The 72,089-nt window shown below is 38.6% G+C and overlaps 1 protein-coding gene and 1 non-coding gene across 6 annotated transcripts; both read left to right on the top strand.

Moving 5' to 3' along the window:
• Window positions 1–32,710: 32,710 nt before the first annotated feature.
• Window positions 32,711–67,005, top strand: C1galt1 (core 1 synthase, glycoprotein-N-acetylgalactosamine 3-beta-galactosyltransferase 1). Of its 5 annotated transcripts, XM_076913705.1 has the most exons (5): window positions 32,711–33,325; window positions 37,702–37,843; window positions 53,348–53,584; window positions 57,512–58,179; window positions 62,298–67,005. In XM_076913705.1, the coding sequence occupies exons 3-5, from the start codon at window positions 53,365–53,367 to the stop codon at window positions 62,499–62,501; spliced, it is 1,092 nt and encodes a 363-aa protein (XP_076769820.1). In that variant the 5' UTR covers window positions 32,711–33,325; window positions 37,702–37,843; window positions 53,348–53,364; the 3' UTR covers window positions 62,502–67,005. The 5 variants fall into 5 exon arrangements, with proteins under 5 accessions (XP_076769820.1, XP_034374971.1, XP_034374972.1 ...); XM_034519080.2 differs by lacking the exon at window positions 37,702–37,843 and having other exon boundaries at window positions 32,711–32,942; XM_034519081.2 differs by lacking the exon at window positions 37,702–37,843 and having other exon boundaries at window positions 32,713–33,325.
• A 4,541-nt stretch (window positions 67,006–71,546) lies between these two features.
• On the top strand, window positions 71,547–71,676 carry LOC117721163 (small nucleolar RNA SNORA3/SNORA45 family). The gene has a single exon (XR_004608422.1). It is a non-coding gene; the product is annotated as a small nucleolar RNA SNORA3/SNORA45 family (small nucleolar RNA).
• Window positions 71,677–72,089: the final 413 nt, after the last annotated feature.

Below are 72,089 nucleotides of genomic sequence, written 5' to 3'. Positions count from 1 at the left end.
AGAGTGTCCTGTTAGGAAGGATTCTTTGAGAAACTCCACTTATACAAATCCCAGTTCACAAGAAAGGCATAGACTATACAAATTTAGCACATGCCTGAGAGTCAGCAGCATCATAGTGCATAGCAGGAAGTAATAATTTAATAGCAATCTAATAATTTCTCGAATATCTATATTCCCAAAGTATCCTAATATTCTGCTGAGCTATAGGGTAAAAGATTCAAAGGACTTAAAAGATGGAGGACATGTATTCATTTCCCTTTTCTGCTGTCTTAGAAAAGTTGAGAAGTAAGCGTGAAAAGAGGAAAGAACGTCAGTAGCCTCGAAGGACGTTCTACTAGCAATGTCACGTTATAAAGTCTTGGCTGTTATTTATCATAAGACGTGTGTAATCCTGAAAAGCTGAACATCTATGAAATGAACACAGAGGATGAAATAAATAAAACAAACTCATCGGAGACACTGTATCATGTTTGGAGTTGTATTTCATCCTTAATAATAGCTTATTTTTATTTTTCAAATCATAGATGTGGAAATCTATTGTCTAAAAATAAAATGCCTGATTCCTGACCTTTCTCAGTGAAAAATACTTGAGAATAGAAAGCTATTTTTTTTCCTTGAGATACACTAAAGGTCAGTGATTACAGCATGTTAGCAGTGTGAGAAGTCCTGGGGTAGCTACTGGACCTTCCTTGTTCATTCTTTATCTAAGTTCAAGCTAGCACAGGCACATGGGCATTGCTTTCAGGAATGATACTAATAATACTTTCAGTTTCTTGGCCCTAGAGAAGTTGCAAAACTTCTGTGCTGTGTATCAGTGCAACACCAGTGTGTGTGTGTGTGTGTGTGTGTGTGTGTGTGTGTGTGTGTGTGTGTTATTGTTAATCCAGTTGTGTTTGCTTTACCTGGGTGAGAGGCTCTTGGTGGTATCCTATAGAACTAAATGCATCACTGAAATTTCCTCATAAAATACTTACACAAAGATTTGTTTGATGAGGAAAAGTGTGTGCTTTGTGATTACATGGGAAGCCATTTTAAATGTATCCAAGTCACTGTAGCACCAAGGCCAACTCTGCAGGAATTTACAAGTATCACAGGAGTCTGCACAGGATATCCTGCCTCACAGCATGGCCTGCTCTGTGGCTTGACCTCCTCACACTGTATGATATGCACGACATACTTTCAGAAGACCTTCCTGAAAAACTGTGTAACTATGTATTCACAGAATTAAGTATTATTTCTTTAACTTTGGAGAATAAGGAGTTTGGCCTCAATGGTGAGCAAGAGCTTGGGTTTCCCTTGAAATCAAATTAATACTGTGTACTTCACAAACTCCTGAACCTATGAAGCTGCTGAGTACCTGTGTTGGAACTCAGCCAGGCACTTTAATCATGTCCTAGATGCAGAACTGATAAAACAGACCCAGTTCTACTCTAGTCTACCCGATAAAGACATGCTCTTCAAAAGGCAATTCATATTTAGTGAACCTCTATGACACCTGCCATAAAATGAAGCATTTAATGAGCCATTTTTTCTTTCTCGTGCATTCTGTGATTCAGTGATAATATAAAGTATTATCACAGAGTGCCGAATGAGAGGGTACAAGTGTATTTTGTTGGAAGGAAAAAGAACCCAGAGGCTAAAACAAGAAAACGAATTGGCCATAAAAGAAAAACACACTCTCTAGGAGGGAGAGAACTTGCCAAAGCACATTTTATCCACTTTGAGAGGTCTTCAGGAAGTGTCAGTATGAAACAATAGCAATTTTAGTAATAGCCACTCCTCAGAGAGCACTAGATAAAGTGTATTATCTCATTCATTTCCCACAGCCGTCCTAGGCATTACTCCTATCTTGCATAAGGGAAACTGGTGGCATAGGAAGATAGAAGAATTTGTATGAGCAAGAACCCAGAAGCACAATCTGATGCTTCGAGGACTAGCTTCTAGTCACTTTTATTGCAATTGTGTGTGAAAGGCAGCCATAGAGCTCTCCTCCAGAAAGCAATAACATAGTTAAATTTGACTAAAACCAACATGAACAGGAAAGGATAGGCTATCAACAAGAATAATGCAGTCATCCTTGCTCCAGTGTCAACTATGTGCTTTCATAGTGAGACCTAGCCTTCTCCTCTGATGTTTTAAACTATCATGGAGACAAGAAATTTAAATTCAGCACACTCAACTTTTATGAGGCCAAAGTTAGTAGGAAGTAAAGCTGGGATTTGACTGCCCAAATTAAGGATCTGTTCCTGCCACATTGCATTCGTAGCAAGCAAAAGAAAAAAAAAATAAAATAAGAAAGGAAGGAAGGAAGGAAGGAAGGAAGGAAGGAAGGAAGGAAGGAAGGAAGGGCAATCAATCAGGTACTAAAAACATCTGCATGACTCTGTTTATTGAAATCTAGAGTAGGAACAATGAGTTGACAGCTATAGAAAGTAGATCAGAGAAGTGGAGATTGCCTGCAACAGGATACTAAGCACCAGGGAAATTTTTGAAATGATAGAAAGATTCTATGTTGGTTGGTTGGTTGGTTGGTTGGTTGGTTGGTTGGTTGGTTGGTTGATTTGTTTGTTTTGCCTTCTGAGACCAGATCTTTCTGTTACCTAGTTGGCCTTGAACTCTTGAGTTCTTAGCAATCTTTGTATCTTGTGTGGTGGTATTTATACTTACATCATCTGTCAAAACTTTTTGGATTGTACCCTGAGAATTGGTACATTTTATTGTCTAAAAACTATTCCTTGACTAAGATGATTTTTAAAGCCAAAATGAACCCAGTATCTAATATAAAAATAACTACAACCCTGCATGCACATATGCATGTGGAATCACCATGGGAGATCCAAAATGCCGGCTCTTGACAGCTCTGCAATCATTTTTTACTGAAGAAGTTGGAAAGCTCAAAATTACTGAGGTGGCTAATTTCATGCCAACCTGACATAAGCTATAGTCATTTGAGAAGAGCAAACCTCGATTGTGAAAACATTTTCATCAGATTGACCTGTAGACAAGATTGTGGAGAATTTTTCTTGATTGATGATTGATTTGGGAAGGCCCAGCTTACTCTTGGCATTGTCCATCTTGGTTTTGTGGTCCCAAGGTGCATGAGAAAACAAATTGAACAATCTAGGAGGAGCAAGTCATAAGCAGCACCCCTCCATAGCTTCTGCTCCAGGTTCTGCCTCCAACTTCCTGTCTTTTGTTCTTGCTCGGAGGAATATCTGGAATATCTGAAGAACTCTAATTGTCTTTGCCATGGCCATTAAAGGGAATAAAGATATAAAATACATTAACCCACTATGAGATATTTGTTAGAAGATTAATCCAAGTGTGCAGATACCAATGTGGGCTGTGTCAACCTGCTGCTTTCCCATCCATAGGCAGCTTATCATAGCATAGCTTGCTGCATAAACTAAATGCTATTCAAGCTCCTTCTCTCATTTAGCCCGTGAATTCCCAAAGGTGTGCCTTACCTGCTACCTTCTCAAAATTAAATTGCTTCAAGTTAAGAAAAGACTAGGAGGTTGTAAGGCACAGAAGGAAGGAAGAAGCAAGAGTGGAGAGAGCCAGGACATGGAAGAAAAGTTAGTAAGAATCCACAGGGAGCCAGCTCACTTGGTCACGTGACAACAAACCCAAGGGGAGAATAATGGCCAGGGTCACATTCCTGGCATCAGTGCAGTGAGTGGTCAAGTTTGAATCATTATCAGCTCTTCCTTTATCTGAAATCCTGTCCTTGAACTTAAACAATACCAAAAGCCTGGTATCTCAGAGAAACAAATCTAGTCCAAGTCTAGGGAAGGCTGGAATATCCACACTGATTCTTGGCCCACAGTTTCCAGGGCAAGGCCACTGTTTGATACTATATTTTAAAATGATTCACCTCTCAGACCTCGTGTCCCACTTTAAAAATTGTCACCATGGAAATCATCTCTGTGGGGGTGAAAAAAAAAAAGGACTTTTCTGTACATTTGGGAGAGCCACAGAGAGCAGATGACAGCACAGATTTAAAAGTAGGTCCAGGCAGCATATTTTCATAGTTTTTGCCAACAACATTCAACAGAGAAGAAATGTTTTATCTAATTCAATTGTATTATATCTGTGCAACTAAACCCAGAGGAATACCCAAGAAACTAGTCAAGTAACTATTTAGAGCCAGCAAAGGGGGAAAATGGAGCAGATGATCTGGGAATGAGAATGTATATTATAGACTTTTGCATTTATTAAAAAAATACATGGATTCTGCGAATATGTTATCTACCCAACACTTTGAAATCTGTGAAAAAGGAAAATCTTTCCGTAACCATAGTTTTGTTTTCAAACTGTTTTGGGAGAATGAAAAACTGGCCAGGATATATCCAGAATGAAGCACTGGAGAAAAACGATATGCATACTTTGAATGACCATGTCAGAATGTGAGAACATGAGACAATTTGGGTACCTGGGTGCTCCTGATCCATTACAAAACTTCTCAATGCTCTGGAGATACTGACATGGGTAAGGAGTCAAGGAAAAGGAAGATGGTGATACTGGGCTTTCTATACAGTGCAGATCGGATTGGGGCTAGAGACTTTAAAAGTTTGAATGTTAGTTGAAAGGGTGGCTCTGGATGGATGGAGGACTTGGTGATATCAGGTGGCAGATATGTTGCCAACAGGTGATACAGCATACTATTCCTTTTTATGTCTTTAATTGAAATAGAGTTACAACAATTTTCCCTGCCCTTTCCTCCAGCTTCTCCCTTGAACCCCTCCCATGTACCTCAAGCTAGTAACCTCTTTTTTCTTATGTATCTGTATGTGTGTATGTATGTGTGTGTATATGTCTATAGATATGTATATAGATTATCTATCTTTATCTCTATATCTGCATAGCAATACAAATAATTATCATACACAGTATTTGATCTTGATGAGAAAAGATTGTTACTAGCATAGCTCATATATTTACTACATTATTATTTTACTTTGCATCTTATACTTTAAAAAAAGAGCTGGGCAGTGGTGGCGCACACCTTTAATCCCAGCACTTGGGAGGCAGAGGCAGGTGGATTTCTGAGTTCGAGGCCAGCCTGGTCTACAGAGTGAGTTCCAGGACAGCCAGGACTACACAGAGAAACCCTGTCTCGAAAAAAAAAAATACTTTAAAAAAAGAAGAAAATATAGGCACGCAAGACACATTTCCCAAAGAAGCGTAGCTTCTACCCTTCGTCAAAGAAGTCTCTCTTTACAGAGAATGGAGACTATCCCAAAACCACAACTGGACACAATGCAGAGATTAACAGACCCGATTAGTGCATCTATGTCATGGCTCTTTCACCTATGGTTCATAACAGATCCAACCCCAGTACATCTACTTCATAGCTCCAGCATTTTTGTTTCAGGAAACGGTGCAGAAGAGATGGTGGGAAAAAAAAATAAGAGCCAAAATACGAAGAAATCTGCTGCAGTCTTTCCTGGTAATGGCTACATAACCAAACCCAGAACAATGGACAGCATCGATGGACATGTTAACATGGAAGGAGAAATTTTTCACAGGGTCCAACCCCTAGACAAAGAACTACAGGCAGCTAATGACTATAGAGAGAATTATTCTCTCCAAGGGACGAGCCCCTTTATTGGTTGTTGAATACAAAGTGCTCAGCCCTGAAACCATACATAAATATATACAACGCAAAACCAGGTTACCAGGTTGAATTTCTATATATTTGTGTGAGTGTCACTTTCCCAGCTCTCTCTTCAAGATGAAAACCTATTCCTGGGTGGTGCCTTGATGGTAATCTTATGGGAGTAGTGTAAACTGCGATGAAAAATGTTTATTCTTTTAAGCCACACACACACACACAAACACACACAATCTAGAGAGCTACATTTCAATCACATGCCCCAAATTCCAGCTAGTGTGACTGAAATGGCCAGAGCTTCTCCAGGCATCTCTCTCCACCCCTTCTCATCTTGCAACAATGCCGACATTGCTTCTTTCATGAAGGCTGATCCCACAATCAAAAAGGGAACTGCAGTGCTTTTTAAGGTCTAAGGCTGCAAGTCATCCTTCGCACATTCTGGTGGTTTGAACAAGTCAGGGGTTAATTAGAATTCAAAGAACAGAAAACAGATACCACCTCTTGAAGAGAGAGCTGGAAAAGTGACAGTGCAGAAGGACAAACGGAAAGAGAAGAATTATGGTGTCCATCCTAAGCAGCGATCTACCCTGATGGGAAAGCGCACCTTTGAAAGATCTACACGTTTGCCTTTAAGTTTCATTTAACCACTCATTAAAGATATTCTCTTTAATTGGACTCAGGTTTACCATCCAGCACTTACACTGTTTTTCTACGCATGGTCTCTGCCCGTCATGAGCATTCTTTTATGACCCCTAACTAGACTTGAACGCTCTAAGAAAAAAACTGTCTTAAGTAACTGTGTGTATTAAATCAATAAATACACAGAAGGATTTTCTGTTTGTTGCATGCTTCCTATATGCCAGAGACTGCTTCACATGCCTTGTACATACTGACTTGTGTAAGTATTCCATAGTATTTTTATTACTTATGTAAGTATTACAACCGTGTGAGTAGGCACCATTATTCTCACCTTCACACTAAGACTGCGAGGTACAAAAGGTTACGTCATTTACCCAAGATGTCTCATCTCCTCTGCGCTGGCCCTGGCTTTAGATCTACTTCATCTGGTTCAGAGCCTGTGCTGCCAGGCTTTGCTACCTTAGTAAGACTTTAAACAACTGTAGCTAAGACAGGATTGGAATGTGAAGAAGAAAACATCGTCTAAGGTAGAATTATAAAGAAGCATTGTATTGTATTACCTAAAAGCATCAACCCTGGAGACAGGAGCACACCTTTAATTTCAACACTGCCAAGTACTATTGTGTTACCTGGAGTGTATGCTCTCTGAATCTCTTTTCCCATCTAAAAGAAAAGACGTTTCGGAATAGTGTCTCTCTCATATGCCTGCTGTGGGGTTCTAGGAGAACACAGCAGGCATTGTGCTGACCTGAGTCCTTTCTGCACAAGAGTGCTCAACACACCTTCCCCACGAATCACACACAAATACAGGGAAGTATAATGGCAAATCGATGCTGAAAAGATGGCCTTGGGGCCGGACGTATGTAGTTTACACTGAGGGCGGAAAAAAAAGCATCTTCTACACAAAAGTCTGCCTTTGAAATTTTAAATACAAAGAAAACTAAATTAGTGAAGAAAAAGCAATCAAATTTCCCAAGTCAAGAGAAGCTTGAACACAAACATTTAATTTGGGCGGGTTTCTCTTTCATAAAAGATACTGACTTGAGAAGAGATGCATTATGAATTTTTTATAAAGGTTTTAAAAGGAAGAGAGAATATGTATGTAAACTGTAAAACAATGCAAATCTCAAGGTAAAAGGGCTCCCAATGAAGAAAACTATTTAAATCTTTAAGGGAAGAGGGAAAAACGAAAGATAGACAGACAGACAGACAGACAGACAGACAGACAACAAACTCCAGGACACTAAAGAGCTAGTGCTAGTTCTCAAAGGGTCAAGAGTCCTGTTATAAAATCAATATCTAAGCACCCAGTGCTGAAAGGCCTGAAACCTACTGACATGGGTTTTATTAAAAGGAGATGGTGCTGGGTACACTGAGTGAGCTGTGATTGATATCTGATGAAAGAGTCCCAGACATGGTCACTGGGATTGTTTAAATGATTACGTTTGGGGCACACAGATGAAGCCTTTATTAGAAAATTAGCAAGTAACTTCTGGAGAAAGAGAAAGAGATGCATCTTAAATTAAATTTCTTTCATCTTTCCTGAAATTACTGTGGCTTGACGTCTCCTCTGTCCTAATCTGAGGGTAACAGCGGTAGTGTAGGGGAGAGAAATGATTAAGCTCCTGAGGCCACCAAGCATACACACACACACACACACACACACACACACACACACACATATATATATATATACATTTACAGAAAACCACCACCCAGAGTTGTTTCCCAGAAGGAAACTGGGAACGTTTTATCTTCAAATAATAAAGACAAATGGAAATAATGACCCTCCCAAACACACACACACACACACACACACACACTTGAAAAAACAACTTTCATTAAAAAAAAAATTGCCACAGGAAGACCAGCAGAGTCAACTAATCTGGACCCTTGGGGCTCCAAGAAACTGAACTACTAACCAAAGAGAGAGCATGGGTTGGACTTAACCCCTGCCTCCCTGTACATATGTAGCAGATGTGCAGCTTGGTCTTCACGCAGATCCCCCAACAAATGAATCTGTTGCCTGCTTCTGAGCCTGTTTCTCTTGCTGGGTTGCCTTGTCTGTCTTTAGGAGATGAGGATATGCCTAGTCCTGCAGTGACTTGATGTGCCAGGCCGGGAAGTGGATGGAGAGGGTTGAAGGGATAGAGAGGGTTGAGAGAGTGGGGAGGTGGGGGAAGGTGGGAATGAGGAGGGATGGGGAGGGTGGGAGTTGGGTGATGGGGATGGGGGTAGGAATGAGAGGTGATATCCAGAGTGGGGCTCCTTCTCTTCTCAGAGAAGAAGGGAAGGGGGAAGTAGGGGGAAGTGTCTGAGTGAGGAGGTACTGGGAGGAAAGGGGGGCTGTTATGTAAAGTGAATAAATAAATAAATTTTTTAAAAATGAAAAAGTAGAATTGCTATACAAAGCTCAGTGGGGCTCCACAGGGTCTGCAAAGCTCTTCTCCCCATTTCCTGCTAATGAAGCTACCTTGTAGACTATAAATGGTGCAGCACTGTAATCACTGCCTTTAGAGAAGAGGTAGGAAAGGCACCATTTAGCCTAAGTATTAGAAGCATTTTACAAAGGAAGGAAAAATAAAATACAAGGTTGCTTAAATTTCACTGGGCAAAGCAACGCTATTCACTTAATCATCTATTCAGCAAATATTTGTGAAATGCATAATATGTACCAGGCAGTAATCCAGAGCCTGGAGAGATAGCAATAAACAAGACAGAGTTCCTGTTCTCTTGGGTTTTCTATACCAGGGGAGGGAAACAGACAATAAACAAGATATAAAAAGTGATTGCATCCAATGGAGTTTACAGATCTCAGGAGAGGCATTCAGGGAAGACCTCCTGGGGAACAGAACCCTGAAGAAAATGAGAAGGCTTGATAAGAGAGCACCTAAGTAAAGATATGACAAGTTTAAAGGCACGAGGCATAGGGTGTGACTTGTGCCCCTCTCAAAAAGACCTCATGCTTTCTTTAATGCAGTCACCTGAGCAGCCCCTCCTCTCAGGGGACAGCTACCTCTACACAGCACTGTGCTGGGGACTATTTTGTAGCATATGAATTTGGGGGGGGGGCATTTTCAAACCATCACAAAAATGGGACTAGAAAGAGAAATAAAGGAGACTTTCTGATAAAGAAATATCAGAATGGATACAGTTTGTAATTATTAGGCAGGTTGGTACCATCACACCTACCACTCAGGCATGTAAGGCTCCTGCAGTGCCTTCATGCCTGCAAACCTCAGAAGAACACAGCCAGGGATGAGTGTTAGAGATGGGTAGGACCCAGCCACCGGCACCTAAGACATCCGTTGCTCACTGAAGACATTTTAAAATCAAAGGGTAATTTGAAGCAAATGGGCCTGTTTGATGGTGGTAACGTGCCTTCGGTGTAGATTTGTTGGTGACTGTTGACACATGAATGCTACCATGATGTAAGCTCATTATTAAAACAGAAAGGAAGATTAGGGACTTGGCAAATTGCTGTAAAAACATGAGAAGCAGAGTTTGATCCCCAATACCCACATCCAAGGCAGACATGGTCACATACACAGTGGATGTGGAGAAAGAGGCGTCTAAGACCAGGTAAAAGGCTAACCACAAACATGCACGGTCTACTATCACCCAACTGTGAGCATTTGCCTTCAACTTAATGGTCACATAAAACAAGCAACCAGACTGGGTTTCAGAACCCTTGCTCAAGTGCACAGTTCTGTGCAGCGCCAAGAGTCTGGATCAGCCGTGAGCATCAGAAACTGCAACTGCCCCATTTCTTTGGACTTAGAGCTTGGCTGTTTGAGCAAGTTCTCTTAGAACTGCTTCTCCTGGGCCCAATGTTCCAGCTACTGCTATTCTGGGCAGCAGTTCACATACTGATTGTAGTTCACAGGGGGCTAACAGAAGCTCACAGATTCTTTACCACTACCGAGTGGGCATGCCACACAATTAAAACTGGGAAGTTTTTCTCCCCGACTCTAATCATGCTAGCCATGTTTTTTGCTTAGTTCCTTGAGGATTTGGATTTGCCGCAACAAACTCGTCAGTGTGATTTTCACTGAGTGTTTCTTATAGGAAGTGTTCAAATTTCATTCCACATTTAAATTGAAGTAATGTTGATAGCAGATGGGTATCTTACTGTAGAGAGATCCTCTTGTGTATTGTATGGATGCTTCACCTGTTAATTAAAATGACTATGGCCTATGGCTTAGGCAGGAAATAGAGGTTGGACATTTTTTTCTCAGGGGGAGAAAGAATTCTGGGAGAGGAGATGGGGGAGGAGTCCAAAAAGAGGTGAAGAGACAGATGCATGGACACACGGCACCTGAGCTCAGGTAACCAATCATACGGCAAAATGTAGGTTAAAATAAATGGGTATCCTGATCTACTCAGGATGGAGCCTAGCTATATGGCCAAGGTATTTATAAACATAATTTGAGGGGTTATAGGACTGGGAGGCAGAACTGGGACTTAACTACAACACTTTACATTTGCAGTCTGACCTGATCTGGCCTGTAACATGGACATGGTCCCGTGCTGATGGATGGGTGGAATGTTGGGTCATGAGGGCCAACTTTGTCCCCTCAGGTAGCTGTAACTGCCATCTACTCACTCATTAGGAAGTCTCTACACTTAGAACACATTCTTCTACTGCAAACCTCTATTTCAAAACTTCAGCTACCTACCAGATACCTCAACCAGCACCTCTAATAGACACATCAACTTAACGTATCTTAAAAATCAATGTGTGATACAACACAAAACACATTTTCCCCTTAGTTCTACAATCCACTAATAAATAAAACCTTACCTTTCCAGTTGTTTAGATGAAAAGCCTTGGAATCACCTTTACTACCCTCTGCTCACACCCACATGGAATCAGCAACAAACATTGTTGCCTCTGGTTTCAAGATGGAAACAAGAGCTTTAGAAAGAAAAGGATTTTTGTCTCCTTCTTTGAAAAGTCTAACTACAAACCAAGAACTTCATGTGTGCTGGGTACTCAATAAACCTGGGCTATGTGACTACAGAGCAATCAATGGCTCCTTGTGAGCATGTGTCTCCAGGTGTTTGCTATCGAGCCCACTGGGGTGACATCTATTCTAGAGACCACTGGATTCCAAGGAAAACGTATAAGTTTGTGGCTAGTTTTGTGGCTAGGATCTCTTACATGACCTCTCTATGGGGCACTTTTATTTGTAATTAAGATGGATAAGATAATGCCATTTTAGTAGGGTTGGGAAGATGAGAGAGGACAATTGATATGCTTGAACTAAAATTCCTCTACTTGACAGTTTTCATTTATACTTTGTGTATTTAAATATAAATGTGTGTGAATTCATACTTTTCCTTTTTTCTTTTACTATTGCAAGTTTGTATTAAAGATATACATAACAATGATTTCAAAGTCACTTTCCACTCATCTTTGAATGAAGAGCGTTTCTAGCTTAGGTGGGTAAAACTCTGATAACTCTTTTTTTTTTTTTTTTACTACTCCTTAGACAATTGCTTTCCTTGGAGTAATTTGTTTAAGACTCCTCAAGGTTCTCTCATGCAGTGCATGGGAACCTGCTGTGTGGGACAGCCCTCCACTCCACCATGGTTGCAGAAGCCCAGTCCTGGGTGTTAAAAGCCATAGTCACAGGAGTTTTCTTTGTTGTGTACTGTTCCTGACGCTTCTGTGCCTCACACTAAGCCTCCAGCCCCTCTTCCCATCCCCCTTTGGCCTTGGAAAATAAGAACCTTCCTGTTTCTACGAAAACAGAACTCAATACCTTTGAAAAAGGGCCCAGAATTCAGAAAATTCAGTTTGTACTTCCTGAAGGATGAAAAAGCCCAGAATTTAGAAAAGACAAAGACTTTATTTTACTCTTTCTGAGTTCTCTCTCTCTCTCTCTCTCTCTTTCTGTGTGTGTGTGAGTGTGTGTGTGTGTGTGTGTGTGTGTGTGAGAGAGAGAGAGAGAGAGAGAGAGAGAGAGAGAGAGCCATAGAGACAGAGAGAGAATATTTACTCTCCTATGTATATACCCCTCCAATTCCTCTCCTTGAGTCATTTGCCAGTCTTCAATGGGCAATGACTAGGCTAATCTTATACTGTTGTTTTAATATTGGGGGAGATTGAAAGAGTGTTAGAAGTCAAAGTGATATGTATAAGAGAGCATATATTTAAAAAATATGGATCAAATGAGAAATTTGACTAAGAGCCTAAGGGGTAATCAGGAAGAGCATGTTTAATTAATCATAATCTATACATCTCTGTTTTAGGAGTGGGTAGAACAGATGGAGACCTGAAGTGACAAGTGAAGCATGATAGTTTCTGACAACTTCAAGGCTAGTGAGCTCCTTACTAACTGAAAAAGTATTTTCTATCTTAAAACTCTCTATGTACATATACACTCACATATGCATATACATATACAGAATTATGACTATAATGTTAATTCCAATGAAATATTTTATAATTGGCACTTCTTCTATGATTCTTATCAGGACAGAAGCACCACATTCATTTGTAAAAGGCAAAATTAGAAGACTGAATTGTCACAATCAGCAAAGGAGAAACTTGACCAACGAAGAAACAAGGGTATTTCCATGTTCAGGTGCCAATTCAACTTAATTAAAGGTAATGAAACAAGCTAATGGTTATGTTAAGTAATAAAATCAGAAAGTAAAGTCAAGGTCAAACACACAGAAACAAATTACTCCAAGGAAAGCAATTGTCTAAGGAGTAGTAAAAAAAAAAAAAAGAGTTATCAGAGTTTTACCCACCTAAGCTAGAAACGCTCTTCATTCAAAGATGAGTGGAAAGTGACTTTGAAATCATTGTTATGTATATCTTTAATACAAACTTGCAATAGTAAAAGAAAAAAGGAAAAGTATGAATTCACACACATTTATATTTAAATACACAAAGTATAAATGAAAACTGTCAAGTAGAGGAATTTTAGTTCAAGCATATCAATTGTCCTCTCTCATCTTCCCAACCCTACTAAAATGGCATTATCTTATCCATCTTAATTACAAATAAAAGTGCCCCATAGAGAGGTCATGTAAGAGATCCTAGCCACAAAACTAGCCACAAATACTAAGACTTGAACTCATATTAATCCAAATTCCAGTCCTTAGTCTACTTGATGCTGTTCTTCTATAACACAAATGAGCATGATTCTGAGAGCCTGGATCTGATGGACAACAGCAATGAGTTTTTAGTTGGAGATTACAAAACTAATATCAAGAAACAACAGCAACAGTGGAGATTGACACCTATCAGATACCAAGCCAGAGCAGAATAGAAGGAAGCAGTCCAAGAGTCTATCAAAATGGTGCTGACCAGTGTTGCAAGAGGAGAGAGAGCCCTAGAGGAACACTTCCCTATTCACAGAGATCCTAAAGAAACAATGGGATCTTTCCCATGCAGGAAGTAGAGTAGAAGAAAAGAGTAAGCCACCATCTGTGGGTGACACTGGTGAGACCATTGTACAATCACCGGCAGAGTTGTGAGTAAATAATGTAACCTCTACATATTTCTTCTAGGGTCACAGTAATAGCAATAATACCCTCAGTAGCAGTGACAGCATAGCAACTCACCCGTGCTGAGACATGGAGACATGGACACTAAGCACTTGGCAGTGTTACAGCATTTGAATACAATACTCCTTCAAGGTTAATGCTCTTGATGTTCTTACTCTACAAATAAGAAAACCATGGCTGTGGCACAATATGACTCCAGAAATTCAACTATAATGCTGTGCATCTTCATTTTCTTTATCAATATCCTCATCAATAAGGAGATTGCTGCTTTCCTGACTTCCTTATCAAACAACACTCTAGCTACTAGGCAATGATTTGTTACCTTTCAGATGTTTTGGATTTTTGTCCCAGAAGCGATGCAAAAAATATAATCACCAATTTGAAGCCTGCAAAACACATTGATGTCTGCAAAAGAAACAAATTATGGAGACTGTGTGCAAAGAATTGAAAATAAATAACCACACACAGCTAAATGCCTAAAGGGACATCATGTTGAGCCATGTGGTCATTTAGAGCTAAACTTTCATTTGGTAAAATGGAAGTAGTATTTTTGTGATTAATGGTTGCCTTTTAATATGCTTGATATGATGTAGACTGGAGAAAGAAAGGGTCTACCAACTCGGCTCCCAAATAAGGGGATTGGCAGCTCCTAGTGGCTTCCCTAGTCTTCTTCATCCCTAGTCGTGAACAAAAGACCTTTCTTCTCCAGAGGCAGACCCCACTATTGTATCTCTATAAGAAGCTGGCCCTGTAAGAGAATGTATTGTATATACAATACATTCATGCCACGCTTACCTGCTCATAGCTACTTTCTTCTTAGCATTCATCCTTTCCCATTCTGATCCTTCCTTCTTTTCTCTTTTCCACTCAAGGGAAGCATCTATATTCAGATTTTATGAAGCTAGGAGAGACTGTAACTGATCATTTTGGCAAGTCTAAACTTATGCTAATATGTCACCCAAATCCAAAGATCAATTAGAGACAGATAAAAGAGGGTTACCTAAGAATTCTTTGAATGAACTGAAGGCATGGAATCCTCAAGACAATATCCAGCAACATACAGCGTTCTATTTCTATTGATATGAAATCTGTTTTAAGGTCTCTGTGATATAGTACAGTATTTATTGATAGTGAAAGATGATCATGACATATGTTGTAAAAAAAAAAAAGACTGCCAACCAATATGTCATATAATTCTACCTTCAGTTTGAACATGAGTATATAGTTGTTCAAAGACAGAAAACTCATAGAAGGTATGTTTGTAACTGATAGTAGTTTTTTCTAGATCATTGGGCTATAAGTAGTAGATCTTATTTCTAATGTTTCTCTAATAGACATAATTTGCTTAAAATTTTAAGTAAATGAAATGATTTTATGTTGTATTTGATACAAGGAACCAGACTTTTTGTTTATTGGGGGGGGGGGGGTGTGAGTAATAATACTTAAATGTCATTGAATAAACTTTTAAAGCAAACGTCACCAAGCACCAAAAAACTCTAGTTCAACTTCCTGGCTCAGCCACGGACCATATGCACATCTTAGCTACAATACTCTGAAACAGTTTTCTTATTAGCTCTAAGTTTTTTCTCTAAAAAGGTAACATTCTTTCACCACATTCTCAATTCTATGGTAGTCAGTGACAATGTACCGGATTCCTTTTCCTATCTGTATCTTAAAATGTATTAACCTCCTTCCACTTATAAATTCATTCATCTATCCATTTGTTCAAATATCTCTTATCTGCCAGCAGGCTCTTCTGTGTCTGCAGTTCAGTAGGAGCCTCTCCTATAGTCTCCTCAAGGAAGCTGCTCTCCGGGGTAATTTTCTCAGGGAATTACAAGCCACGTGCACTTGCATTTTTTTTTTTGCAACAGCTTTGATTTTTGTGCAATTTATACTTCAAAGTAGTTCGTGTATAAGAATCATGGCTTTATGTCTTCTTTAGCATCATAAGTATATTGTCCAACTATTTCATGAGAAAAAGAATTCAGATGTTAGCATGATTTATTTATTTTTATAGTGACAGTTTTGAATGCCTAAATATACATAAAGGATTTGTTTGTTTGGTTGGTTGGTTTTTTGTTTTAATTGTTCAGCTTTGTTCAAGTATGTCTCAGCACGGAGCATCCTGGATTCATGTTTTCCAGTGTCAGTTGTGATCTTACGATACAGCTGCTCTATTTTATTTCACAAGGCACTCCAGGCTTGTGTCTGCTTTCTTCTTTGCTTCCGTTTTGCCCCTTCCCCTCAAAGTTCCACAAGCCCAGGCTTTCTCTTACCATCTTTTATGTAACTTCTCCTCTTGAGATTTATTTATTTATATTTCTCTTTAAAATGAATTTCCAGCGTCTTTCCTCTGGTGATTGTAGAGTAGGTTGTCTAAGAACAATGTGGAAGTATTGAACAAACAAGCAGTGTGGGTTTATAGGGCCAGGATTCAGAAGAAGAAGGAACGAGGGCTCATTGTTTTTACTCTGGAGGCGCTTGCCTACTTGAAAACAATAAATGAAAGGGTGAGACATTGAAAAGAACTTTTGATGGATTCAAGAAGCTGAGAGAAAATTCAAGGGCTGGGGTCCATAAAACACCCTGGTATTTCTACTGGGAGCAAAAGGAAAATGTTTTATGAATCAGGGAAACTGAAACAAGCCCATAACACAGTGAATCAGTCCAGTTCTGGAATATGGCAATCTCTGATTGAGGTTTATCCCCCACATGTACTGTCCTTTGATAGTTTCTATTGTTTGCTTCCTTTAAAGATCACGTTGTTACATCAGTTTCCACCTGATTTTTTTAAAATTATTATTTTTAAATTATTATTTTATTTTTTTAAATTATTTTATTTAAATTATTATTATTTTTATATTATTATTTTCTGGCATATACTTATTATCTGTAGTTTCACTGGTTTCAGGGGTGAGCATATGTCTTTGCTATTCTACCGTATCTGTATTAATTATGTTTCCTTTTTTGTTGGAAGGGCTTATTTGGTCTCATAGTTTGAAGGTGCCATCCGCAGTGGTGGGGACAGATGTGGCAGCTGGAGCATGATGCGGATGGTCATACCGCATCCACATCACGGAAGCAGAGACACATAAATGCTAACACTCAGCTTGCTTGTCCATGGTGATTCTCTCATTGACACTGAAGATTAGCAACCACAAAAACCTTTTCTACTGTACATAAACAGTAGAAAAAATATTTTTAAAAAATCGGGTGTGCTGCATATTTACAGAGGGACTAGGAGGCACCACGGAGGCTTTGTTACTTGAATGTTCGCATCTATTATTAACACAAAGTAGGTAGGTAGGTAGACTGATTAATAGATGGGCTTCATACAGATGTAAACGCACTTTTTGTGAAGTGATATTCACTCTAAGAGATCTGCCTCTTCTGGACTCCTACCTCTGCCTCCCAACATTTTTTGATTTTCTTCCTTCCCTTACATCTCTGCCCTCACTGTATATCCTGTTCACGTGGTATTTTTCATAGCAAAGAATAACAATAGTATTTTCCACAATAAACAGGTTTGGTTGGATTTTTCTGAGGGTTCTTTCGAGTACTTAATCCATCTCACTATTTACTGGTCATTCTGTACTTGCTCAGTGTCTGGTTGAGAACTTTTAAATTTCATTCACCTGTATATTGGAGCTTGGAGCCATTTCTTGTCCAGTAATATTCTCACAATGATTGTTGAGACCCTCAGAGGAAGGTCCTCTCTGATTTAACTATTTGTTGGCAATTTCCATACTGCACCGCTCACACAAACCGTTCTTTCCTCTCCACCATCTCTGCCCAGATGCTAACTCTATTGCACTTTTATATATAGGTTATATATAATCTATATAACTATGTATAGATTCAACTATTGCCTGTGGTTTGGGCAGGGCAAAAAGCCTCTGGCATTCTGACAGTCATGGGGATATTTTTTTTTCAGTTAGTCTTCTGGAGAATGTGGTGATTATGGTTTTTGCTATTCTAATTATTCAGTGTGTTTTTAGAAGCCTGTTTGAGGCAATTCATGGTTTTTGTCTCCACCTAAAGTAAAGATGGACTTAATTTTAAACCATGAGCCTAGAAATCCAGTCCATGTGGTCTCTGATTCTGCACCGTTCTATAATCCAGATTGTGCTTACTTGTAATGCAGCTTCTGGTTCTCTTAGCTAAGTGTTTATCATTTTCTATAATGGAAAGATTTTGTTATTTTGTTTTATTTTTTAAGTATAGTAAGCCTCTTTCTTGGAGTTTCCCATATTCTGATATTGCTTTACGTTTCTTCCCCAACCTTTGTCAAACTTTGTCTTTCTTCATTAGCTACCCTTAGTTAGACATGTGCATTTTAAGCAATTTCTTCAATCAGTGAGATTCTTCTTCCTTTCAAATCAGTTCATTTGAGAATTGTCTTAATGCTCAAGTTGCTTTCTTAGGCACGGTTCCTAGTGCCCTCTCTATTCCAGGAGCCCCAGCCAGAATGCCTCTTTTAATGTTCAGAAGACTTGATAAATTGAAAATGGTTTCCATGTGTTACTATTGAATTAACTTCATAGCACATTCCTTTCAAATAAAAATTGGAATATTCAAGCCCGTTACTCTCTCCTTGCTAGAGCTGAAGACTGAAGTGAAATCATTACATTTCTCTGAAAATTTGTAGCGCTTTACCCGCTCTTTAGAATGTTAGAGTGGCATCTTTTCTCTAAAGTCAGAAGATTTCAAATTTAGATGGGAGGCTGGAGAGAGGGTAGAGGAGCCGCCTCTGACCTCCAGTGACTTACTGCAGAGAGCTGTACTTATCTGTGATTAGTTTAATTAAGTCAGCATCCCATCACTCCATGAGTGTATGCTACAACTTGTGTTGCATGAAGGCAAATAAGAAATTGTCCTCCAAGGTGCATTAGACATAGCGCTAAGCTTAAAAAATGTATCTTGTAATGGTAAAAGTTATGGGTACAGGGAGGTGTGTGTGTGTGTGTGTGTGTGTGTGCGCGCGCGCGCGCGCGTGCATGTGTTGGCATGCCTGAGCCAATGTTTGGCACATGTGGGCATATGTCTATGGAGGCCAAAGAGGGTCAGATTCCCTGGAACTTTAGTTACAATCTAGAGAAGATATACAAGCCTGCTGTGGGTGCTAGAAACCAACGTCAGGTCTTCTAGAAGAGCAATGAGAGATCTCTATTACTCATATCTCCAGCTCCTTAATTAATTCACTGCTTAATAGCAGGTGGACTGAGCCAGCTATTCAATCTGTCTGCATCTCAATTTCCATATTTGAGTGCAATAATTCCTACATAATACAGCTATGGTGAAAACTGTGTATATAATACTATAGACACCTCATGTTATATATACATAATACATACACATATGTATATGCTATATTTGTATGTAGTGACCCTTCTATATCTGTGGGTTCTGTATCTATGGTTTTAACTCTCCATGTATCAAAAATATATTTTTTAGATTTTATTTATTGTTTTGTATGTTAGTATGTATATATGTATGTATGTATGTATGTATGTGAATGCACATGTGTGGAGGTTAGAAGAAAACCTTTGCAGTTGGTTCTTTTTGTCTACTGGATCCCAGAAATTGAACTCAGGTTGGCAGGCCTGCACGTAAGCACCCTTATCTGATGACATATCTTGCTGACCTTCAAAATATTTTAAAATTCAAATGTACCATAGCTTGTGAGTAGGGATCTTGTTTTTACATGTCAGTGTTGAGTAGGCATTGGAATGGATTTTCTGAGAGGTGGGGGAATTCCCATGAGATGACATGCCAGGTGCACCTGACACAGTTCCTTGAAAGAGCAATGGCTCCTATTTCTAAAAAGCTTTCCTGTAGCACCACCCATACTTTGACTTTGAGAAGACTGGTGTCTGTTGAGATTAACTGCCCTCTGTGTTTGTGACACTTGACTAGTGAATAAACCAGGTGTTAAGAATGCTATATTTTATCCTGGTATTGTGGCACATACGTGGAATACCAGCTAGACAGCCAGATGGCTCAACATCAAAACAGCAACAAAAATACATTTTACTGCATGTAACACATACATTTAATCTTAAATTATAAATAAAAATTTAAGATTATAGAAAATAATAGCATCTCATTTGCTCATTCCCTAAAGAGGGCTGTTAATACTGATGAATTATTAATATCATATTCTATTCAGTCAAGATGCCGTTTTGTAGAATTATGCAGGCTTGCAGTCCTCCTTCAGGTCACTGACAGGATCCGAACAAGAAGTACGTCAGCATCTTCAGTATTACTTTTCTTCACAGGCACACACATCTAGAGCATGGCCCCTAGTTGGTGGTGCTATTTTAAAAGGAACCAAAACCTTTAATGTAGTGGCTCTCAATCTGTAGGTTGTGACCCTCCTGTCGGGGCATGACCATGTCTCAGGGGTCACCTTCGACCATCAGAAAACACAGATGCTTACATTATGATTTATGACAGCAGCAAAATCATAGTTATAAAAGAGCAATAAAAATAATTTTATGGTTGTGGGTCACCACAACATGAGGATTAAATAAAGGGACACAGCATTGGGAAGACTGAGAACCACTGCTTTAGAAGGTCAGGACTGGCTAAAGAAACGGATTACTGGGGAATGATTTTTTTTTTAATAAAAAAAAATCTTCCATAATTCCATACACACATACACGTATATACATATTTACATACACATACATATACATCATCTCATAACACCATTCCAGTCCAAACAACCCTCTTCTTCTTAACAACCTCCTCTGCTTTTAATGTCTGTGTGTGGTTGTGCAGGACTGTTGCTTCATTTAACTGATATTGCCTACATAAACATGAGTGGAGGATCTGAGTAAGGGCAACTTTGACTCCCCTGCCCCTAGGAAACATTTACTGCCTATATCTCCCCAGAAAGGATTGGGGTCTTGCGAGCTCCTTGCCCATCTATGGTAGGTAGAGCGATGACGGCTTCAGTCTTGAGCAGGTCTTGCACAGATAATTACAGCTGCAGAATTTGTGGGTACAAAAGCTACAACATGTCTAGAAGACAGCTCTTCCCAAGCGCTGGTTCTTGCATTCTTCTGAACTTTCTTCTGCAGAGTCCCCTGAACTTTGGAATGGTGACAGGGTTGAGCACTCAACAGTCACTATTATCATCTCTGTGGCCTATTAGAAGTCTGGGGCAGTGTTATTGGGGGCTATATTTTGTTCCTGAATTTCTGGTTCCCTAGAGGTAAACAGTCCTGTTCTACCTTGCTTTCCTATCGTGGCGTACTGCCTCACTTCAAACCCAGACAAACAAATCCAGCCTACTGTGAAATGAAATCTCTGTAATCACAAGAAACCATTCACCCCTTAAGTTTTTTGTGCCATGCCACTATTTCATCACAGCAACCAAGTGCCCAGCATACTGCATTTTGTCTATTTAGCTATCATTTGCTGGGCACTTAGGTCATTTCCACCTTTGGGCTTTTATGAAGAATGTTACTGTGAACATTCATGTACAGATAGCTCATCTTGTCCCTGCTTTCACTTTTTAGGAATTAATTAATATAATTCATTAATTTAATGCTTTTACTTTTTAATGCTCACCTTAAACAAAGAATTAGTGGATTGTATGGTGCTGTGTTCTGAAGGTTTTAGTACACACCTAGCAACGCACTTTTAGGATAGAGTGGAAAGGATATTCTAAACTTTGAAAAGTGGGGCCCAGCAGCAAGATGTAAGTCACTGGGGACAGCCATTGAGAGTTGTACTGGCTCCACTCCACTCCTCATCTTGGTGCCTGATTCACCATGGAGTGAGTTCACCAGTCCTCCCTGCCCTCCACTGTGATGGACTGAAACCTCTGAAACCAAGAGCCAAAATAACTTTAGACTCTTAAAAGAGTGTTATGTCAGGTAACTTGTCATAGATAACACAAAAGTAGCTGACATGTTTGCTGTGTCCCGTGCTTAGCTCTTATTCATTTTACACAGTGTCCGGACCACTGTATATTCCTACTAGTGACATACAAGTATTCCAACTTCTCCATATCCTTGTTAAACTTGTTATTTTGTATATTTTTTCCCCTTACAGCACTCTAGTGTGAAATAGTACCTCCTTTTTGTCTTTGATTTATATTAGATCAATGACTAAGGACACTGCATATCTTTCCTGTGCTTACTGGATGTCTTTCTTCTTTGGAGAATGGTCTACTGTAGTCACTTGCCCACTGATTGCCCAGGCTGTTCTTGTTTTAACTCTTGGGTCCAGTTTATCAATGCTTTGTTGAGAATTTTCCTTTAATATCCCATAAAGGATACTTGTATTTATAATCTCTTTTATAGGTTCTGTTATAAGTTCATTGGATTATATTTGTTGAATCTTTGCTGTTGTTCATTCCATGGGTTTGGAGAGACGTATAGTGACACATACTCGCATTATAATATCATAAAGAATAGCTTCCCTGCCCCGCTCCAAATCTTTTATATTCTAGCTATTCCTGCCGCCTTCCTTTCAAACTCCCAGCAACCTTTAGTCACTTTGGATAGTTTTTCCTTTTCTAGAAAATCATCTGGTTGAAATCAAGCAACATGTAATCTTCGACATCATTTTTTTACTTAATAATATGCATGTAAGATGATATCTTTTAGTATCTCTGCACCTTATTTCTTTTTTACTGTTGAATAGTATTTGTAATACTCACTGATATCATTACTTCGACCAAGTGCCCAACAGAAACAACCTAAGAAAGGAAAAGCTTATTTGGACTCATGGTCCCAGAGAAATTTCAATCCACTGTGATAGATAAAGCAGGGTGGCAGAATCCATTTGTGGAGATAGGTGGATAAAGTAGGGACTCCTCACATGGTGATAAATCATAAAGCACAGAAAAAAGGTAGGTCAAACCCAGAGTGGGCATAACCTTCAAACCCCTTGTGTTTTACTTAATTAGTAGGTCCCAACTCCTAATGACCATACAGTTTTCAAAATAGCAATATGTAAGTTGGAGACTGAGCACTCAGATGCCTGGGGAGATATTTCAGATTTAAATCATAAAGCATTTCATTGCCTACATTTACTATGGTTTATCCAATCTTATCTATTACTGCATTGATCTTATAAGAAAATATCTGGGACTGAGTGACTTAAACAACAGAAATGTGTTTTTTTATAGAGTTATGAAAGCCATATATATATATATATATATATATATATATATATATATATATATAAATGGAAGTAGGGAAAAAGGAAGAGAAAGGATAAGAATGAAAGAAGAAAGTGGAGGGGAGAGGCAGGAAGGAAAGTCCTGTCTCTTCACCTCTTCCTCTTCTTATGGAAGCACCAGCTCTATCAGAATGGGTCCTTTCCTTATGCTGTCATTCAACCTTTGGTACTTTTCCACTGGCCCTTTTCCAGCCACATTAGAAGTTGGAGCTATAATGTATGAGTTTGGGATAGTTCCACTCATGGTACCCTAGTCAGGTTCAAACTGACAGACTCATTAACTTGAGAAGGAAGTCTGTTTTACGCCTTCTAGAACACTGTTCTAGAAAAAAGCAAAGTTGCCACAGCTTTAAGACTGTTACCTCTTTGTGTCTGACTCACTACCACTGGGTCAGCCTGTGGAGGAGAGCACAAGGGAGGACAGGGAAATCACCAGAAAACCTCCTTAGGGCTTTTAACGGCCTTTTGCTTGCGTTGGTCCTAGCTGGTTGCTGTGAAGTCTGGACTGTTTACTGGGGCTTTCCCAAACCTGGATTAACAGTTCCCAGCTCTCTGATGTTTCCACAGTAAGACAAGGACCCGAAGCTTCCTCCTGTGCTGTTTGCTTGCCTTTAAGCTTCCATGTTCTTCCTAAGCCTGTGTTGTTTCTCAAATCAATGCTTTCTATTTCATGTCTCACATACAGTATAAAGAACTACTCACATCCTTCCTAAATAAAGTGACTAGGTATATGATTACGTGTATTTTCACTTTAATAAAAGTTAGCTGAGATTTTTTTGTTTTTTGGGGTTTTTTTGTTTGTTTGTTTTTTTGGTTTAACTTATTTCTATTTATCTTCATAAGGAACTCAGGCTGACTCCCAACTCTCTCGATCCCCCTATTTTAGCCTTCCGAGTACTGTGACTACAGGTGGGAATTACTGTTCCTGGTGAAATGGATATGGAAGAATGGAAAAAAAAAGTCTCTTTTCAAGCTAATTTAACAAGAACAAACAAATTTCAGAAACATATGCCTAATAGGGAAATGCAAGTAGGAAGAAAGTCTTCTCTACAGACATGACCATGGGATCCAACTTGTGGGAACAAAGGTAGAGATGAAGACCTGAGGGATGGAATACTTCTCAATGGAGGCAGGGAAACCCCAAAAGACACCTACTACAGGGCAGGCTAAATGGCTCTGCGGGTAAAGGTGCTCCCTGCCAAGCCAAGCACAGTGAAAGGGGAGAAATGATTCTTGCAAGCTGTCCTCTGACCCCTACACTTGGATGCTACCACACTAATACACACACAAATGAAATCGATGTAATTAAATAAATATGATAAAATAAAGTTACCTACTATTGTCCCTCTTTATATCTAAAAACACAAATTTGAAAACAAACAAACAAACAAAAACCAATCTCCATGCTATGCATTGCACTTTATGAGACTGTGTCAATAACAGGACCAGTCAGTATGCATATTATTGTTCTGCTTTCAAAACAGGATATGAACCCAAAGCAAGTGTCACCTGTTCCATTTACACACAAATGTAGTCTGCTTTGGGTGAGCTACCAATGAAAACAGCTAAGGATTACTGTGGCTCTTATTCCAGGAAGCTTGTCTGTCAATACAGCGGAAGATCAGGGAGCCTGACCTTAGGACAGCAGACACTGAGAAACACCAGTTCCTGGTACACACGTGGCAGACTTTGCTTGCAAGCTAATATGTGCGTCACGCTCAGAACGCTTCCCTTGAGGTTGACAGTATTTTCTAGACATTCTTAGTCTATTCTTCACATTAACTCCTCCTGAGTCAGAAAGTGCACACTGGCCTTCCTTTCTCTATGTCTTGGTAGATTTCTGAAGGCGTGGCTGTTATGAATAAAGTTCATTTATCATTTTCTAGAGGGGAGGGGCTGTTTTGTTGGAAGGATTTTCTGTCCCGGCACCTTGGTTTCCTCAGGTTTTATATATGTTTTTGATATTGCAAAGAGGTGCTGAAGTTCTGTCTCTTTGTCCAGCCAGAGCTGCCCCACGTTTGAGGGCCAAAATGTCCTGGACTGCTTTGCTGCTCCGGTCTGCGGGTCAGGGTCTAGCAAGAGAGAGAGTGGGGGGAAAAGGGGAAAGAGATGCGAAGAATGGAGAAATGGAGACAAACCAGGGTGTGTAGTCAAGTCTCCTTTACTGTCTCCCATTCACTCATATTGACTCTATTGCAAGAAAATCCTGGGTATTTATAAGCACAAGCAGGGAAACGCAGCTGAAGACATTTAACGACGTGCACGGTGTAGCTGGGGTCACTAAACAGCAAAAGAAGGTATGTGGGATAAACAAAATGTTTATCAGAGTGTGCTTCAGCTGTTGTAGGCTGTTGATAAACAAGTCTCTATTCTATCAGGGTATATGGTTCCAGATGGCTGCAAAGTTGATAGCCGCTTTCTCCTAAAAGTCAGCTCCTAACATCTCCTTCTTAAAATGCTTCTTCCTAGGCAGAGATCACCCACAGCCACATGCAGTCCATGCTTGGTTGAGGCAGTAGTTAAGACAGATTTTCTGTTAAACAGATAGCTAAAAGGGAGAAGGCAAGAAACAAGAATAAAACAAATTTCTTTCACTCCATTTCATGGTGGTGGTGGTGGGTGGGGCGGGGGGAGCCTCCTAGCCTCTTCTCAAATATGGCCCCAAATTCTTATCGCAAACTTCTAGAAATAAGTTATTTAAAATGTTTTGTTTGTGCATCATCCTAATTACCATGATGAAATCTCATCCTACCCTGCTCCAATTTAGTCTAGCACATCAACAATGTACACACCACTTGCCGACTCCACACTTTCCAGCCATCTCGTCTGTCAGACCACCACCATACGCACTGCTCACCTTGAAGGAACTCTCTTTGCATTTAATAATAGCCTCAGAATGCAAGGATAAAGATGCGAACTCTATGGCTGCAGGAAAGAAAAGCCAGAAGTACTTCCTGTAAGCAAAATGTGAAAGGTTTTTAGTAAGAGCAGACTTGCATGCTGAGGTTTCTAAGGTACCATAAGATTTAATAGTATGCTATTATAATTATTCTATTTTATTAGTTATTCTTAATCTTGTAATATGCCTACTATAATTAAGAGTTATCATGGCTATTTGTTTGTGGGAGAAACATAATATAGACATATTTGGTACTGTGTGTCATTTCTGCTGAGCACGGAAGGTCTTGAAACCAATTTCCTGTTGGTAAGGGGAGTCACCTATAAGACAAAGCCAGGGAGACCGCAGAATTAATCCACTGCAAAAGTAGAACTTATATCGTATCTGAAGGCTTTAGCTTACTTATTCTGAGGCTGTTACTTCTTACTCATGCTGATACCAGGCCCTTGGGGCTGAAAACCCACCATCTTAACATTTTGTATCTCAAAAGAAAATAGGGAGTAGCCGGGCAGTGGTGGTACACGCCTTTAGTCCCATCACTTGGGAGGCAGATTTCAGAGTCTGAGGCCAGCCTGGTCTACAGAGTGAGTTCCAGGACAGCCAGGGCTACACAGAGAAACCCTGTCTCAATAAAACAAAACAACAACAACAACAACAACAACAAAAAAAAAAAAAAAAAAAGGAGTAAAACTTTGAGAAGAAAAGCAGGTTTATTTGTAGTTTGGCCCAGAACCAGGGGAAAAAAAAAAACAGTTCCTAAGAGTCTCTCCACTTTTTTCTATAGCAGTTACAATTTCACAGAAGCTTGAAACAGAAGCTGGGACTCCTGCATCTATTGATGGGTGAGATGCTCTCAGAACAGCGTGAAATCTCTTTCTGGGAGGGAGGTTCTTCTTCTGGTACCAGGGCTTTCTCTTTTCCCTATTGTAGCCTGGGATATCAGGGGAAATTTGAACGATTGGTGTCAGGGGTGGGGGTGGGGTGTTGTTTTCAGGTCCCTGGTATATTCTCACAATGCCACAACTCTGAGGAAAGTCAACTGCATCAACACATGCCTCATTTCTTTTATTGGGTGCAGTTTTGTTCCAGAATGAACTCTTCAGACTGGTTAAATGTTTGTTTATGACTAGGAATATTTACACACCACTGTACTGCAAAGAAGGGCAGACACAGGACCTAGTTACAAATTAATTCTTGAAAAGAAAAGGCAGCCAGTCATAATTAGGTATTCTTTTTAAAGCACAATAAATTTCCAACAGGCTAATAAAGTGAAGTCTGCCACATAATAAACTATCATCCTGCCACCCAATTAAATCCAACCTGCTTGTTATGAATAATTGTACAAATATATATGAATCAGTAAGTGAACTGCTTCATCTTCAGAGAAAATTTTCATGTTATTCACATACATAATATTTAATGATTATTTTTAAAAGGTAAACTTGATCAATCTAAATTTGTAAAAATAATTTATTTTACTATTTCATTTTATTTCTGTCTTTGTTTACTTGTCTAGATGTGCAGCATATGCAGAATCAGATTATTGTCCCCATTTAAAGGACAGAAAAAAAATGAGATTAAAGGGGACTAGATTACTCAGGTAATGGCATGTAAGTTTCAAGGATTGTATATTCTATTTGCCATGCCATATTCAAGACTGTGAATACCAGATCTCACTGCGATTTTCAGTTGATTTCTATGAGTCTATTTTAAAAACATTATAGAACATAGATGTTAGGGACCAAAGACAGTACCAGTATTGCACAGAATGCACTACAGTATGGTAGATATATTCTACATCATTCAATGGTTTAGCCACTCAAACAACAAATGAGTAAACGCTTGCTTATATGTCAGGATTGTAGTAGACTCTATTATACCCAGTTCTTATGTACCTACTGTTGCATAACAAGTCACCCCAGCTTAGCGGTGTAAAACAACTATTTAACCATGGATTATCCCAGTTATTGTGGGGCAGAAATTTGGGAGCAATTTAGTTGGGTGATTCAAAGTTAAGATGTTGGCTAGGAATGTGTCCAGTCGTTTGAGGGTTTACTAGGGCTGGTGGATCTGCTTTTAAAATTATTTGCATGGTTGTTGACTGTTATCCTTAATAACTTAATTACTTACTGAAGTGGCCTCTCAGTAAGTTGCCTCAGAAGTTTTGTAACTATCATATGACAGTCTCTTTCCCCAACAAGTGATTCAAGAACAGGAAGAAAGCTGGCTCCCATTGTTTAAACTCAGAGCTCTGAGTAGTCACACCACATTACTGCATCCTCCTTCTGTTCATGAATACAAGTCATTAAGTACAATCCAATGTAAGGGGAAAGGGATTAAGCTACACCCGTGGAAGAGGCATTAAAGAATTTGAGGATGTATTTCACAATCTCCTGATGAGTGGATATAAGTTAACAAAAAATGCCAACTTAAGTAGTACAGAATCATGTGTTAATCTATTTATTTACTTTTGTTTACTTACTTGTTTATTTATTTTTGAGAGGTCTTACTATGAAGCCCTGGCTGGCCTGAAGCTCTCTATGTAGGTCAGGCTGCCCTTGAAGTCACAGAGATCCATCTCCTTTGCCTTTTGCGTGTTGGGATTAAGTGTATGTGCCATCATACCTGTCTAGGTTTATATGTTTAATATTGGGGTAAAATAAATCTGTAGAGAATGTTGTACTGTTGTTTATCGATATCATATGACTCTTATTTTCATCTTGCATCTCTATGCAAAAATTATCTTTATAGTGATGAATGAATGATGACCTATCTTATTATATCAAGTAGAAACTGCATTCAACATTTATAACACAAACCCAGTTAACAAAACCTTTGATTGGAGAGACTTGTTTTTCCTTGTGTAACAACAGTCCACAAGGAGGCAGGCCAGACCTGGAAAGGTGATTCTCCGACACAAAAATGAACCCCTGTACCTCCCACTTTCCACAGCAGTAATAGTGCAGTAGCTTTAATTATTACATTGGAAAGATGGTTGCTCTATCTTTGCATTGTCTGAAATTCTTACTTTCTTGTTGGTGTGACATAATACATGACAGAAATAGAACTATTACTTTGGCTTATGATTTTAGAGAGTTTGGTCTATGGTTGCCTGGCTTCATGTGCTTTACAACAGGACTGCATATTAGAAAATATTCTTCACTTTTTTGGACTATGAAGAGTAGAGCCCAGAGGAAGGGTCAGGGAGAGTTATACCCCTCAAACATTCTCCAGCATTGTGTCCTTAAATGCTCCTATTGCCGACTTTCCGCCACCTCGCCATAATGCCATAATGTTATGAATCCATGAAGGAATCAGAACCTTCAGGATCTCATCACCTAAGGAAATGACTTCAAAGACACACAGGAGTATGCCCCAGTAATCTCAGAAGTGTTTCTTTTCTTTCTTTCTTTTTTTTTTTTCTTTTTTTTAGTTTTAAATTCTACAAACTAGAATTTATTAGGTGACTATACTAGCTGAACTGGGTCAACAGCTAGAACCACATTTTTCTACATGTGACAATCACAAATTCCAGTTGTGGGTTCTGCACCATCATGAGGGTAGTCCTGCTTGTACCCTACATGTGAGACTAGAATGTGGGTTCGTTTTTTCCTTGCCTTTTGATCTTTAAGGGCCTTCATGCCAGCCTCACATCCTGGCAGGCATTCAAGAGCTCAATCAGGCCTTCCTGAAACGGCTCAACAGCTGGAAGTGCACCCTGTGTCTGAATTCGCAAATTAATTTTGCTCTCTGAAGGATGTGTCACAGTGTAACTGCAAAATTCCACTTCCGGGTTCCTTATGATTAAGTACTGCAGACAATGTCCTAGGGTATGGTCCTCCTTGTGCAGTACCGATGTCACACACTGGCTGGCTGTTCCAGCTGTCTAGACTATTTCCAGGACTGTCTTCCTCTTGCCTTCAGCCACTGAGGTCTTCCATCCTGATACTTTTCTCTACAGCTCCAGATCCTTTTCCATGGCAAGGGGCAGCTCCAGGAAATCCTCAGGTAACACAGGTGAAAAGGAGACCCTTCCTCAAGTTGTGAAAGGGGGAGAGGGGAGGAGGTGACAAGGCCTCAAGAAAGAATCGCAGGTGTTTCTTAAGCCAATCAAGCTGATCATCAAAGTTACTATCACAACACCCCTGTTTGAGAAAAGGGAGACATGTAGGTCAGAGTGTTTAAATGACATTTCTTCCATAAAACTTTTCTTATGCTCACGAAGAAACACATGGAAAGCCATAACTTACAAGAGTCTGAGAAAGTAAACAAATTTAGCTGGATACATCAGCATCCTGCAAATAATCATGGCTGTGCTAGAAAGGTAAAAAAGATGTTATTCAGACAACTAATCGTATCTGTCTTCTTATTCCAAGGAGCTTTGACATGCATTGATATACTTTTTTGAGACATTAACTACCAGACAGACAACAATACTAGCTGGGATCTACCTGTTTTAAATAGCATAATCCAGTCAGTTTTGAGCCCCAAATATGAAGTATATTTTCAAAATTAATCATCTTTTCTAGTGAATAATACTAAAAAATAAGCTGACATGAGTGTCATTTCTATTTCCAAGGAGATAACTGCATGGTTGTACAAAGGTAAGTCATCAAAGAATTGTTTATATCAGTAAGGAGTTGGGATGTATCCTTTCATGAGAAAAAATATGTGTCAAATATATAATTTGTGAACTAGTATGTGCTCTTGTGGGGTGTCTTTTCTGTTTTAGTTTTAGAGAAAAGTCTAAAAGAAAATAAGACAGAATTTTTAGATTATGATATTATTTCATCCTATATCTGCACAACTTATCTGCATTTTTGTTTCAATTGGTTTACATGTTTGCATATACATGTATTTTGCATATACATGTTTGAATCTGTCTGCATATACATGTATTGCTTTCATAAAACGGTGGCTCTTTTAAAAAAAACTAAGGAAGGGAATGATCATTTGATCAATATTGTTTCTGTTTCAGTTCCTTTGTGCCTGTAATTTTGCTAGATATGACTATAACTAAACTTAGAACTTATCCTTGGGTGTTTGTCTCATCTTTGCTAAAATGATGTTATTCTTTAGTCATTATAACTCTTAATAGAATTCAGGACTCATAGAACCCTGGGGCTGGGTTTATATTTAGAACACGTGGACTTCCAGGTGGCTCCCTTTTAAATTTATGCATGGCAAAATTGATTTTGTGGAGTGTTAAGGCTGAGCAGGAGCTGAGGAGAAGGAAAGGATGGAGGTAAGGATGTCTGGGAGACAGGTTGGAAGGCCATGGACCAGAGAAAGAGAGCTTACCTGCTCTTCTTTTCTGGCCTGGTCCTATCAGTTTCTCATTCTTTCCTAGATTTTCTTATCTGAAAAGGAGACCTTTGGATTTAAGTTTTAAACTTCCTTGAGAATCCTTGAGAAGGTGTTTTTTTGGGGTTTTTTTTTTTTTTTTTTGGATTTATTGGTGCTGTCTATGTCCTAGCAAATGGCACTAAAGCTAAACCCAGGTAAACTGAAGACAAAGTAACAGCAACAGCCAACATACACTGTTTACTATTCCTATCAGACATGTTGTTCAGTAGCTTCCTAAAATTACACAATGAATGGGTCATCACCTAGATCCCAGCCTACTATGGTTGGAATGTGGCTTTTCTTTCCCAAGACTCTTTGATCTCTATTAGCATGTATTAGGGGTTGAGGCTAAGTAAACGTGTTGATTAGAACTCTCCCCTTAAAATGGCTCAATTCATTCTTGTGACTAATGGATTAATGAATGAATGGGCTATTCAGTGACTGCTATAAAATCGAGTTTGGCTAGGTCTCCAATATGCTTTCTGTTTCCTGCCATGGTATCCGGCTACTTCAGTTCAGGACTTGATAAACAAAAACATCACCACACACAGCTCCTTGTCTAGAATTATAACCAAAATATACCTCCTCTTTATAACTTAGTATCTATAATATTAGAGGCAGAGAGTGGATTCAGATAAATCTTGAGTGTTTTATTTCAAAACCCTCACTTTTATTAGCTATGCTGTGGTGTGCTCAGAACTGCCTGGTTTGATCAAGCAAGGCACAGTTTTTCCATCCCTGGGCCTGGCCTTGTCAAAGATGGTTAAGGCCAATAGTCTCTAAATCTTACTTCCACTCCCTGCTGCCTCAACAGGTGGTAACCCACTTCCGGCCCGCAAAGATAGCTTCCTGGTGCACAGGACCTTTACCAAAGCAGGGCACACGAGTTTGCAAAGTCCTTAAGTATTTGCCCATTGCACAACAGAAGTAAAGTGCCGTACACACATTCCTCCAAGAGGCTTTCTGTTACCACTATCTAGGTTTTCTGTTCTTCTGAGGCACACATCTGGTTACAAAGCAATCTTCATTATGGCAAATTCCTTATTCTTAAGATAGAGAGATTCTGTGAGAGGACAAGAGACAAAAAAAAAAAAAAAAACCCAAAAATAAATGAAGGAGCGAAGGTTGGGTTAGAGGTCAGGGGTGCGTTAAGATTTTTTTGCACAGACACCAGTTTATATGGCAGCTCTACTTGTAGTTCCTACTAATTTAGCTTTCTGCTTCCCTGAGAGAATTAGACAGGACACTCAACCTCACCAGAAGGGGGCTGAAACGAAACCCTTCGCTCTAGGAAGCCCGGACTTCCCAGCCCCCCTCGCAGGAGGGCGGGGCGAACGTCCGGCGGCCAATCCCCGCATCCGCACGTCGCCGTGTCCCCGCCCACTCCGCCGAGGCCACGCCCTTCCCCGGGGCTGATGCAGCAGCCGCGACGTCAGCTCTGCAAGACCCCTGGGTGGCGGCTGTGCTGTAGGCGGGCCGAGGCCAGGCCGCGCGGCGGGGAGGGGCGGAGCGAACGGCGGGAGCGAGCCGCGGGAGCGCGCGCCGGGCCCGCCTCGGCCGCCGCCGCCGGGGGATGATCTGGGCGGCCGCGGGCGGCCCTGGCTAGCGGCCCCTGCCCGTGCTGCGGCGGGCCAGGGCAGCGAAGGTCGCGGGTTGGGGGGGTCGTTCTCCTCCCCGCCTCTGGGAGGGACGAGAGGGAGCCGCGGCTGATGTCAGGTACGGCGGGCGGAGGCGCCCGAGGGCTGCGGGTCCCGGGGCTCGGCTGCCGGCGGCGGGGCGACTGAGGGTACGGGAACGCAGCCCGGCGCAGCCAAACAGGTGTCTCGGGCGGCGGGCGAGCGGCCGCCCTCGCGCTCTCCTCAGCCCGGCGTGTCCGGCCGGAGGCGCCCGGGGCGGGCCAGCGCCTAGCGGTCCTGCCCGCCGCCCCGCCCCGGCCTCCGCGCGCCCAGCGGCCGCCAGCTGCCTGCACTCAGGTGCGGGCACCTTCCGGCCACTCCAGTCCCGGGTGCCTGCCGCCGTTGGATCGTCAGCTTTGTCCGGAGCTGGTTGATGATGGTTGGAACTTTCCCTGCCCTTCATTGACTGAGTGAACTAGCCAGGTGTGTTGGGGGCTTGCTACGCGCAGGATTTAAAAAAAAAAAATGTGTGTGTGTTTTCTTCTCTTCCCTTTGGTAACAAAGTGTGATGGGTTTCCTAGATGTTGGCTAGTTAAACAAACTGCTTTGACTTTACTCTCCTAAATTCACTAATTTAAGAGTGAGGATCGGCAATCAATTGTTTTGAGCTCCGTCCACACTCTTCTTACAAGCGGCTTGGGGCTTAGAATATTCTAAGATCCTTCACATTCTGGGAAAAAAAAATAATTTCCCAATATAGATATTTTTGTATTCACGGTGTTGCCTTTGAGTACCTACAGACGAAAAACGTATTCCGAATTTTAAAAGTTACAAAGTTAGAACTTCAGTGCATCAGACCGAATAATTAGGCAGTGTGTAAGGGACAGAAATATAGTAATTTACTGGAAGTTGAGCATAGACCACAGATAGCTCTGCTTGGATGCCAAGGAAAAAAAAAATGCTGTGCATATTACAAGTTGTTTGATTCCGGTGTACGTTTGGAAGTGGAAACTTGAGTTTTTAGAAGGTGTTTAAACGACAGTTTTCCAGTCCTTTATCAGATGAATGTCAGATGAACCTTATGCACACGACATTGTGTGTACTCTTAAGCATTGGATAGCATTTCTGCCAGCCGTAGTATATAATTTTGTACAGTTTAAATGAATATAAAGTTTCAAGTTACCAAACAGTTAACTCCTTTCACCATATGTTAAGTAAAACAGTGATTTAGGAAGGCAAGTATGACTCACTTAAAATTCAGCATTAGTGGAGAGCTAACTAGTCTGTGTCTCAGATTTGCTTGAAATTTATGTTTTCCTGTATCTTTTTACTCGGGACTCAGCATTTTACAAATGCTTTGTGGTTACTTCCCACTTAAACGCCCTCTCCCCCCTCCATTGTCCTCTTAAAAAAAAAATCAGCCAATAATTGTGAATAACGTTAATATTAAGACAATTTTAGAATTTTATAAGCAGTTTAAAAGTACATGAGTTAAGGTTTGGCTAACCTTATGCAGAAGTGTGTGCATATGGTGGCTGTATACTGCTTGTATGTTGATTTTGCTGAAATGAAAATTGTGTTATGCAGCTTATCTATAATCCTATAATATAATCCTATAAGTCGAGTCTTTGGAATTTTGTGGCAATATATTTGTGAATCATATGTAAATAGAAATTGTTTCCTTAGTGCTCCTACTTACCCATTATGTTCAAAAGTTTTGGTTTTTCAGTACAAATATTTTTAAAAGACTTTGTGAGATTTTAACACCTAGTTAAAAATTACCTCAAGGATAAAAAAAAAAAAAAAGATACATGTTTGTAAGTACCGAATCTGGCGGGACTAAGGTCTTTTTTAAAAGTTAAAATTTTAAAGTAACATGCAAAGTAATGAGACCCATATACGCGTTTGTCATTATACTTTGTTTTTATTCACTTAAATAATAAAAAAACACAAGACTGGCTCCATAAAATGTGAAGTTAGCATTCTATTTTTCAATGCAATAAGGAACAAATGACAAAGTATATTAAGTTTTTGCCCCTAATTGAAATGTCACTCCCCACCTGGTGTTGGGGAGTGTAAAAGATCCTCAGCTACAACTGTTTTATCTGTTAGGTGTGAAACAGGAAGCTGTTCTTTATGAATCAGGGAGTCCCTTTAGAAGGTGGGAGGTGCCAAGAAGAAACCTAGAACAAATTATCTTGCACCTGCAGTGTGAAGTGCAGTAAGGGCCTGGAGAGGCAATACTGAGAGAGTCTGAATTTGGAAACCTGATTATTTTAACTATGGAATTGAAATCTGCAGAGCTCCGTGTAGTCACTTGCATTCTTGTTTGCTGTGTTAGTTTTCTGTGGTTACCAACAGCGGATCATTTGAGATGTTGGTGAAACTGTGCTATAGGAGTCCTAGAGTCTGCTGTTCCTCTAAGCTTCTGTGTCTAAGGTTGTCCTTTGTTTTATACCACTCCAGCCTCTGCCCCTGTTATCACAAGGCATTTTCCCTGGGTAGCTCTGCAACCTGGGAACTTGTTTGAAATGCAAACTTTCAGAGTTCTCTTGATTTGGAAACTGTGGCAAGCAGTTTAGATAGGCTGACTGATCAGATGCTTTGCTTTTAGGTGGTAAACAAGTGAAGTGAAAAAAATTGAGGATGCTAACACCAGCTGGAGTTGAGAGTAGGATGCCCAGGGAAGACCCCTGTGAAGAGCCCAAATAGGCTGTGGGCTGAAACAGGAATGCCCGAGAGCAGAGTGTTTGCATCAAAGAACAGCAAGACCCTGGTGCGTGTAAGGAACAAAGCAGAGTTCAAAGTTAAAACACAGTGGGGAAAACAGTCTTAGGCAGGATAAATAAGTATAAATAAATATAAAATAAAGGTCATTTTAAGGTTTTGGTTTTTTAAAATGAGTCTAGGCAGGTGGTAGAGGGAGGCATTTGAGAATATGAGTGACAAGGTCTAATTTTAGTTGATAGTATGACTCTGGTATACTAGCAGAAATAGACAGAAGAAAGAAGGGTGTGAGGAAGAGAAGTGTTGGCCGGAAGGAAGGCTGTTGCAGTCCTTGTAAGACAGCTCACAGGAGGGTGGAGGCAGTGGAGACAAGCTAACCCCACAAGGTACACAAGACAGTGAGTGCAAACAGTTAGCCTTCCCCTTAGTAACCTCCTTCTCGTCCTTAAAGATATTTGATATTGCAATCAGTCTTTATATATTCTTTCTGAGGTGATTTTATATATATATATATATATATATATATGAATGAAACTACACTACAACAGGTTAGAACAGGGGTGTGCCTTTGCCATTGTGGGTCAACATCAGGTGTCTTCCTCAATCGCTCTCTATGTTTTGAGATGGTCTGTCACTGAACCTGGAGGGTAGCTGGTTGGTAGGCCCCTGGGGGCTGGGGGTGGGGGCTTGTGGCACTGTTTTCTCACTATGCCTTGCTTTTTTTTTTTTTTTTTAACATGGATTCTGGGGGGTTGAACTCAGGTCCTCACTGAGCCCTTGCCCCTTCCTGGTGGAGTGGTTTTTGACTAAAGCTGATTTACTTCTCTAAGAGGATTATGATCCTTGTCCAGATAGAACTTCGGTTGCCACTCCTAGAAGAAATGCTGCTGTCATGTCATGTAGTAAGTACAGGCTGTGAAGCTTCCAAATGTCGTAAGAGTTAATAGGACAGCCCCCACAACAGTGCCACTAGCCAGCTCACACTGCCACTGGTGTCGAGCTTTAGAAAATGTGACTTAAAAGCACTTGCTGAGGTGAGAACATGGGGAGTGGAGGGAGGAGGGCATTTTAGTCAGATGACAAAAGTACAGAGCTGACTAAACTGGGATGTTTGAGAATCTATTGATAGTCAGGAGGATTGAATGGATTAGTGAAAGGTGAGATTGGAATGGACAGTCATCCAGGAGAGGCTTTATATGTCTTGTTAGTTAAGGACGTTTCTTTTCACACATGTAGGCTGTAGAATTCTGTGAGGATTCATGGAGTGGCATGGCCACCTTTTCAAGTTAGAGATCGTTCTGGTAAAGGGGAAATGAGTTCAAGAGTAGCGTGGAGGGAGACAGGTTCCATGTCTCAGGAGCTTACAGTTGACAGAGTGAAATAAGACAGAGTAGATGTGGAAGAGGATGGGATTTGACATTGGAACTTGGATATGGGTGACAGGTAAAACATGAGGACTATCTGTGGAGCGCTTCTGGAAGCACGTCTGCTTAGAGAGCATAAGGCCCTGGGTTTGATCTGCAACAACCCCCTATCCCCCCCACCGCCCCCCCACACACTGTTTTTCCCCCCTAATTACTAGATTCAATAATCAGATGAATATTAGTGAAAGAGGAGCAAACTGCTGGTAACGTAGATAATTACCTGTATTTAAGGTAAGGTATTTAAGGAAGGTATTGACTTGCTTTGGGGCTTGTTGAGTTTGAGCTGCCTGTGGTCATGGTGTATTTGAGTCTATGTGATTTTGAATCTTAGAGAGTTCTGAGAAGGGTCAAGAGATATAATGGAGTGGAGGATTCATATGTTTTTCATTTTACTCTCTAGATAAATATCTTTAGTTTTTGTAGGAAAAGTAAAAGCCTTTTTTGTTTTACATATACAGAAATGTGTGTGTGTGTGTGTACTATTTTAAATTGTACAACGAGATAGTGCTGTGTTTGCTTTAGTACTTTGTTTTAAAAGTAAGTCTTTTGTACAGTTAAAATGAGGGAAGCTGTATTGGGGAAACTAAGTGGCAGTGATAGAAGGGAGAGTAGTAGAGCCCTTTAGTTTCAGTGCTGCTGCAAGGTGGCATCAAGGGACTAGGAGTGAAAGGCGTTATTTTGTGTTGTTTTGTTTTTTTCTGAGACCAGACTCATGTAGGCTGGACAGCCTAGAGCCTTCTACTTGTGCCTTCCGAGTGCTGGGGTTAAGGTGTGACCCACCATGCTGCCTGCTACTCTGAAGGTGGTAGGAGGAGGGCTGGGCTCCATCCAGCCCTCGGGGAGAGCTTAGGTAAGACTGAGTAATGAAACCTAATGCTCTTTTGTATATTTTGTCCTCTTTCATTTTCTTTGGTTTGGTTTTGTTTCATGCTCTACTTCTACAAAACTACCTATTAGCAGTTAAAAATGTTAGCCACAGGTGCAAATATTTTCTTCATCAATACGTGTAGGTTATTGTTCTTAACAGCTGCAGTGTATGATACTCTATGAACTAATATCTGAACATATGGCTGTCATGAACATCTTTGAAGGCATCTATGAATCTCCCCATAAGTCAAATTTCTGATCATGAAATGATTGTTCAGGGTATATTCAGTTAAGCTTCTAAGATAATTGCCAAATATTCTTTGAAAAGACAGTAATATATGTTGTAAGAAAGATTGTATGGTACCAGTTAGTAAATAGTGTATGTTAACAAACCAGAAATTCTGCCAGTATGCTAGCTTAGAAACAGACTCTCTTCATTTGATTTGCCTTTCCTTAATTGTTGGTGAAATTGAATACCCTTGACTACAGTCTTGACTGAATCTTTTGTGTTTGTTTTTTTTTTTTTATGTTGTTAATCATTTGTGCCTTTACTCTATACACATTTTAAAGCATGTTATAAAGAAACGTTTCTTTACAGCTGCTTTGCCTTCAGGACTTGCCCACTGAAGAAACTGTTTTTCTGTAGACCCAGCTTCTGAGTTTTAGGAAGCTCTCAGTTCACCATAAAATATGCAAAAAGATGTTTTCTCCTAGCCTGCTTTTAAAATATTGAAATCTTAGAAGTTGTAATTGTTAATTATTAGCAAAGGACACAGCTGGTTGCTTTTGTGTTTTCCAAAGGATTAATTATTTTCATACTATGCCTTGAATAAGCCATCCCTTCCTTGATGTCAAGTGCTGTGTGGATTATATATTACATTTCCACAAGTAATTTTTTTTTGTTTGTTTGTTTGTTTTGTTTTTTCCCACAAACCATTTCAATCTGATGAAAAACTACCCAGTGTCTGACTGGGTGATTCCTTTGCTGCAGTGCAGAAGACTGAACAGCTGGGGAAATAGCAGATTTCACTGAAGAAGACTTCAGTACTGTAAGGTTTTAGAGAAGGGTGGCGTTGAGGCAAAATTCTACTGTTGTAGTATTTAATAGTTTTAAAACTACAGAGACTGCGTGTCAAAAGGTTAAACATCCGGCCTGGTGTTTGGAGACCACGGGATAATTGTGGAGAGTTCTGTCTGCACACCCTTATCTGACACTCCACTGGAAGCCGACGATGCTTTGGTTGCATAATGATCAGTCATCCACGCAAGAAGTAGAAGTCAGTCTCACTGATGGCTTTGAAACGACGGAGTTTTTAGCAGTCTGTAGAGTTGCTCAGCTACTCTCTGCTATTAATTGACATGCTTGCAAAGGCACTGTGATTGGCCTGTCAGTCTCAGCATTAAATTGTTAAATCATTTCAGTCCACCTCTGATTTGTTTGTTTTGTTTTTTAGTTTGGTTATAAAAAAAAAAAGAGAAAGTATGTGTATGTGTATTTGAGATAAGGTAGCCAAGGCTGACCCTAGGCTGCCTTCAAGCCCTGCCCCCTTGTCTTCACCTCCAAAGTGCTGAGATTATTTGTGTGTACCACCATGCCTCGATGTAAACATTTTAATATGCAATATGCATTGTGTTTTTCCCTTCACCCATTCACCATTCAAGAATTACCCATTCCCTGGTCAGATGTGATGGCACAAGCCTTTAATTCCAGCACTTATGAGAGTTCCAGGATAGCCAGGGGTACATAGTAATGTCATCCAATAAAAACTTCACGCATTCATTTTTCCAGGCCAGGTTGGTCTACATTACACGTTCCAGGACAGCCAGGGAGGGATACATAGTGTTATGATCCAATAAATAAATAATATTATACTAATTAAGTTTTCCAAACTTTTGAAGTACTTGTTACGTGGTTATTTAACTTTTAAAACTCTGTGTTTGGGATGGGATCACATTATACACACAGATTGATCTGTAGAAAACTGTCTCGTGTGTGTGTGTGTGTGTGTGTGTGTGTGTGTGTGTGTGTGTGTGAGAGAGAGAGAGAGAGAGAGAGAGAGAGAGAGAATACCCCTAAAATGCTAATCCTAACCATCAGTGTTCTGCTCTAGAGCACCGCATCCTGTGAAGCTGAAACTCAGTACATTTAAACAAGTCCCATTCTACCTACCCACAACCCCTGCCAACCAAAATTCTACCCTGTTACTGAGTTTTACTTAAAGTAAGGGAAACCATACGTTGTCTTCTAACAACTGGTTTGTTTCACTTAACAAAAGGTTCTTTCATCTGTAGCAGATTTGAATTCTCTTCTCTTTTTTTATGATTGGTCAATAAATCTTTTGCATATTTACTAATTTAGTTATCTGTCAATAGATAATGTGTCCCACACCCCTATTCCATTTTAATACTGCTGTGAATACCAGTGTGGGGGAAATACCTCTTTGGGGCTCTGTTTTCAAGTTCTTAGGGTATGTACCTCAAAGTGGAATTAGTGGATTATGTGATAATTACTCCCCTGACCCCCTTTTCAAGATAGAGTCTCACTGTATAACTGCTGGCCTGGAGCTCAGTATGTTGACCTGACTGACCTTGAGCTGGCAGAAATATGCCTGCTTCTCCTACGTGCTGGGATTAAAGTTGAACATCACCACACCCAGTGATTATTTTATTTTTTGAGGACCTGCTGTACTGAACTGCTATCTACTGCAGAAGTACTGTTTTACATTTCTACTGACATGTACACAGATTTTAATTTTTTATGTTCTTGCCAACACCTGTTACCTGCTGATTGTTGGTAGTAGCCATTATTGTGAGTTATGAACTGGCATTTAACTAATAATAGACAAATGAGGAATTGTTTTACTTGCTTATTGACTGTTGTGTATCTTCTGGAGAACGATTCAAATCTTATGTCCATTTTGAGTTGGATTAATTTTGTTTTAGTTAATTTTTTAGGACTTCTTCACAAAATACATATACTTCATGTATATATAAAACATATATATATATATATATACACATACATATATATGTGTATATATATATGAGATTGGTGTTTTGTTTATTCTGTGGCTTGTTTGTTATTTTAAACTGTTGATAAAGTATTTCGATACAAAAAGGTTTGTGTGTATGTGTGTGTGTGTGGGGGGGTGGCTGCTAAATTTAACACTATTTTGACTATTTAAGGCCTCTTGAGCTGGGCGGTGGTGGCGCACGCCTTTAATCCCAGCACTTGGGAGGCAGAGGCAGGCGGATTTCTGAGTTTGAGGCCAGCCTGGTCTACAGAGTGAGTTCCAGGACAGCCAGGGCTACACAGAGAAACCCTGTCTCGAAAAACAAACAAACAAACAAACAAATGGCCTCTTGAGATTCCATATCAATTTTTTAAAACATTGTTGTGATTTTACTAAAAGTTTTATTGAGTCTGTAGATTAGATTGTTAAGGGTATTGACTGTAGCTCAACAATATCTTAACAGTGTGAAGTCTTACAGTCCATGAACATGAAACATATTTATACTTACTTTTTGGTTTATGTTTTAGTGATCAATTATTAGAGACAAATAACTGTTTTATATTGCTCTTCTCTTGGTCACTGTATACATGCAGTGTCTCTTTTCTGTACTTTTATTTTCAGACTATTTGCCTTTGGATCTATTAGTCTCACAGTTACAGCATAGTTGGATCATGTTTAATCATTCTGCCAATCTTGGTTAGAGTTTAATCTGTTTTCATTTAAATTAGTTCCAGGAGGGACTCCTGTCTTAGTTTCCTAGCCCTGTTTCCTGGGTTCCTGTCTCATTTCCCTTTGAGTATGGTGTTTAGCTGTTTTCTTTGGGTATTAGGAGAATTACACTTGATAACCTTAAGCTTCAGTTCTAGCTTGAGTTCATGCCGTTCAGTCTCAGTAGCATACAAAATGCCTTCTTCTGTAACCCCTCCAGTTTACGTGTTGATACCACACAACTGCATCTTTATACATTGTGTGTCAAAACTATACTAATGCCTGTCTCTTAAATTATATGGAAACCAAGTGTAGAGCTAAAAGAGTTATAATAGTATAAGGTGTTCAGTCTGCCTCTGTGTGTGTGTGATTTTTATTTACTTCTGTTGTCAACTGTACTTTTACAATATTCTGCACTTCTTGCAGAGCAGGTCTGTAGTAATAAACTGCTTTGGGGGTGTTTACACAAGATTGTCTTAAGTTCCCTTTCACTTTTAAAGAAAAAAAACCTGTCAGATGTAGGATTCGTGGTTAACACTTTTTTCTTTTTAGCACTTTAAATATCCCAGCCTACTACCTTCTGTCCTCCACAGTTTCTGATGAGAAGTATGCTAATCATACTGACAGTCACTTGTAGGCTGTGAATCACATTTTCGTGCTTTCAGAATTGTCTCTTGGGCCTACGGTTTGATTGAAACATATTTTGGTATAAGTCTTGATTACATCCTCCCTGGAGTTTACTCAGCCTCTTGGGTGCTAATATTGAAATCTTGTATTGAATCTGGGAATTGCTAGTGGTTGTTTTTTTGGCTAGTCTCTCCCTCTGCTTAGGCACTCTAGTCTCTCTGCTGGGCTCCTCCACTGTGTCCCAGACCTCATACACTGCTCACATCTGTCTTTTTTGTCCCACTCCTCAGACTCAGTCATTTTAGTTGTTCTGTCTTCAGGCTTAGCATTTCTCTCTTTCTCCTGCCTGCTCAAATTTAGGCTTGTTCTTTCTAGTAGATTTTTAAATTTACTTAACAATGCTGTTACGCTTTAGATTTTCTGTTTTATTCCTTTTGTAGGTTTTCTGTTTTTTCAAAGTCTTTATTTAATAGATTACTGTCAGGTCTGTCTTAGAGACAGTTAAGTTTAAAGGAATCATTTTCTCATTTGTTTTAAAAAAAACCAGTTGTTTCCATGTGATCATGAAATCAGATTGTCCCATTTCCTAGTGTTTGGTGTTTTTTTTTTTTTTTTTTTTTGTTGTTATTATTATTTTTTTAAATTGCTGTGGTCTGTCTCTGTGTCAAGGATAAGTATAACCAAGGTGAAGGTGTTTCTGAGATTATACTTCATCTGGTCATATACACTGGCTTTGTAATTGCCCTGTGCATGCAGTGGCTTTTCGATGTTGTAGTTCTTAATGTCTAATTCTTAAACAGAAGGAGAGAAAAACATAAAAAGGGCCAGAGAAGGTATCAGCTTTTCAAATCCCCTAGAAGTCACTTCAGTTAGAGAGGGAGGGGCTTATCCCCGTAGGTGAGGGTGTATCAGCAGTGGCTGCCCATCTCAGTCTAGTTCTGTAATCAGAAGCAACAGTCAGCCATTTCTGGGATTCAGAAGACAGGTTTCTTACTGCCCACCTTTGTTCCCATAACCTTCAAACAACTGCTCCACAAATCTGTGCTCTGCAAACAGCTGCCTACCAAGCAGATCTAGTAGTAGAGGGAAAGGTGGGTAGTTACTTCCAAGAGGTGAAATTAACTGAAATCACCTACAATTTACCTTACTTTCCAAGTCTTTCACAAGAAATTTGGAGTCTATGATAGTTTTCAGTGTTGTAAATAGTTAACATCAGAATCTACCTATGTACTGTCCAAGTGGGAGAACTGATTCCAACACTAGTGTACCCTTTTCCGAGAAGCTATTGCTGACTGCACATAAGTCAGACTGTGGTATGTTTTCCCATTTATTGAATTTTAATTTTTGGTCCTTTAGTGGGATATTTCCCTTTATGTAGAGTCTGTACATTTAAAGTTATAGTTATTCTTTGTTACCTACAGCTTTTTTGGTTTCTATTACAATTATTTTTGATATAGTTACTTATTTTCTGTATATAAAAATATGATTCACTTCACAAATAGCCACCTTTAAATGATTTCTTTTAAGTGTTTCCAACTCTTCACAGTTGGTCAAATTATCAATTATCATGATGGTTTTGACACCTTCTTAAATACATATACCTGTAATTTTCTTGTACAGTTGCACTGGTATGTGCTTCTGGAAGTCTTTACTCTAGACAGGAGAAATTTCACAAGTGATTATGTTTCTGTGGTAGAACTAATGATCTCTAACTTTTTGTTTTTATGATGTGCTTATCAGAACATAACCTCATGGGGAGTCAGTAAGCACCAGAATTTTGTTTAGTGGTAATACAGAAATTTAAGAAAATTATTATGCTATGTGCTGTATGAGTATGGGTCTGTAGTTATTGCAGTACATGTGTGGCAGTCCAGAGGACAATTTTCAGAAGTCAGTTCTCTCTCCCTTCCTTTGGGAGTCCTGCCGTGGTCTGGCTTGTGCAACAAGCACTTTTACCTACTGAGCCATCCCTGTATCTGGATTTTTAAATAGTTAAAGTGTTTTTGAAAATGTTACGATGTGTTTATCAGAGTATTAAATAAATATTCTTCTTCCTCTAATAGTTTCAACTTACAGAGGGTTTATTGGACTATAACTTCATCGTAAGTTGGACACCAGTCTTAGAGTTTCTCTTGCTGAGATGAAACATGAACAAAAGCAGTTTGGGAAGGGTCTGTTTTGCTTACTCTTTTATATCACAGTTCATGGTTGAAGGCAGTCAGGGTAGGAACTTGAACAAGACAGGAACCTGGAGGCAGGAGCTGATGCAGTGATCCTAGGGGGATGCTGCTTACTGGCTTGTTCCTAAGGTGAACTGTGGACTTGTGGTAATTTTTAGGTTCATTAGTTATGTAGCACTTTCCTTAAAATGCCAGCTAATTCTTAGCTGTATTCATAACTTACAGTGGTGCTAAAAATTAATTGTAATCTCTGGACATATTTTGGGCCTAATCACCAACGAGCCTCAATTGTAAGATGATCTAATGTGCCATTGCCTGTGAGAGTTCCACAGTACAAATCCAAACTAGTTAGTTTTTAACCTTTCACTACCCCAGAATCATGGTAGCAGATAAATCATCGTAGCTTTGTTCAGAGGCCTGCTAAAGTCTTCCTTTGCCTTGATCTTAAGCTCCTAATTCTCAGTCCCAACATCTAGTTCCTCCTGTGTGTGGAATGTAGCTGCCTTCACTCTGTCTGCAGCTGAATTGCCACTTGTAAGTGCTGTGGACGTTACTAGCACATTCTCTTCCTGAGGCTGATTCTGAGCTGTGATCAAGTGCTGCCGGGAGGAATTGAGTTAAATGGCCATCCATGTGACCCTTAGCTTCCTTCCTTAAGATTTTTTTCCAGATAATATTTTGGTTGACTCTTAAAGAGAAATTAGGGTACAAAATGGTTAAGAAAGAGAGTTTATTTGCATTGCTTCAATATTAACTAAGCTGATACAGACCTATGCGATCATAGGTCATAGACATTTGAAACAAGTTTTAAAGACATACATCCCACATAGGTGGAGGAATTGCATCAGTTGTTTGCCAGAAGTTTTGAGCTGGAATGAAAGTACTGCCTTGCAAGAAAGAGATTGGATAATTTAAAGAAAATTTTAAAAAAGAAAAGTGGGTGGATAAGAAACAAAGAAAAAGAAAGTCTTGGGGTAGGGTTGCTATGTACACCCTCAGCCCTTGGGAGTGGAGATGGGAGTATCAGGAGTGACCCTCAGCTACTGAGGTAGCAAGCGTGAGGCCAGCCTGTGCTATGCAAGACCTCATTCAAACAAGCAAACAGAAAGGAACTCTCAAGAAAGACTTCTTTCTTGTCATGCTTCGCTCAGATGAAACTTTAGATTTAAACTACAGAATGGAGCACACTGGATGATGCCCAAGATTTATTTGGGGAAAAATGGTTTGGTTTGGTTTGGATTGGATTTTCTTGAAAGTTTATTTGGAGGGTAGATGTGTTTAAAACCTGGTCTCATATCCTTTTGACCTAGTATTTTGAGATGCCTCAGTAAGAAATAAAGTCATATCTTTTAATTTAAAATTTCCATTCTTTTCAATAAATCCCTTTCATCCATATACGTCATCTTGAGTTTTTTCCTAGGAGGGCATAACTTAAAATAACTAGTGTGTGTTCTGCATTCTCTTTGCTGCTATAATGTTTGGGAGGTTGAAGGTGGACTGTACTTTTTTGTATTCTATATTTTAGGTTTTTTTCCCATTAATAAGTATTGATGTCAAACTTTTAAAAGAATTTGCTATGTGATTTTCTAGCATAAATAATTAAGTACAAAAGGCTTTTGAAAAATTGAGGTATTTTATTTGGAGAGAGAAGATATTGTAAATATACAAATGTAGCACATGAATATAGTAACCCAGAGCAGAGGTCAAATTCTGAGGTAAAACCTTTGCAAGGTACTTGACAGAACAAAAGACAATGGTTGGAGGGTCTTTGTTATGAACTGCAGAGGAGTTCTGAAAGCCTGAGAATTGGATAAGGACTTGGTCTCACTGTAAAAGTAGTCACTGATGTCTTGGCGAGAGAATATTACTTATCTGCTGATGTGACTGAAAACAAAGCATAGCAGAAGAGATACTCTGATAAGTGTACATCAGTGAGATTGTTAGTTTTGTTCCAGACCAATGCAGTAAAGCAAATATCACAACATAAAATCAATCAAACTTTCTTGTTCCTCCCAAACCAAATGTATACTATATTTACATAGTACTATAATTGTGCAATAACATCCTCTTTTAAAAGTGTATGCCATGATAAAAATTTAAAAATACTTAATTGCTAGAAAATAGCAACAGCCTCCTGAGCCCTCATGAGTCATACTCTCAGTGGACTTAGGACTCCTTGACTGCTCCTTGATGGGGGCTGGATTGCTGAAGGTTAGGGAAGGGGTGGTATAACTATTTCTGAAAGCATATAACAAGATTGCCTTATCAGTTGTCACTTTCCTGAAAGATCACTTTCGTGTGGAAGCTGTAGCAATAGGTGCATATTGGACTTTCCCAAAATTATACTGAGCCCTCTCAAAACTCTGCCCTCCATTCGGCTGTTCAGGCTCCCCTTCCCCGCCCATAATGGCTTGATCAGCCTGCAATAGCAATGTGGGAATTCTGAGAGGGAAAGCAGGATGGGGATGGCTGGGAGTGGAAGAGACCTCAGGAGGTGGTGAGCACAGTGAAAACACTCTTGGGAGGCAGCTTCAGTGAGACAACTTGTTTAATGAGGGGAACAAAGGCTACTTAAACCTTTGGGGATTGGGTAGGGACTTTGGGAGTAAGTATACATCATTGGCAGGGCTCACAGTGCTGGGGATGCCACATTTGCATAGGGAGGAATTCCTGTTGCTGCCAGATATGACTCTATAAAGAGGAGAGGAAGTTTAATGGGGCTACTGGGTTACATGACCTCTCATGGGCAAAGGTGGAGGCACAGGGCTATGTGCCCTGGGACATGCAGGCCTGTGGCAGGGTGGGGAACCATCCTAGTCTTGCAGATCTTTGGATAGAATTCTGGGGTTTGGACACACCTCAGTCCCAATCTTGCTCCAAGCCTGCTCCACCCCAGTCCCATGGTTCCTTGGCCCCACACATTATCTGCTGTTTTGATGAATATTCTGAACCCTATGTTGTTATTTGAGTAGTGTTTATTGTGTCTTCATCAGGATTGGTTTCCTTCACTAAAAACTCTTTGCCCTTCTATAAAAATTACTCTTCATTTATTAAAGTTGTATGATGAAATTCTAGTCACTTAGTCACATATTCAGACTGCATTTCCAGTTCTAATATGAAATTTCAGCAACTACAGTCCATAGTTCTAGTTCTCTTGCTATTCCTACCCTACCTTCAGATGCTGCCTCCACTGGTCCTGAATTTCTTGGAATTACCAGAGTGTTCAAATTAGCTTTTTATAAGATGCCTTCCACAAATCGCAGATGTTCATGTTTATATTGAGAATGTTAAATCCTTGATCCTTTCCAAGTGGCATTCATTTTCCTTTGGCAAGACTCATCAGGAAAATCACTGTCTAAAGCAGATACATTCTTTAAAAAACTATATTTCTTAAATAAGATTTGGAGCTCCTCATTGATCCACAGGCTTCAGAATGGATGCTGTGTTGGGTGTGACAACAGCATTAAGCTTGCTATATATCTCCACCAGGCCCTGGGGAGCCAGGCACAGTGGCAATGAGTAGTGGTGTTGTAAAGAGAAGGCTTTTTTTCGAAGAAGCAGGTTTCAGTAAGCCATGCTTAAGGAAGTACTATCAACTGGGTTTTGTTATTTCAGTACACAGCACAGGGAGAGTACATTCGGTATACTTCTAAAGATAATTTGGGGAAATTAAATGCCATCAGCTTCATTCACCCCTAACAAGATAATCAGGTCTATGTTGTGAAGCTTTGAAGCCAGGTTTGTCATCTCCTTTCCATCTATGAAAGTCTTACGTGACATCTTTTTCTAGTATAAGGCTGTATGATTTACACGGAAAATGCTGTCACTTAGCCACCTCCAGCATTGTCCGTAGCTAGATCATCTGGATAATTCCCACAGTTTCTACATAAGCATTTTCTGCTTCATTTCACATTCTATGTCAAGACCTTATGAACCAACCTCTGCTAGCTTTATATTTTCCTTGCTCACCTCTGGCCTTTGTTGAATTAAGTTAGGGTCTTGCTCTGAGTTAGGCTTTGGCTTAGTAAATACCACAGTGGATATGCAGTGCACCATTTCATACCAGCAATAAGACTTAAATTTCTTTGTCAGTCATGTATACGGAGCGGTAGAAATGTCAATTTGCTTCAAGAACTTCTTTTGTTCTACTACATAGCTAGTTGCTGTAAGACTCCTGGTTTGACATGCCTTTCTTACTAGGTATATTTATTTTCAGCTTTTAGTTTAAACTGGTAAATGTCTGTAAGAGTTTGTTTCACTTGAACACTTAGGATCCATTGTAAGATTATTGTTTGACGTAATGTCAGTATTGTTGAATCCTAGGAAGGAGTGGAAATGGAGAACAAGAAGTTAATGAATCAATCAGAACACAACTTTTATTGGGCTCATGGCCTCATACAGGAGTGTTTCATGGTATCCCAAAACTACTAAAACTGAAAGCAGAGGTCACTGGTTACAGATCACCATAGTATGTAATAACAGTGAATCACGCCTGTAACCCTATCTGTTTGGAATGCAAGACAACTGGATTACATGTTCAGGATATAGAAAGGGTTCTAGGCCAGCCTGGACTACTTAGTAAAACTGTCTCAAAATAAGAAGTGAAAGTCTTGCCTGGCATGCATGAGCCCGTCAGCTAGGTTCCTAGCACTGCTCCTGCAGTTTTAGTGCCCCCGAATTGGGCATATTACTAAATTGTGACAGTGGTAGAAAGTGAGCAGCTGCTTTTGGAAAAATAGACTTGTTCAGTATAGGACTGTCACAGCCTTCAATTTATCAGGAATACAAAATGTCTGGAAAGGCAGTAATAAAAGATCCACCTATGTCTACAGAAAGCAAACATAATAATCTTCTTCAGAAAGTAAATACTGTGTGGTACCCATATGAGAAGACCATGATATAACTATAATATCTACAAAATTTGGAGGAAAAAAGTATACGGTATCAGGTTGTACTTTCTCTATGAAATCAATAGCAGGCATTCTTGAGGCTGCAGGAATTCCAGTTGTAGTACCAGTTAGTACTGGCACAACTAGTTGCTGGGTGCCAGCTGGTGGCATGTGACAGGAGTGAGAAAAGCTCTGATAAATGACTGCTGATGAACTTGGAGTTCACTTTATATAGATCCAAGATGCAGCAATGGACCAACTACAGTGCACAACAAACACCAAAGGAACTAATAAAATGAGTGTGAGCACAGTGTACGTATGGATTTCTATATTTCTCATAGCAAAAACATGCTGCCTTTCATTCAAATTCAGAAAATAAAACTATGTTCTTGATAATTTTCTCTATCTTCAAAAGGAATCATTTATTTAAAGAAAGATCATTCTAAATATTTAACTTCTTTAGATTAATTTCATTTCCTTTTTTCTTATAAATTCAAAGAAATAGAATTCACACTGTTAAATCTTTGAAATTGTATAACCAGAGTAATCTCAATTTTTAAAAACTATAACAAAGCGGTTAAGAGTCAGAATTCTTAATTCAGTTTGCCACTGTGACATACAATGTTACTGATCTACTTGCATTCATCTGTAAAATGCAAATAAGTTCAGCAATTTATCTACATAAAGCTCTTACCACATTTTTGCACTTACTTGTGTGTGTTCACACATACATGTGCACCATGCCCTATATGTGGGGGACAGAGGACAACTTGCAAAAGACAGTTCTTCTCTTCCATTATGCAGGTCTCTGGAATTGAACATGTGTTGCCAGGATAGGCAGCAAGTACTTTTACTCATGGAGCCATTTTGCCTTCCCTCTATATGAAGTTATTATATAATATTTCTGACATGTTTGCCATAGTTAGCTCTTCCATTATCTTCTACTATTCGTAGTTATAGATCTATAACCATTATTACCAAATGTTAATAATGATTATTTTTGAGTATTGAACTTTGGGTTATTTCCTCCTTTATTTTCATTTTTTTCTTTTTTCTCCTTCCCTTCTCCCTCTTGCTCTGCCCCAGCTCACTCCTGGCCCCACTCACTCTGGCACCCATATGAGGGCATCAGATCTCATTACGGTTGGTTGTGAGCCACCATGTGTTTGCTGGGATTTGAACTCCTGACCTCCTGAAATGCAATTGGTACTCTTAACTGCTGAGCCGTCTTACCAGCCCTGTTTCCTCCTTTATACAAATCTTTACTGGTTGAATTTTTTTCTTCACAACAATACAGAGCCCTTTCTTTAAAATCCAAATGATTTTTTAATTTTTTTAGTTCTTTTTTTGCATCTGAGGTCACAGTTTACAAGCCTAAAGATGTGTATTTTTAAAATGTCCCTCACTTAATTCTCATGATATATGGGGCTTAGAAAGCACTTGAAATAAACAACTCTCTCCCACCTAAGCAAGCTTCCATAATTAATATACAGCATGGAAGGAGTGACGTCTTCTTCCAGTCTAGTGTACTGCATGCAGTATGACTGAAGAATCTGAGAGAAAGACATGTTCTTATCAGAAATCTAACTGGGCTTTGGGAATGCATTCCACCTTCACAAGGTGACTGCTTTATTGTAGGAGCAGGGAAGAAAATAGGAGTTCACCAAGAGTCATAAAGGCAGGAGTCCCTCAGATTGGAAGGGGAAGAACAGCGAGGAGCCTGCGTGTGCTCTGACTCGGCTCTGAGAAGAGTGGTTGTGGATGGCAGCATCAGACAACATCCCAAAGTATTTTAAAATTGGAAGCACATTATAAAACACCAAGCGCTTCTCTGCATCTCTCCGAGACAGATGCTAACTTTGAGTTTTGCTTTGTGTTATTGACACTTCAACTGTTTATTTTCTAAATTGGTATAGTCAGCCTTCTTCTATATCCAAGCACTTCTATGTCCAGGCACTTGGTATCCATAAACTGAGCCAACCATAGATTAAAGCTGTTGGAGAAGTGTGTGTGTAATAAACATGCAGTCATTTTCCTTGTCCCTTTCCCTAAACAATACAGAACTATAAAAACGATAAGACAGATCATTTATATTGTATTCAATATTATGGATTCTTTAATTATACTGAATGTATATAGGAGACTTGTTACATATAAGTACCTTTCCATTTTCCATAGAAGATTTAGCCATCTGTGGATTTGCTTATTCTGGAGGAGTCCTAGAGCCAATTTGCCACGAGAGCGAAGAACACCCTTAACTGTCCAGAGTGGCAAGTACCTGGCTCACCTATCCTGACTACTCTCTTCTTCCTCCTCACTAGTTATCACTGTCTCAGTATCTTCCCACAGTCTGTTATACTTTGTTCATCTTTTCTCATTTGCGTTGATGACTGATGTAGGTGAACCCAGTGAAGCATTCCATAAATACAGTGGTAGAGCCTTTTCAGTTTTGTGATTATGATAGTGGTGATTATTGGCTCATGCCAATTATCTTTTAAGTTCTTCTTCTGACTCTGTATATGCATTTTGTCCTTTCTATTAATGGTGATTGTTTGAAAATGAGGAATTTAATGGATAAAACATTGATATTTCTTAAGTAGGTAGATGGGAGTGCATATCTTTGCTTTGTAATTGTGCTAACCATTTATATGACATGGAAAGGAGTTAGATGCAAATACCTTTCCATTTTTTCATTACATTACTTATACTGCCTAATATAGTTATACTATATTGTGTTGGAAATAGTGTCAAGGGAAAGTCTGTATTACCTGTTGACTTTTAAAGATTTTGTGTGTGTGTGTGTGTGTATGCATGCACATGCAGAATATGCATGCATGAAGGCTATCAGGAAAGGCTATCAGATCCTCAGAGTCAGAATTATAGGTGCTTGTGGTCAAAATTGACAGCTTGTTGGAGGCTAATTGGCTCTAGGACTCCCCCAGAATAACTAAATCCACAGATAGCTAAATCTTTTCTAGAAAATGGAAAGGTACTTGTATATAACAAGTTACATGGGTGCTAATGTCTGCACTTTGATCTTCATAATGAACGATTTCCCCAGTTTGACTTTTTAAACTTTGTTTTCTTGTAAATTGCACACTATGAGAATAGAAAGTGAACTAGCATATGGCAGATGGCTTAGAATTTCTGGAACTTCTCTTAGAGAACTAGAAAGTATATACATACATACACACATACATACATACATATATAAAACTGTTGATAAGTTATTATCTGTTTGTAGCACACAGACCAAGTTAATTATGTTTTTGTTGAAGTAGGCAGTGATACAGGTCATTCTTTGGGGTCTTTGGGGTCTTTGGGGCTGCAAGCACTTACTTACCCTCATGTTTTAGGTCTTTCATCTTCTTATGCTGCTCAGTTTGTGCAAACGCTCCATCTCCTTTTCATGCTTTCAAGCTCATCCTCATGGTGTTTCTTCAAGACAGCCAGGTGATCTGTATTCTTCTCTCAGAAGTACAGTTCCTCCTCAGACTTTTCTCTCTTCCCATAGGCTCCACCCAACAGGCTTCTCAGGTAGACCTGGCGCCGGTGTCCAGGCTTTCCTACTCAGAGAGAGATGCAGCTTTTACACTTTTAAAGAACAGAGACAGTCTGTAGCTTGCAAAGCTTGAAGCACTTTATTTCTAGTTCTTCACAGAGTTTGCTCACTCCGTATTGAAGAATAAGTGATGATTGATACAGAAGTGAAGGCACTAGAAGAGTTACAGCCAAGAATGAAAATTATCCTGGCAAACAAGCTTGGTTCATGGAGGGTCCTGGTGAGAGGAGGGTCCCAGGCTCAACCTTCTACTTGCTTGTAATTGTTCACAAAGGGCTGTTAAAACAACACATAAAGAGGTAAAGTTATAGGTGAGAAGTTAGTACTATTAGATATTTTGTCTTACAGAAGAGAAAGGATTAACTTCCAATGGAAATTAAACCTCAGAATATTTCTTCATGATAATGTAGATCACTTAATAATTCTATAACCAGGTACTAATTTCAAAGTTATTATTTGTTTTATTATTACTTATTTTATAATTATTACTATTTTTCTTTTTTACAGAAATACATTCCCGGGAAATGGCCTCTAAATCTTGGCTGAATTTTTTAACCTTCCTCTGTGGATCAGCAATAGGATTTTTTTTATGTTCTCAACTATTCAGTATTTTGTTGCAAGAACAGGCTGATATTCAGCCTAACATGCTTCATAATGATCCTCATGCCAGACATTCAGATGATAATGAACACAGTCAACTCAAAGGACAAATGAACTTCAATGCAGATTCTAGCCAACATAAAGGTATGGTCTGTGTTAGTAAGAAGTATTTAGTTGTTGAGTATGTTGGGAAATCTTGTTGCTTTCTATACCAACAGACTAAAATGACACCTATGTGTTAGATATGAAGATGATTTTTGATTTATTTGACTTGGGAGAAAAACCCATGATTTGTTTAAGAAGTTAATAATTAAAAATTCGCTCTAAGTTGGAGATGGTTCTTAAAACAATGACACAGTTAGGACACGAGCTTGAGGAAATGTTTCTGTAGGGTCAGTTTTGTTATGATTTATATAAATTGTTTAATTTTTATTTAATCCTGTTACCATAGGGAAACATTACGATGTGTATTTAAGTTTTAATTTGCATTTTTGTCAGTGATTAATCACTTTTTTGTTTTGAGGGTAAAAGAGGTAACAAAAGTAAGTGCATGTTACAATGACTGCCTTTTCTTCTGGTTCTTATTGCTGAAACCAGACTTCTTTCAGTGGTGTCTTCATCTTCTGTGCATCCCTTGAATGTAAGTTTCTCAAAGTTGTCCTTTACTTTTGGCTATGTGATGTCACTAACTCTTGAAACTTTGACTTCTACCTTTTCCTTACTGAGTTTATCTTCAGCCCATTTCCAAACACTGAGAGAAGGCATTTATTAACATAATCAAACATCTCTACAAAATGATTTGGCAGAACAGAATACATGTAGCCGAGAAATAATTGAAATTGCAAAATGGAAAAGGTCCCTCCAATTAAGATTTGGTTCTTTTATCTTCCTAGTAGTAAATTGTTTCTTTTTTACTCTTATACAGAGATTGAGGAGTAGGGTATCAAAATCTGATTGTATGTTATCAACTAACACACATTTGTAGTGTAGCAAATTGTCATTGCATGACTGTTTATGCACAGTTGTTTCAGTGGTGCTTTGTGTAAGAACACAAAAGCAGTTAACTTGCCCAGTACTTACTCTTCTGCACAGTTCCAGACTTACGCATTACTGGGAAGCTGTGCTGGACCTTACTGTATGCACAGATATTTAATAAATATTTGTTACCTTCATGAATAACCTGTGGGTCATGTTAAAAATTAACCCATTCTTACAATGTATAAATTAAATTCCTTTCTCTGCCCACTCACAGGACATTATTTTTCTCATTTTCTCCAGCAACCATCCATGTAAGCTGGGAACTATGAAACTGGGCACATGTTGTTTTTACATTGCAAGTGCTACTGAATTTTAATAGTTCTACATTGCCGTCTTCTAAGATCTCTTGCTCTTAAATGTTTTCCCTAAGTCAGGTTTGCAGCAGCCTGTACATACCTACATTCTATTACATTTCCCCATGCCTTCTCTTGCCCTGTCTTTTAGTGAGTTTTTCCTGAAGACCCATGTCCTACGTCATCTTTCTAGTGGCTTCATTTCTCCCTTCTCTGTTCTTCCCAAGTTCTTGGGAGTCTCATTTGCAGTCCCCACACTTCCTTTTCCCTCAGCATACAGAACCCTTTCAACATTCATTTCTCAGGCTGGATGGAGAGATGGCTTAGTGCTTAAGAACACTAGATGTTTTTATAGGGGACCTGGGTTTGGTTTTCAGCACCCACATTGTGGCCTACAACAGGTGCTCCAATTCCAGAGCAATTATTTAGCCCCTGTTGGCACTGCATGCATGTGTTTTACAGACATACATGCAGACTAAACACCCAGACACTTGAGAAAAAAATATCTATTTTAAAAATCCTTCTGTCACAGCACTTCTTACTATGCAACACTTTCTGGTTTATTTGTGAAGTTCCTTGCTACACTGGATTTTGTTCTGGTAAGAAATGTGTCTTGTTCGTATTTCCACTCCTGTGCTAGCACATAGCTAGTACAAAGTAAGTGATAAATGAAATCTAGATAAAATGAAAAAATGAGGAAAATAGTGTTCTGGGAGTGGGAAGAAAAAGGAGTTCAGTCTATACATTAGAGAGTGTGGTGAGTAATTATTAGCATTACCCACATCTTGTGGTTCATGAAGGTAACAGATATTTATCAAATATGTGTGCATACAGTGAGAAGATTGATCAGAACCCAGCTATGGGGATAAAGCTGTCTTGTCTTCCTCCATGTACTGTACCATTTCTTGCTGTTCATCCTGAGTGAGATGAGTCTATGTCACTAAGATTGATTTCTTAGTTCCGTGAGCAGTGGATGCTTCCTAACTACTGAGTGCAGCCTCTCTTCTGGACTGAGTTCCTGGTATTCCATGACTTGAAAGTTCTTTCATGCCCTTTCTCTCTTTTCTTCTGTTCTCTTTCAGTCAGTTAACTAGTTAACTGTATCTCATTGTTAATCCTTTACAGGACCAAGGCTTCAACAACTAGTTGACTCTTACCTTTAAAGTGTTGTACCTTAGGATTAACTAGAGCTTTCTTATCAATTGTTGCTTATAGATTATATGATTCTGTAATTAAGTAAGTTGGAATCAGGAGTAAAACACTAATTTGCAAAGTTACTTTGTATAGATATAAAAATAGAGATGCAGTGCTTGTATATATTCCAAAGCTGAGTGCTTTATAGTGATTTATAGGTATAGTGAAGTATAGGTAGGCCTCTAACAATTGAAAATAAAGAATGCTCCTTCACCACATAATAATTTTAAAAGCCTTGGTATATGGCCACACATCAATGACATATGGGCAGTACTGATTGGACTTGAGTTATTAATGACAATAAAAACACAAAAGAGGAGCTGGTCAGTGGTGGCACATACATTTAACCCCAGCACACAGGAGGCTGAGGCAGGCGGATCTCCATGAGTTCGAGGCTAGCCTGGTCTACAAAGCAAGTTCCAGGACAGCCAGGGATACACAATGAAGTCCTGCTTTGGGGGAAAAAACAAGGGCATGAAGTTATAAAGTTGGGACAAAAGAGGTATAACACTAGGGGGAATTGGAAGGACATAGTGATGGATAGGTATGACCAATATACATTATATAAATGTATACAACTTTCAAAGAAGAAAAGTATGTTTTTAAAAAGCACTAGTCTAGATCTTCTAGTTGTACCCTTCCTCCAAGCCAGTGCTATCACATTGTGGGCCTGATAGCTTGAGAAGTGTTAACACCCAGGTAATTAGCTTTTGGACCAGTTTCAGATCCTAAGCTGGCTATTGTGTTTAGTGAGCATTTTCATCAAACCTGGTTGGATGACAATGGTATTCTGCTTTATATTCTGACATGAGCCTCCTGTTTCTTTACAAACTGCTAGCTTACAGAAACATTGTTCTAGATAATCTCAGAAATCCAGCCTCTACCCATTGCTCTGTACTGTTTCTAACTGCTGGTTTTGCATTGGAATGAGCTATGTAGTTTATCCAAGCACTCTCAACTCCACATTAATAACTCCTTTGCTTTGAACTGAAAATGATGTTATTGTGAAAGTCTTCAAGAACACCTTAGGGTATTTGTACAAATTTATAAGTTGGTTCATGGGCTTCAAAAATAATGAACTGTCTTTAGCAGCAGATTTTCCTGTTTTGTTTTCCTTTTTATTCTTCTTTTAGAAACATATTCACAACAGTGAGAAATTTCCAGGGATACTGGGAATTACTACTTTCTTTGTAGTATTAAGTAGCAAAGAGAGACAACATGGAAGTGGTAGGTGAGTCTGGATTGGTAGGTCTGAGGTGGGACCTTATACACACCTCACTGCTAACAGACTTCCCAGAGGCTGCTGATACTTTCAGTTGGTTCAGGTAGTAAGCACTTAGGAGCTGGTGATGTTTCAGAGATCTGTGGATAAAATTGACAGGAAATTAGAGTGTCAAGTCATATTAGCTTGTGCCTACTTCTGAAAGTCATTAATAATGATGGGTAAATAGAATCTTGGAAATTATTTATGAAAAGTTTTTTTGGTGTGATTTACTTGGGTTTTACATCTGTGTAAAGGTAACTTTTGAAAATGTTTGTTTGATAGATGAGAACACAGACATTGCTGAGAACCTCTATGAGAAAGTTAAAGTTCTTTGTTGGGTTATGACAAGCCCTCAAAATCTAGAGAAAAAGGCCAAACATGTCAAAGCTACATGGGCCCAACGTTGTAATAAAGTGTTATTTATGAGTTCAGAAGAAAATCAAGACTTCCCTACTGTGGGATTGAAAACCAAAGAAGGCAGAGAGCAGCTATACTGGAAAACAATCAAAGCTTTTCAGTATGTACATGACCATTACTTAGAGGATGCTGACTGGTTCATGAAAGCAGATGATGACACATATGTCATAGTGGACAATCTAAGATGGCTTCTATCAAAGTATAGCCCTGAACAACCCATTTACTTTGGGAGAAGATTTAAGCCCTATGTGAAGCAGGGATACATGAGTGGAGGAGCAGGATATGTCCTAAGCAAGGAAGCCTTGAGAAGATTTGTTGATGCATTTAAAACAGAAAAATGTACACATAGTTCCTCCATCGAAGACTTAGCACTGGGAAGGTGCATGGAAATTATAAATGTAGAAGCTGGAGATTCCAGAGATACCATTGGGAAAGAAACCTTCCACCCATTTGTACCAGAACACCACTTAATCAAGGGTTACCTACCGAAAACATTTTGGTACTGGAATTACAACTATTATCCTCCCATAGAGGTAAGTCTAGAAGTTATTAGTGTTATATAAATACTTGGGACTAACTTTGTTTACCTGAAATGTTTTTTTTAAAGACTAGATAATATGTACATGTTTCATTAGTACCAATAACCAGAGCATTTTGTTTTGTTTTGTTTTTAATGTATATACTGACAGTATAGTAAAGCAGATGAGAACAGAGAGGCCCCAGCCAGTCATTTAGTAGCCTCTGTAGGCTAGCCGCTAGCACACTGTCGCTGGCGTATAGAAGTTAATGCAGTCATCTTATAGTTTTCTTATGTGCTACACGAGGAGGCACAGGGTAAACAGGCATACTTGCAAAGAAGTGACTTTAGAGAATGACAGGGGCTCTAAACCTGTGGGTCCTGACTCTTTTGTAACCCTTTAACTGCAGAAATATTTACATTCATAACTAGCAAAATTACAGTCACAGATGAGCAACCAAAATAATTTTAGGCTTAGGGATCACCACAATATGATAAAGTCTGCTAATTAAGGGTGAAGTCCACCATTGACCGACCGGATAGCCTCTGAGGCTCAGCGTGTAATGGGAGACACCCTTTATTAGTTGGACTTCTCCTTCTCTGACCTTGTCTGGGGAATTCTAAACCCTAACACATGCCTCTACCTGAGGAATGCCACACAGCCTCAGTTAGATTACAGGGTCAACTTACTGCCTCCTGATAGAAGCCCATTCAGGTAGCACCTAAGATTGCTGAAATGCTTCCCCAGGGTAATGAGGCCTTCCGGGACCCTATGCCTTTAGCCTGTCCTTCATGTTTCTACCCACCATCCCCCAAAACTTTATAAGCCTTGAATCACCCAAAATAAAATTGATATGACTGTCCCGCAGCTGTTCCTGGTGTATGTTATTCACCATACATACTCACAGGACTTGTTCATCCTTCGTCGTCATCTCGGCTCCCTTTACCCATGTGGACTGTATCAGCCAGTGATCCACAAGAGCAGGGAGAAACACAACCACAAGATGAGGAACTCTATTAAAGAGTTGGGCATTAGGAAGGAGAACCATTGTTCTAAAGACTAGAGGTGCAGTAGGCTACCATGGTTTTGGTGATTAAGGAGGAGACATTGAACAAAACCTTAGGTAAATCTAGAGAGCTATGTCTAGACCTACACAATGAGTTTTATAGTTATCGGGGAAAAAATAAGGTTCAGAAAGACTAGATTCAGATACTGTTCTTCCATTTTGTAGTTGGATGATCTTACTATAGATCTAGCTTGTCTTTGAGCCTCCGTTTCTTCTTTAGTAAAATGGCTGTGTCTGTCTCTTATTTACTTGTAATTACAGTGTACTGTATAGTCCAGGACAGTATTTAATGACAAGCTTGTCTCTAGTTTGTATCTTAATATACATTAAATCAGAACTGAGTTATCTATGAACTATCTCAAAAGTACACATCTAACTTTCCCAGGTATAAAACTCAGATACTTTCAGAATAAAAGTGTTGTAGACAGTTACGGCCAGTGTGCACTTGTGTCTAATTTTTCCTCTAACCACTACTACCAGGAATTAAATGTTATTCATTACCATTGCAAGCTTTTATATTTCCCCTACATGCTGATATGTGTGCATAAATAAGTCAGCATTGTTTCATAGATTTTAAGATCAAATTATGCCTTAGACATCTTACAAATTTCTATTTTTACACATTGAATTTTATTAACATCGACAAATTTCTGTTTCATTCATCTTAGTTCTAAGTAATAATTTAATATATGAATATGCTATAATTCATTTTGCTGCTGATTGGAGAAAATCTATATGCCTATTATAAGCACCACTATAGTGAATTACTCAACGGATTATAAAACATAGCTTGAAAAGAGTCTGAAAGACTCTGTTATTGATTATTAATGCTTTTAGGCAAGTTACTAGTTCTTTATGCTGCCTTTTTCTGGCCCTAACATACTAATGATACACTTGAGGTACCTCCCACTCCAAGCCAGTACTTCCAAATGGTATGGAACGTTTTCTGCTATTATAAGAAGATGTTGATGTTTTTTCTTAAGTTCTGAACCCTTTCCCATATAAAAATATATTCAAATTCATCATTATAAATCATGAAATGGATATACTCAGATATGTTTCATAAAGAATGTAAGATGTTCCATACAAGTACAACAGTAGCAAAAAGATGCTTGCCATTTTATAAGCAGTAGACCATCCTTCTTTCTTTTCAAGAGTGCTTTACAAAAAGGCTGTATTTAGAAATATGCCTTATATAAATAAAATAGTGTCTTCTACTTGAATCATAGTGGCTTTTAAATGGATGGCAAAATTTTGTCGTCCTTATAAAAATGTATTCCAATAGGTTGAAGATTCTAAAAATGAAAGTATTGAAGTTGCATAAATCTTTCAAAATTACCCATTCTTTTTCAGAAGGCTCTAAAGCACCCAGCGTGAAACCAAAATTCTATTACTCATTTATTATTCAATAATTCTTTTCTTTGCAGTATGAATTATTGTCTTCAAAGAATTTCTAAATATACATTTTTCTCTGTAATCATCACTGAGAATGTAGATCTTGGCGTTGTTTTTGAGTCTTTGGTGTAATTATTTTGTTATGATTGTTGTTCTTTGTGAGACAAGAGGCTGCTCTTGAACCTCCAGTGATCTTCCAGTTTTTGAGTGCCATGATTTCAGGCTGTACCACTACATCTAGTTACAAAATTGTTTAGCTAGCAAGTTAGGCTATGAGATAGTCAGAATGATCAGAATTCTATAGTTTAGAATGACAGAATCTAATTTATTCTTCATTTCAGATATTTTTTACATTAATTTTAGTCTGTCTAAAACAATGCATAGTTTAGATAGAGATTTTTCGAAATTGTTGTAGTATGAATTCTTAGCCTCTTTACAGTGCAACTTCATTGTATACCATAAGAGCATCACCTGTAGTAAGGTCAGGGTCTGGGGTTTAATTCTGTGTGGTTGTTCTCTTTGTATTTGGCCAACATTGTTTTGAACCTTTTACCTTTAAAATGTTTTTAAACAAATAAGGATGTACTGCTCTCCTTTTCTTTCTCAAAGTGTTTTGGTGACTGTCGTGTCTCCTTTTTTTTGTATATAACTCATTAGTTTAGTGAAAATGATACCTTTACCCACGAAGTTTTTAGAATCCTTGGTGAAATTTTATAGTTTCCTTCAGATCATTGTATGTCATTGTTTATTATTTTTGATTTAATTATTTTACTTTGTGTGAGTGTTTTGCCTGTGTGTATGCCTGGTGCCTCAAGAAGATCAGAAGAGAGTGTTAGATCCCCATACTGAAGTTACAAGGTGGTTGTAAACCACCATGTATGTAAGTGCTTGGAACTAAACCCTGGGTCCTCTGCAAGAGAAACAAGTGCTCTTAATGCTGAGCCATGTTTTCGAATCCAGATGGTTATGTTTCATCTTAAATATTTCCTTACATAATTAGTATATTTGATACTATCTTGCTTGGGTTTTTAATCTCACTTAACTGGCATATATGAAAATATAGATAGTTTGTTTTCAGTATTGAACCCAAGGCCTCACGCATGCGAATGTGCTTTATCCTAGCCCTTTGAGAACTTTTAAATGTAACTTTGCATCTGACTGTTACAACAGCTGTAACAGTCATATTTGTTTATATCTGTTGATTTTCTTTTGACTTGAAACTTGAGATCTTCTAGTAATTTATACCCTCCCACAAAAAGCTGCTTTGTTTTCTTTCCTGAAACTATAGTTCTTGTTTAGTGAGTATATTTTATTTATAATGCTTAAGAACAATATCTTAGACTTCTACCAAAAATATCAGACAAATAAAACCTTATTCTTTGTAATAGCTTCCCCTTTAATTTGAAGAAATCAAAATGTTTAAATGTTTATGCAATTAAAAAAATACATATAAGAAAATACAGCTTCAGTTGCAGTTGCTTTGGGAGTTCCAGGTTTAGTTTTAGATACTTAGGGACTGAAAGAACTGTTGGCTTCTTATACCATCTGATGGGCTAGATACCTCTGCCTTCTCCTCAAATTTTGATGCTTCATTGTTTTAAAACTAGTGTAAATATGTGAAATGTGGGCTGTGTGCCACTTATTAACAATGTCCCCTTCTGTTGTTTTTTAGGGTCCTGGTTGCTGTTCTGATATTGCAGTTTCTTTTCACTATGTTGATTCTACAACTATGTATGAATTAGAATACCTCGTTTATCATCTTCGTCCATATGGTTATTTATATAGATATCAACCTGCCTTACCTGAGAATATACTAAAAGAAATTAATCAAGTAAACAAAAAGGAAGATACAAAAACAAAATTAGGCAACCCTTGAAAGCAGACCATGAGTGGACTGAGGTTAAATGGTCTCCATTGCACTGAAGGACTCCTGCCTTTCTGACGGAACACTGAAATCCCAGTGAGGAACTCATCTGAAGTGAACATTCCATATAGAAATTTTTCAATCGGATGACTATAAACTGAAGCATTTAAAGAGCTGTGAAGTTTGCTAAAAATTTTTTTGATACAGTAATATATAAATATAAATAAATATATATGAAGAATTTGTGTTTTTAAATGGTGACAGAAGAGCTAGAAAGACTCTGTTTCTGACTGTTCTTGACAGTATGTTATCACTAAAGTTGGAATGGTTAGTTTGTAATCACCTTCTGCACCACACCAGTTAGAACACAATGCTGAACTGATCTGCCTTAAAAAAGAAAGAAATACTGTTGCTCAGTATTGTTTCTCAGCTAATATGTATATGCTACAAACCAGCCTTCCAATTGCCGAATGAAAACTTTTCTGTGATTATATTATTTATAATTGGCAATGTTTCCTCAAGAAGAAATAGAAAAAGAATGGCACTTACCCCAAAGTGCACCAATTAACCACATTTCCAATTATTATGGGCCTTGACTACATTATATACTTAGTTCTATATATATAATCAATCTTATACCAAGTCCCCATTGTTTCCTTTTGAAATGTTTGACTCTTGAATACCGTTTTCACTATTAATGCTTATGTATTCAAAGCATTGGCAGCATTCTGTAAAACATGCATTTTCAAACATTTTGTTTCCAGATTCACCCATTGTTAATTGTAGGTAACAATTAAATTTAATGCTGTTTAGACAAGCTTTTCTTGTACTGGTACCACTCTCAGGAATTATTGATTATTTAGAAGTCTTTCCCAACTACATAATTGTTCCTTTTATTTTCATCCTGTGGAGATGAGACTTGTTTGTGCCTTTCATAACTTGTTTAAAGCACTTTTAAAATTAATTTTTATGTCTGATATGACAGGTAACACTGGCAAAAAATTTTGATTGAAGCTTTTTGCCAGAATTAATTTAAAACACAAGCAAGTAAAGGATACTTAAACAAGCTAAAATGTCATATACTTTATAAATAACAACATATTTCCTGCTGACTTCTTACTTGGGGATAAGTCTTGCCAGCAGTAATTCCAACAGAGCAGAATTCCATTCAGACTGCCATCAGAAGCAATCTGTATCACTCTGACTTCACTGGCTGCTTAAAGAGTATATGAAAGGATAGAACCTTGTTTTTATCATCAATACTAAATGTAGAGCAGAATATTTTAAAGATTTCCCATATAATTATTTTTAATTGTTAATGATTTACATTTCATTATGCTAATTTTGCATGATTAGTACACCACTAAGTCTATAGCTTGGCTAAATAACAAATATAAATAATTTATACTTATTGTGCCAAAACCATAACCTTTATAGATGATATATTTGACAGGATATTTATTTCATTGGCTAGTTATGGATCACTCTGTCCCTGTAATGAAAATACAAAAACAAATGTACAAATTTAATTTGGTTTGGGTTGTTTTTATTGGTGCCATCTACCAATATCCTAGGCTTTCTAAGTGTTTTTTGTACAGCTCGTTACCACTGTTTGGATATGAACTTGTCTGTATTTCATATGTGCTACTCTTCTGTACTAGCAGAGTCAATGAGTTCTTTTAGTCATCCAAGGTCATTACCATCTACTCATAGCAAATGAATGCTGCAGTGAACCCGGGTTGCAAAGCCAGGCAGCCAGTTCCTCCTCCAGCACTACTTATGTAACCTTGAACAATTTACTTAATTTCTCTGTGCCTCCATTTCCTCATCTATAAATTAGGGATAATGATACTACCTACCTCACAGGATTTTAATGAGGATCGTAGAAATGAATATACATAAGGCTATTATGTATATAATAGCTGTCTGGCTCAGAAAGGGCATGATATGTAAGTATAAGGTTTTATTCTGTTACCTTGGAGTGTAAATAATTTGATTTAGATGAATGAAATTATTAAATCAGATCTGAAGGAAATGTTTTGCACATTTCTTATAATACAGAATATGTGGTATTCATCTAGTGCCTGCTGTATGCCAGATATTGCTCTTATTCTGTACATTTGTGTTAAATCCTCATAAATTGGGTGTTAGTCCCATACTATAGGTGAGGAGACTGAGGCTCAAAGAATTCAAGTAATGTTTCCACTGTCACAAAGCTACTAAGTAAAAAGGCTGGGATCTGTAATCAAAACCTGTGTGTTGTTTGTATTATGTTAGCCTTAGGGTTAGTTATATGAATATGTGGAATAATTACACACACAGAGAGAAATACACACACACGTATGAATAGTACATAACTTCTGGAAATTTTGGTCAGTAATAGTTAAAATTGGTCAAGCAGCTAGTTATGCTGATTGTTAAATTGTGATTCTCATACTCTAGCTGTAAGTTTGTTGAGATGGGGATCTCAAGGTTTGATTTTTAGCATGGGGCCCTGTAGTATGCAGTTTTCCAGTTACCTTCTAGTGAGAATTATTAAAGTAGCACCGAGGAGAGCTTGTTGGAACTCATTCTTGTCTTCACCCTATCCTGGACCTAAGTCAGAAACTCCAAGACAGGGCCTAGCAGTTGGGTCTGAAAAAGTAATTTTACTAATCCTATGTTGAGAACCTTGCCTGTTTACTTACATGATTTTGGTGCAAATAGTCTTTGGAACACACTCAGGATTTCTGCCCAGGAGAGAGGCATTTTTCAAAGACTCTTAAACATGTTTTAAATCACTATAGTCCAGAATCATACTATATTAAAAATAAAATAAAGTTTAAAGGGTCCGTGCATCATTGGTTTTGGCAAAATTCTTTACTTGTCTATAATGACTATTACCAGGACCTTAGAAATCTATAATTCTACAAGTTTAGTCATTTCACACTGAGTAGAAAGGGTTCTGTGAGTACTAATATGTACATATGAATTCATTAAAACATATGTAAATGAATATCATGAAAATGTCCATTAGTTACTGAAATTTCCAATAGAAATAGAAAAATGCTACTTTATAATATGCCAAGTATTTTCTGCTAATTTATACTATTATTCTAAGTTTTGTCACTTTCAAAACCTATGTACCTATCCTATGATCTAATGAAGCAAAAAAATTTCTTCCAAATATTTCGTAGAGCACATTAAACAAGATTTTATGGTGAAATGATTAATTCACTATCATTTAGATAAAGATCTCTGTCATATGAATAATTGATTGTAGTGTGGTTTCAAGACGTAAGACTTTTAATAAAGTCTTATGTTATCTATTAATAATATGCTTGTGTTTTTCTAGTGGGAAGTTCATAGATACAAAGCAGGTTTTTGCTCCAGAGTTTTGACTGTTTGAATATATCTAAATTTCATAGATCAGTTTGTTACTATAAAAGGATTCAAAAATAAATCATTGACCAGTTCATACTATGTCTTGAATGTGATAATTGGGTGTGAGGATTATAGTGTTTGCTAACTGGTTGTTTTCATAGTTATTTCTTGAGGTTTGTTTTGTTTTGTTTTTACACTCTTAGCCTGTCAAACTGTGTTGCTAGACTGAGGCCCTGTTATACTTGAAAGACATCCCCACTTGATTTGTCAGATTCTACCTAGCTTTGTTCTTGCACTTTCAGTGTCATTCTGTTTTTGATAGTTCCTTTATGCTTAACTTCTAGCTACTTAGAGTGCTGTCTTCTTGCAGTTGATTTGGGTGATCAGAATGTTTGTCCTTTTTGATAGTTTTATACCTAGCACAGGTTTCCCATGAGACTAAAAGTCCAACAATATTCCGCTGGCTCTCATTGATCAATTACTTGCCCTAATTGAACTTGTACAAACTAAAACAATTCTACATCTATAATTAAGAAAGCAAAGGTATTTACCCTCTTAAAAAAAGCAAAAGGCAAACACATTGCCTTCATTTCTATAGTTTTGTATTAGGACTACAGAAACATCATGAGAAATACGGGAGACAAGCTGTGGTATATTTTACACTAATGTGACCTCTATCGATTAAAGATGACTTTAATCGATATCAGAGCTGTATCAAAATCTTAACACCAATGGAAATGAGAATTTTATACAGATTCTCTAGAGAAGCAACTGTAAAAGCAGCGTCAGAGTTGAATGTACTTCGTTTCAACTCCCTTACCTCTTTAGAGTTTTCAGTTACATTAATTAAGTTTTAGTAATTTTGCAGGGCGCTATAAATTAATGATCTACATGAAGTGTATTATTAGAGGGAAACTAATCTTACTGCTAAGCAGTGTGTTGTATTATACAGTGAATGTTTGTGTTTTGAAATTTAAAAATTATTTAAAGTAACAGTGTCATGAAGGTTTAAAAATGTCTGGTGACTTGCTTACTTTAAGTGATCACCACTAAGTCAGAAAAATGTATTTTTAAACGTTTTTTAAAGTGCCTTTTGAGAATTTTTAAACAATTGATTCAAACTGCATAAAATAAATTACCATGTTCAAAAATTGCTTCATCTGCATATTTTTAACTACTACAAGGGGATGGTTTGGGAGATTTTTCTCTGTACAAGCTTTCATAATTGTTCTAGAATATATGTTATATAAGGCAACAAAATATCCCACATGTGACTTAGAATAATGCACGTTTAAAATTAGAATATCAACTCACTATGGTCCTACATAGAAGGCTAATGGGGAGAGAAGGGAGGGGAGGGATAATGAGAGACATCAAGGAGAGAGAAGAAAGATTGCTGTCTTGTTATTTTTATCTTTCCCATAAATTGAGGAATCCATTTATGCAATAAATACGCCAAGCATCAGCTAGACAGTAGCAAGCAGGACATATAAGCTCACTGTCATCAGTTTGTCTTTCTGGAGCCGGGAAGTTCATCAGTAGAGTGAACATTTAACAAGGGAAGTGATATTAGGAAAATAAAGTCCTTCAAAATAGCAGTTTTCTACATGATGCCTCAGAACTGTGAGAATGTAACCTTGACCTGAATGATAGACATTTTGTGAAATTCTGAAGTCATTCGTGCCTTTTGGAATTCTTTGTTCTTGGTATATTAAAAACAGGCTGCCATATTTGCTTAAGCATGTGTATGCTTTGGGCATGTGTATGAGGTCACTGAGATGTGATGATAGGCTAGGATACTTGGTATCTGTAGCCTTAATTCATCTGGTGCTCAGGTCTGGTAATATTAGATTGATCTGCTATATTTAGGGTATAAATCAAAATTGACTCAGTATTCTTCCTAGGCAGTTGATAGAAATGAACAAGTTAACTCATGAAGCATATAAATTGGCTTCTGGTTTCAGAGGGTTAGTATCCATGATGGTGGAACAAAGACATGGTGGCAGCAACAGCTGAACTGTCACATTTTAATCCAAATGTAGGAGAAAGAGAACACTGGGAATGCCACCCATCTTTTGAAACCTCAAAGCCCACCCCTAGTGGCACATCAACTTCCAACAAAACCATACCTAGTCCTTCCCAAACAGTTCCACCAACTAGGAACCAAATATTGAAACATGAGCCAGTGGGGGCTATCCTCATTTTAACGTCTACATACAGCTGGTTAGAGTCCATACAGGCAGAGAGCAGAAGCACGGTAACAGGAACAGCAGAAAACTCACGTCTTAATCTACAACTATGAAGTGAGAGACCAAATCTTTGGGGTTCAGACTCCATCTCAGAGAACCTGACCTAAGGTTGAACTCAAGCTAACAGACTGGTACCTAGCGCCAGTTTCCAGGCTACTCACCAACTCCTGCCTCTAACACCAGTTTTCAGGTTATTCCTGGAGGTACCTCCAGGTTACAAGCCCACCCCTGACGCTTCACTTCCTAACAACCACCAATCAGGAGAAAGGCAGAAGTTAAGTTTATGGTTTAGTCCCAGCACCAGCCAATTATGTTAAAGGCCATAATGGCCTCCCAATCAGTTGTGTACCAGGCTGGATACCACTTTCTTGCCTCTCTTAATGCTTGCCTAAAACTAGGCTCAGAGCTCCACCTTCCTGCTGTGTCAGGGTTGGCAGGGAGCCAAAGCTCAAGCTTGAATAAAGAGACCCTAATGCGGTTGCATCCTATTCGGCTCCTTGGTGGTCTTTTGGGGGTTCACTGACAATTTCCTCGCACAACAGAAGCAGAGAGAGCTCTAGGAAACTTGCAGGAGTCTTGAAATCTCAGAACCCCCTCCCAGTGGCACACTTCCAAAAAAGCCACACCTTCCTAATCCTTCACTAACGTTTCCATCAACTGGGACCAAATATTAAACATACAAGCTATGAGGGCCCATTCTCTTCTAAACCACCACAAGTATGGGTATAGTTGTTTTAATGATTCTATTTCTCATTAAAACTCTTGCCTCTTTTATGCTGAATATAAACAGCTTTCTCAACGAGGTGAAATTATGTGCTAGAATAATTGGCCACAGAGATGACTTCTGGCTTATAAAGTAACTTTTGTAACCTGCTTGCCTAGTTGAATTTCTCTGTCCTTTGCCTTTTTATTTCTGCTCCTTCAAACCTTGTAGCCTGTTTCTGCTTCCAACCATATTTCTGTTGTCTTCTCTCTCATTGTGTAGTTTTTTTTACAAGTTGTTTCCACATTTGGAAAAAACTGTTTTGAAATTGTACTTTATTGGATCGTTAAAGGAGAAATTTAGTTCTCCGTTAATCTGAGCCACTTTCCTATGTCACTAAAAGAAGACAACTGAAAATGTGTTAGCATGACCTAGAGCTTTTTTCTTCCCTAGACAAATGTTTCTAAAACCCACCTAGTAAAAATTTCTATACTTAAATTCATACGGCCCAGTGAGATAGACTTAATTTACAGCTACAATCGATACCATCTTCTTTAGCAAAACTGGCTCTTGAGATTTGGACTGGCACTGTCTAAAGGGAGCTCTTACTAACATAGTCAAACATGCTTTCCCACTTGTGTGAACCAATGAGGCTGAATATCTTTTGCTGGCGGTGAGCTTCATACCATAGTGGAAAAGAGTGCTTAGCATTCTATAACAGGTGTCTCAGGAAGTGACACTCCTTGTCACACTGCCAGCAGTCTTTGGCATCCACAACTTTAACCCCTGTTATTTTGAGAAGCAGTTGTTTCCCATCTGAAATGAAGTAAACTTGCTCCTTCAGATGGAGGGTAGGAAGGTAACAGAAAGCCTGAAGTTGTCTCCTGGGCATTGTAACTGATTTAATCCCTGGTGGATTGAAGAAAATAGGGGCAAGGCATTGGGAAGGGATATGTGAAATTACTCAAAAGAAGCAGATTCAAAATCTGTATTAGCCCAAAGTAAGTGGTCTCTAGGAGTTATATATCAATTAGTTAAATTGGCTCAGATACATTTTCTTTTAATTAGCATGTTGTCATCTCTTTGAGATTCACGGGCCTCGAATGCTTTGAAGCCACTGAGGTTTAATCTTAAAAGTATTTGGAGAATTGGCAAATAATCAGAAAAGGAGACTATGTATTTCATAGAGTGAAGCATCTCTTGGGATAAGGGACAGAAATAATGCGTGTATTGTGACCCACCTCAGTTGGGAGAAAAACACTTTTGTAGAAGAAAGACGCTTTAGTACTCAGGATTAAGTTAGCCTGTCACACAAAAGCTCATTGCTCTATTACTTTATTTTGTTTCCCTGTAGATTGAATCTAGATCCTGCCACCTATAAGTTTTGCCATCGAACTACATCCCCAAACCACCTCTCCCTATGTTAACCAGGAGGTAGTGTGTGTGTGTGTGTGTGTGTGTGTGTGTGTGTGTGTGTGTGTTGAACTATTTTAATACTGAGTACTGAAATGTCTTTTGTCTACAAAGGTGTTTTTCTCCCAACTGAGGTGGATTACAATATATGCATTAGTTTTATCCTTTATACCAAGAAATGTTTCACTCTGTGATACATATTCTATAATATATATTATAGAATATAATATATATATTATATATATATAATTATATAATATATATAATATATATAATATATATTATATATATAATATATTATATATAATATATATTATATATATATGAAATTTTATATATATATATATATATATATATATATATATATATATATATATATATATAATTTCACTCTGTAGTCTAGACAGAGTTTGAATTTGTGCTCTCCTGTCCTAGTCTTCCAAGTAGCTAGAATTACAAGCTTGTGGCACCAGGCCCAGCTCTATTACTGCTTCTTGAATCTCAGTATATTTTAAGATTCTGTGATCCTCCACAATCTGATCCTATCAATATCCCCTTATTATTTACTAATACTTACTAACCAAATATTTAACAGCACACAAATTCAGCTTCCAGTCAAGCATTTTAACAAGCATTTGAGTGACTACTTCAAATAAAGCACTGAGCTGTATAATAGGTAAATGATTTTTTTTTTGTTGGTCTCAGAGATCTCACTTTTCATCAAGTATAAAATGAAAATAACTTAAAGGTAGTTGAATGCACTAGGATTATGTACATCAAGGTGGTGATTGTTCTAGATACTTTACGCTATATTATTCTGTTAAGTGAATTTTTAATCATAATCTTGGCAATGGCCTTAAGCTGTTCATTTATCTAAGTCTATATGAATGACACATAGCAGGAGCAACATTTCAACATGTCAATAAAATAGGCCAGTTATTACTGCTGTATACTGTATGGTTTAAGAGGGAACAGCAGAAACATTTTTCTTGGCCAGTTGAGCATGTTTTGTTTCATTTTTTCCTGGTAAGTTCTATACAATGATGGTGTCCACTTTTATTGTCTGGGTTTTACTTAACGAGCCTGATCTCTTTCATACAGCCATCCAGGATCAATACAGTCAAAAGTTTCTTCCTTCTCAGGCACATTTTATAGTGTTGCTATAGCCTAGTGGTTGGTAAGAACATTTCTGATTCATTGTACTTTATATATGTTACATGTATGCTTACATATGTTTTGATATGACATTGATGCATCAGTACTTGGAAAGTCAACATGCAGGATCTAAACCACTTTACTAATAAAATACTGCTTGAAAATTTCACTCTTGCCAAAACTAGAGTCACAGTCTGGTACAGCATATGTCCTGGTGAACTAGAGTTCTCTGAGAGAATGTGCTAGTCTTGGTACACTAGTAGGGGCACCCAGTGCCTTGTTACTGCTCAGGGCAGAAAAGTGCCCTACTTTACCCATGAAAGAATTGGCACATACTTAATTATATTCCAAGTCCTTTAAAAATAAAATGAATTCACTGTCAGTTGTGTGAAGTTTAGTGGTAGCTTCAGTTTTGTCTCTCACAGATGATCTTACAGAATAGTTTGTAACTTTCTCCTGAGGTCATCTCTTTAACCCAGATTTTACACCCTGCCATGCCTAAAATAAAGCATTTTCTAGATGACCACAGAATGAAGAAGAGAAAGTTTGTACAAATATTGCAGACAATTGAGCAGAAGCCCACAAGTTTGAGTGACCTAAGAATGCAATGAATTTAGTGATTGGGCATCTTTGACTCATTTGGTTTCTTCATCCAATGACAGTAGAACATCTTGGAAATTCATTGAGAGACAAGAGACTTTCAGTGGCAGTAGTTTT

This window comes from Arvicanthis niloticus, chromosome 15 (assembly GCF_011762505.2).
Source record: "Arvicanthis niloticus isolate mArvNil1 chromosome 15, mArvNil1.pat.X, whole genome shotgun sequence".
NCBI lineage: Eukaryota > Metazoa > Chordata > Mammalia > Rodentia > Muridae > Arvicanthis > Arvicanthis niloticus.
Note: the sequence above shows the minus strand (reverse complement) of the source record. Positions and strands in the feature narration are given on the sequence as shown.

Coding starts and splice junctions, on each gene's coding strand:
- C1galt1 (XM_034519080.2), top strand. Junction 53,585..57,511: donor AGATTCTAGCCAACATAAAG/GTATGGTCTGTG, acceptor TTTGTTTGATAG/ATGAGAACACAGACATTGCT. Junction 58,180..62,297: donor ACTATTATCCTCCCATAGAG/GTAAGTCTAGAA, acceptor GTTGTTTTTTAG/GGTCCTGGTTGCTGTTCTGA.